At 38.2% G+C, this 72,089-nt stretch overlaps 1 protein-coding gene across 4 annotated transcripts; it reads right to left on the bottom strand.

Moving 5' to 3' along the window:
• Positions 1-18,892: 18,892 nt before the first annotated feature.
• Positions 18,893-60,823, bottom strand: Rb1cc1 (RB1 inducible coiled-coil 1). Of its 4 annotated transcripts, none has more exons than XM_040741522.1 (24): positions 60,715-60,823; positions 58,975-59,095; positions 55,562-55,688; positions 55,254-55,424; positions 54,123-54,325; positions 52,068-52,494; positions 47,365-47,535; positions 44,745-44,929; positions 44,352-44,538; positions 44,190-44,271; positions 44,039-44,100; positions 42,465-42,568; positions 42,099-42,225; positions 40,127-42,015; positions 37,361-37,420; positions 31,722-31,887; positions 29,910-30,018; positions 29,585-29,825; positions 28,052-28,100; positions 27,073-27,120; positions 24,707-24,765; positions 22,637-22,773; positions 21,223-21,293; positions 18,893-20,445 (listed from the first exon to the last, which is right to left on the bottom strand). In XM_040741522.1, exons 2-24 carry the CDS (start codon positions 59,043-59,045, stop codon positions 20,368-20,370), a joined length of 4,824 nt encoding a protein of 1,607 aa, XP_040597456.1. In that variant the 5' UTR covers positions 59,046-59,095; positions 60,715-60,823; the 3' UTR covers positions 18,893-20,367. The 4 variants fall into 4 exon arrangements, with proteins under 4 accessions (XP_040597456.1, XP_040597457.1, XP_040597458.1 ...); XM_040741523.1 differs by having other exon boundaries at positions 22,646-22,773; XM_040741524.1 differs by lacking the exon at positions 37,361-37,420.
• Between the last annotated feature and the right edge of the window lie 11,266 nt (positions 60,824-72,089).

Here is a 72,089-nt window from a genome sequence, read left to right as displayed (position 1 = left end):
TTATTCATTCATACATTAACAGACATCTAGTTTGTTTCTTTATATATATGTATATATTTAAATTAGAAACAATCTTATTTTACATATCAATCCCAGTTCCCTCTTCCTCCCATCCTTCCATGCCCCCTCCAGTCCCCCATCTCATCCCCCATTCACTCCCCAGGGAGGGTGAGGCCTTCCATGAGGGGTCATCAAAATCTGTCAAGTCATTTGGAGCAGGGCCTAGGCCCTGCCCTGTGTATCTAGGCTAAGAGAGTATCCCTCCATGGGGAACTCCCAATGTTCATACGTGCACTGTGGATACATAATGGTTCTACTGCCAGAGGTCTCATAGACTGTCCAGGCCTCCTAGCTGACAGCCATGTTCAGGGGACCTGTTTGGTCCTATGTGTGTTCCCCAGCTGTCTGACTAGGATCCGGGAGCTCCCCCTTGTTCACATCAGCTGTTTCTGTGGGTTTTCCCAACATGGTCTTGACCCCTTTGTTCTTCACTCTTCCCTCTCTGAAACTGGATTCCAGGAGTCCAGCTCAGTGCTTAGCTGTGTATCTCTTGCTTCTGCTTCCATCAGCTACTGGATGAAGGCTCTAGGATGGCACATAAGGTTGTCATCATTCTCAATATAGGGGAAGGGCATTTAAGGTAGTCTCCCCACTATTGCTTAGATTCCTAGCTGAAGTTATCCTTGTAGATCTTTGTACAATTCCCTAGTACCAGAATCTAGGCTGTTTCTAATTTCTGCTATTATGTGCAGCAATGAACACAGTTGAACAAGTGTCTCTGTAGTAAGATGTAGAATCTTTTGGGTATATGCCCAAGCGTGGTATAGATGGCCCTTGAGGTAGATCAAGTCCCAGCTTCCTCAGGAACTCCCACACTGATTTTCATAGAGGCTGTACAAACTTGCACTCCCACAAGCAATGGATTACTATTCCTATTCTCCTGGCCCCACATCCTTGCCAGCATGAGTTTCCATTTGTGTTATTGATCTTGGTCATTCTATTAGTATAAAATGAAATCTTAAAGGAGTTACAATTTTCATGTCCCTGATGGCTAAGGATGCTGAACATTTCTTTAAGTGTTTCTCAGCATTTGCATTTCATCTTTTGAGAGTTTTGTTTAGAATCTTACCTCATTCTTAACTGGGTTATTTAGTTTCTTGATGTCTTGTTTCAGCCTCCTATCAGAAGTGTAGCTGGTAAAAAAACTTTTCCCATTCTGTTGGCTTCCATGTTTTTTTTAATGATGTTGTCCTTTGCCAACAGAAGGTTTTCAGTTTCATGAAGTCCCATCTATTAATTATTGTTTGTGGTACCTGTGCTATCATTGTTCTGTTCATGAAGTTGTCTTCTGTGTCAGTGAGTCCAAGATTACTCTGAAATTTGATCAGATTCACTGTATCTAGCCTAATGTTGAGGCTGGAGTTGTGTTTTGTGCAGGGTGAAAAGTCTGGATCTATTTGCATTCTTTTATATGAAGGCATCTAGTTTGATCAGTACCACTAGCTGAATATGCTGTCATTTTTTCCAATATGAACTTCTGTTTTTTTTTCTTTCATAAAGATATTTTGTCACCATCCCTGCATCTCTGGGAAGAAGCCTACTTGATCATGGTAGATGATCTTTTTACATATGTAAATTTAAATTTTCATTTTTTTCTTTCTTTGTCTTTATGTGGTTTGGGAATCAGGGTAACTGTAGCCTCCTAAATAAATTTGACACTGTTCCTTCTGTTTTTATTTTGTGGAATAATTTGAGGAGTGTTAGTGTTAATTCTTCTTTGAAAGTCTGGTTGAATTCTGTGCTAAAACCATCTAGACCAGGACTTCTCTTCATTGGGAGACTTTTAATGACTGCTTCTGTTTCACTAGGGATTGCAAGTCTGTTTAATTTGCTTATCTGATCTTGATATAACTTTGGTAAGTGGTATACACTTAAAAATCCATTTCTTTAAGATTTTCCATTTTGATGATATACAGATTTTAAAGTATTTCCTTATTATTATTTGGATATTCCTAGTGTCTATTATTAAGACCTTGTTTTTTATCTTTATTCTTATTAATTTGGATGCCCTATCTCTATCTTTTAGTTAATTTGTCTAGTAGTTTCCCAATCTTATGAATTTTCTCAAACAATAAGCTCACCATTTCATTGGTTATTTATATTGGTTTCTTTGTTTTTTTTTAATTTTATTGATTTCAGTCCTCAGTTTAATTATTTCTTGCCATCTACTCCTTTTTCATGTTCTTTTTGTTTAGAACTTTTAGGTGTTACATTGTTACTAATATGAGATCTCTCTATGTTTTTCATGTAGGCAGTTAGTGTTGTGAACTGGCCTCTTAGAATCATTTTCATTGTGTCCCATAAATTTGGGTAGGTTGTCTTTTCATTTTTATTCAATTCTTAAGTGTGTTTAATTCTTTTTTAAATTTCTGTCTTGACCCACATTTCATTTATAATAGAGCTGTTCAGTTTCCATGAGTTTGTAAACTTTCTCTTGTTGTTGATATCCAGCTATAATACATGGTGGTCAGATATGATGCATGGTGTTATTTCAATTTTCTTGTATCCCTTGAGACTTGTTTTATGTCTAAGTTTGTGGTCAGTTTTGGAAAAAGTTCCACGAGCTGCTGAGATGTGAGATGGTATATTCTTTAGTGCTGGGTGAATATTCTGTAATATCTACTAGGTTCATTTGACTGATGATAACATTTATTTCCAGTATTGGTCTGTTTAGTTTTTGTCTGTTTGACCTATCTGTTGGTGAGCATGCTGAGTGTTGAAGTCATATACTATCAATGTGTGAGCATCAATGCTATGAACTTGGGTTCCCCTGTACTTGGTAAAAAAATATTTAGAATGGCAATATCCTCTTGGTGGATTTTCCCATAGTGAATATGTATTGTCCTCCATATCTTTTCTGATTCAGTTTTGTTTGAAGTCTATATTAAAATTGCTATACTGGCTTGTTCCTGGGGTCTATTTGCTTGGAGATTTTTTTGCCATCTTTTTAACTTGAGGTGATGTCTATCCTTGATGCTAAGGTCTATTTCTTGAATGCAGTGGAAAGATCAACTCTGTTTTCCAATCCACTGTGTTAGTCTGTGTCTTTTTATAGGGAAATTGAGACCGTTGATGTTTAGAATTACCAGTGAACAGTGTCTGTTTGTTCCTGTTAACTTTGTTGTTGTGGTGTGAGGCTCCCCCCACTTTTGATTTGGTAATATTTATTCACTATGCTTTCTTAGTTGTGGTTTACCTCTTCAGTTTGATGTTTTCTTCCTCGCACTTTGTATAGCACTGGGTTTGTGGATAAGTACTGCTTAAATTAGGTTTTATTGTGAAATGTTTTTCTTTATCCATCTATTGTGATGGAAAATTTTGTTGGATATAGTAGTCTGGGGGTGGCATCTGTGGTTTCTTAGAGTATGTAGAACATCCATCCATACCCTACTGGCTTTTAGGGTCTCTGCTGAGAAGCTAGGTGTGATTCTAATAGATCTGCATTTATATGTTACTTGGCTTTTGATATTGTTTCTCTGTTCTGTATATTTAGTGTTCTGACTATTATGTGTTGTATGGAATTTCTTTTGTTGTCTATTCTATTGGGTGTTCTGTATGCTTATTACCTTGAAAGGTACTTCCTTCTTTAGCTTAGGGAAATTTTCTTCTATGATGTTGTTAAAAATATTTTCCTATGCTTTTGATCTGGGTTTCTTCTCTTTCCTCTGTTCTTATTATTTGTAAATCTAATATTTTCATGGTGTTCCAGATTTCCTGGATGTTTTGTGCCAAGGTTATTTTAAGCTAAACAGTTTCTTTGACTGAGGTATCCATTTCTTCTGTGTTATCTTCAGTGCCTGAGATTCTCTCTTCCATCCCTTGTATTTTGTTGATGAGACTTACCTACAAGGTTTTTGTTTGACTTCCTAAATTTTTCATTTCCAGTTTTTCCTGTTTGTGCTTTCTTTAGTAATTCCATTTCTACTTTAATGTCTTGAACTGTGTTCTTCATTTCATTCCACTGTTTGTGTTTTCATAGACTTCATTAATAGATTTATTCATATCCTCTTTAAGGTCAGTCATTGAATGCATCCATAAAGAGCTATTTGAAGTCCTTGTCTTGTGCTTGAGCTTGAGCTATATTATATTTCTCAAAGCCTATTGTAGCAGGGCTGCTGGGCTGTAGTAAGGGCATACATATTGTCTTGGCAAAAATTGGTTGCAATTTTGTGCTGGTGTCTGGAAGTCTGGATTTGGAATGATTGTAGTTCTAGGTGTTGCTATCTTGTCTTTGAGGGTGGATGTATCCTTAGTTCCCGTCGTCCTATCTGTAGTAGATGTGGGTTGCCAGAAAGGAGTGTTTCTGAGTCCCTGTGAGGTGTAGCCACTGGGGATCCTGTATAAAATGTGTTTCCAGACAGGAAGGAATGGGGATGACCTTGGGGAGGAAAGCTGAAAGGGTCCAAAGGAAAGAGGAAAGCTGTACCTGCCAAAAACTTATGGATGGCCAGGAACTGGGAGCTGGATACCTCACAGACCTAGGTTAGAAGCAAACATGACTGGCAATAAAAAAAAGATTCCTAGATTCCTAATGATATTCAGCTAAATTCACAGATCAGTGCTTAGCCCAATCAGAGAGGCTTTTTCAGGCAGCTGATGGGAGCAGCTACAGAGAACCACAGCGAAGCATTAGATGGAACTCAGGGAATCCTGCAGAAGAGGAAGAATTGTAGTAGCCAGATGCACTGAGGGCACCAGGAGAATATAGCCCCACAGAATCAACTAAGCAGGTTCTTAGGGCTCACAGAGACTGGAACAGCAATCTCCAAGCCTTCACAGGTCTGCACTATGGCCTCAGCAAATATGTCATGGTTGTTTAGATTGATGTTCTTGTGCAACTCCTAACAGTGGGAGTGGTGGTTGTCTCTGACTCTTTTGCCTGTTCTGGGGACCCTTTTCCCTACTGGGTTGCTTCATCCAGCCTTGATATGCCAGTTTTACTTAGTCCCACTGCATCTTTTTGTGCTGTGCTTGGTTGTTATCATTGGGAGGCTTTTCATTTCTGAAGGGATATGGAGGAACAGTGGATCTGGGAGAGAGGGGAGTGGGAGAGGCAGGGGGAACAGAACATGGAAGGGATAAAGTTGGGATGTATAAAAAAGAAAAATGTCCTCACTTCACATACTTTGTAGCTTTCCTTTTAAATAATATACCATTGCAATCCATTGGGTAAATTGACCCTTTTATCATTGTATACTGTGTTTCTCTATCCATAGTGATGTTTTTTCCCTCTAAAATGTACTTGGTTTAATATTAATGTTGTCATTTGATTTTTCTTTTAATTATCACTTGCATGCACTGTTTAGCTATTGTTAATGATTTTTCATGGTCTCTGGTGTTTTATGATTTTTAAATAACATAAATGGTATTATACTAGTTTTGAGTTTTTGAACGTGGGGGCTAAGACAAATGTTTGAATTTATGGTTGCTATTGCAGTCACAACTGAAAAGATCATGTACATATCAAATAATCTATTAGAAATTTCTTGATCAATCATCTACTAGTCAAGAAGATAAATTTCAAGTTATTATAAGTGGATTCCATCAAATATTTATTGTATGAGTAAAATATAGATAAGCAGAAAAGACTGCATGCTCAGGTTGTGTTTGTGTTAGACCCTGCACATGCTAGGCAAGCTCTCTACAGCTGAGCTGTGTCATCAGCCCTTTTAAATTTTCTATACGTTATTCTTAAGCTCAAAATGAGATTATAAGTGTGATGAAGAAGTGTGCTGTAATCTGCATTTGGACAGTAGTCAATTCAACGAGACAAATTTGATGCTTTTCTGGTAGCCTAATTATTAAAGCAGTGATCACTTTTATAGTCAGGGTTCATAGGTATCAGATTGAAGAGAGAAAACAGAATATCATAAACTTAATCACCAAACATTGAAACATACCACACTTACTTTAGAAAGAGAATTACTATCTTCAGTGGGACCATACTCTGATGATTGTGAGATTTTTGCCTAGACTCACCTTCTGCCACTAGGAAACAGGTCCAGGCATATTTGAGAGTAGCAGATGGACAGTAATAATACATACTTCCTAAATGTGTCACCCGGAATCTAAATTCTCTCTCACTTATGTATTTCCTCATAATCCCATCAGAGGAGTTCACAGGACTGAGACATTGGTATCTCTCAAACGACTCTCATTTGAAACATATCATGCGTAAGGCATTGTTGCAGGTGTTAGAATCTCAGTTATGTTTCCTGATGACCAATAATTGACACTGCTGACTTTTTACACTTCTCTGCCAATATACTTTGAAATGCATATTTAAGGACTCTTTGTAAACTGCTCTTCAAGTCTTTCAGGAGAAATTACAATGAAAATACTTTAGTGGGACTGAATGCTGACACATTCAGGTGAAAATACCTTTTAACTGTGATTATTTCTGTAAACAACAAATGTTCTTTTATTATTGAGCATGGCTGTTTCCAACAAAAGAGTTGTTGGTTCTTAGCTTTCAGCAGTGCTATTTTGGAAAGTTTAGTAGATGAGGCTCTCTTGGAGGAAGCAAGTCATTGTGGGAAGTGCTTGGGATACATTTTCCTAGTCTCTTCCTGTCTACAATAAGATGAAGCATCTGCTCTGCCACATGGCTAGACTGATACAATATTCCTCCCAAGTACATGGTGTGTATGACCCTGAGTCTGTCAGCAAAACAAATAATTCCTTCTATGTTGGGGACTGCTAGAACCTTGAACAAAATGGAGTCTGTCAGCCATTTCTTGGCCTTCTGCCTACGTGACTGCAGGCACACATGCCCTTGAGACAAAGGAAAAAGTTAACCACAAAAGTTAAATTTACACAGGGCAGCCCATCCGCCTAGCCAGGGGGAAGTAACCCTTATAGAACAATTGCCTTTGAATACCTTTTACCCCTCCCTAATTCCTGCACCTGGCTTACACTGACAAGCATTTGCAGAAGGCAACTGATGGAAAATTACAGCTTCGTCTTTACCTTATTTGGTGTATATTTGAGTTGAGACTTGATTGGCATGCTTGTACCGCCCCCTGAGCTTCTCTTCCTATAAAAACTATCTTACCCCCAAAATAAATGCTCTTGATCAGCAAAAGTTGTCTTGAGCCTGCTTTCCTTAACCTCTTGAAGTTTGCTTTTTAAGATTGGATCTGCTCGTGAAGACCCACCAAATTAGTAGTGACCCTCATCACTTCATCCCCACGGGTCGGGGGTCCCCTCCGGGGGTCACACTTCTATATGTTCTGTAAAGTATTTTGGTCAAAGCAATGCAATGCAAAAAGGACAAATGCAATTGTATTAGTGATAAACTAATTTTAAATGAAATGGAAGTTAGAATGTGTCTATGAATACAAGCATGTCTGAAAAGCACCAGCATATAATTCATGTTCGAGAACACCTTCAGGTATATAAGTTCAGTGAGTTGATGACTATGATTTAAACAATTTAAAGTTTTTTAAATGGTAAGTTATTGAGTGAAAATTGACAGTAGTTTTTGTTATAATATGGCACAAGGTGGGACAGTGGTGGATCCCATGGTGGGCAAGGGGCAAACATGCCAGGCAATCAGAGCTTAAGTGGGAAGTTTTATTGTGGTAAGGGAAGGGAAGGGAGTGGAGAAATGTAGGAGACGAAGGAAAGAAGAGAAAGAGCAAGAGAGACAGAGAAAGAGAAGAGACAGGAAATGTCCTGTCTGGCCATTCTGAGGAATGAGGGGCAGAGGAGGAGCAGAATTGGGTGGAGCTTGCTTCTTAAAGGGACCTTGGCACCTGTAGGCAGACAATGTAATAACAGTGACAGAACAGTCAGTCATAGGACCCTGGGCTGGCCAGAGTACTGCCTGAGTGTATCCTGCCAGGTGATAGGACAGGCCAGCTTAATGCCTGAATCCTAACAGTTTTTACTTGATGTCAGGCATTTTTCAAATAACCATGCTTTCAAAAATTGTCTTCAGGCTCTATGAGCATGCAGTTTGTACTGAAATACAACCTAATCCCTTTGCTATTAGTGTCTATGAATTTGAGGGTAACATGTGAATTTTAAGTTAGATAAAAACATGCTGATGTCTGTGCCCTGTGCCTGGATGTAGAAGGGACATAAAGGGCTCTGCTGTGACATAGACACTGTGAGGATCACATATGGTAAAGCTCCACCCTCAAAGGTGCCCTTCAAGCTCCTGGTATAATGTTTCCATTTCCATTGAACAAGAAACTGAATCATGGAGCAAGGTCAGAACTGGGAAACAGTAGAGGTAGAATTTGTTCCTGGCAGGCTTCTCTGACCGCATACTCTTCATGCTCTGTGTACAGCCTGTCAGTTTCCTTACTCAGCATTCATTTGTTTACTAAGTTTCATTATATGACTAAAGCTAGGTTCAGCAGTTTTGAATATGAGGTGCCCCCATCCTGCCTGTGGAAAGGCACTAGAGAGAAATTGACTTATTTGGCTTTCCTTGTCTACAGATAGTAGTTCCCAACACAACAAAAGGAGCAGTCTGTTGTTGTGTCTGCACTCATTCTCACACAGCACCTAAGATAATAATAATAATAAAAAACCTCCTACTTCTGAGCAAGCAGAATGAGCTACTTATTAGGCAGCAGCAGCCACAGAAGTGCCATCATTTCATTGGCCAGGTTCTCTGAGGTGCAATGTCATAACAAGCTGTTTTTTTCCGGTCATTTGTGTCAACACTGATGATGTGATTAATAATGATGGGTTCCGGTGGCATAAGCAAGGCATGGAGCTGCTGAGGTGTCTCTGAAAACTTCATCCGTTGAGATTCAAAGACCTGCTGGAGGTACTTGTCACAGTTAACAAACTCTCACTCATGAGGGTCCCAGAGCTTGTGTGTTTTTATATTGCCACAGTGCTTGGATGATTACTGGGCATGTCTGGGTATGGATGCCCTAGAGTCGAGCCAGGCAAGGGTCTAATTTAAACTGGCGGGCTGGTAATCCAGCATCAGCAGGACAGTGCACCACACATTCACATCTCCTGGTCACTTCACCTGAAAGCCATCGGTCTCCTGGGTAGTGGTGGTCCTGTGCCTTCTACCAGGTGGTTGTCTGGCCCATAGAGGTCTTTGTCCAATTGGATCACCAAGAACTTAAAAAAGGAAGAGAACTTTCTCTTTTGTTTGGTGGCATCATATTTGGACAAGGCTGAATCCTCCAGCAGACATCCTTCTACCCTGAGCTCCCAGGAAGCCACAGTCCCTTCCCCATACTCTGTATCTGACTTAGCCAGATTGAAAGGGTTAGAAATGAATTTCACTAAAAATCACACACTAGTTTGTGTCTAGTAGGCAAGTATAACCCAACTAGATGGGAGTCCATTTAGTGGTTTGTGTTGCCTGCCTGGGATGTGCATGAGGCTGGCATTTTTCTTTATGGAATAATTTATTAGTTTAAGATAATTAAACATTTTAAATCTTAATTGTCTGTTTTAGAATTGTCCATAAATTATATAGGACAGGTGTAAGACATGCATTCCTTTGGTGTTTTTGTTACTGGCAGTTTTGAATTGAGCTCTTTCCTGGCATTGACTCCCAGGACTGACTTAGGTTCCTGAGATGCTTTTCTGGGTGTTTCCTGGCCCCTGCAAACTGGGCTCAGTGCTGATGGATAGCAGACCACTTTTGTTTTCCAGATTTTTCCTTCTTGATGGTGGCAATGAGTTTTGAATGTGAATTCAGTAAGACAAGCTGGAAGGAGGAATGCAGTACAAAATTTCCAAAGATAGAAAACAGAAAAGGCAGCCTGGGGAGTCTCACTCAGCCCTGCCTGGAGCAGGAATGCAAAGCCCTTGAGCTGCTCTAAAGCCTGTAAGTGTAGGCACCTGGAAGCTTTGAAGAGACAGCTCCCAAACCTCTTCAATGACTGTGACTTAACAATGTGCACAACACAGACGGATTCAAGTGGGGCAAGATGGCAAATACCATTAAATTTATTACAACACCTGTTATTTTGCTCTCCAAACAGAGGTCCTGACATAACCGAGGGTCTGTTTACCTGGTAACTCAAACTACTGACAGTGTATGGGAGAGACTCACAGATGAGAAGGGGAATGAGAAGACATAGAGTAAGGACATCTGAGGGGCAGGCCACAGGCTGACCAATTACCAAAGATCCCAAAATCACAAATAGAAAATAAAGCAAGCATTTTGATGTAACAACCTCCACACTACTAAAAGCTGGTTTGCCCCAGAAGAGCATTTACAATCCCCAAAGGAGCAGGTGAATTAAATTGTTGGTAAACTTCAGGGATTTTGATGCAGAAGGAGGACACCATATTAGAATGGATATTTCTACCACGTAAGAAGAATAAAAAATTAAAAACATATAAAAATTGTTGGTAAAGTCTGTGCCTCAAACCGTTGATTAAAAAAACACTGAGTTTCTTCATTGTGAGAGCCTGTGTAAGAAAGCTGTGAACTATGGATGGGACAAAGTGAAGAATGTTGCCTTCTAAACAAGGTGGCCTTCTAGAAAGATTTGTATAAACTATGATAACTGAATGCACTTGAAGTCAAGGACATGAAGGGAGTGACCTGGCATGTCCACATTATCTCTTTGGGAAAGAAAAAGGCAAAGAATATTCCTGGTTCTTTTCACATGGCCAAAGATGACAAGACATAACACCAAGTGTATTCCTTTGCTGTACTTGTATTTGCTTAAGCTAACTGTAAATATCACCTCATATTTTGCTTCCTTCAATAATAAAAACGAGAAGTGTTTTGTTTGCTCTACTCTTGAACTTGAATGCCTGGAGTTCCCTAGTTATCCTACACAAATCTTTTGGCATATCTTCAGTGGCGACTTAGCCTTGTTGGCTGGGATGGGTTAACACTTCATTGATATTCCTTTCTAAATAGCAAAACAAAAACCCATGGATCATTCATGGCTCATGGAAAAAGACACTTACCACCAAGCCTGATGACCTGAATCCTAAGTTGGATCCCGAAGATCCACATGGTGGAAGGAGAGAACTAACTCTTACAAACTGTCCTTTAATCTCCATGCGTTCTCCTTGTAACATGCACCTGCACACACCCATGTGTACATTCCCCCACACACACTACAATCAGTAAATGTAACAAAAATTACAAAAACAGGATCTATTTTTTTTAGAGATTTCCTTAGCATTTAAAAGATACTTGGGTGCACACATCCACTGAGCATACTTATTCTCCTGACATTTTGTGTGCACTGTGGCACATTTGTAGCTTGTGTGCAGATGAACATGCCATTTGGTTGTTACACTTGTCAAAGACAAACACTGGCATTATTTTGGTGCTGGGAATGGACCCTAGAATCTGTTACATGCTATGCAACTTTGGCCACTACTCACAATACCAATCTTGGGTTTTGAGAGATCTCTTCATCTGTGATTCCCCTTGCTTCTACCTCCTGCCTTTTGTATTTCATCCAGGCATCACCAGCCCTGGCTTAAAGAGTATCTTTCATTGATAAGTGGACAAATCCATCTGTTTTAACAGCAGTTAATTCTGTGTCTGTTTTGCCTTTTCACATATATAATTCCTATTTTCAGTTCACTTGGGCATTATTTTGGAGCATGAATGAGGCAAGGAGCAGAGTTGACTTACTTAGAGAAGCAACACAGTTGTCTTCCTGTTTGTAAGAGAAGCTGGGTAGATTTCACTAACTTGTCCGCTATGGCCTGTGCAAGCAAGAGGCAGTCACTACAGCCAGACTCCTTCCTTTTGATGTGACTGCGGAGAGACCAGAGAGACAAGATGAACACCTGCAGTCAAGAGGTGGAGGAGAGCAGTGCTGGGGCTGTGCTCCCAGGAACATGGAGAAGGGAGAAGGACCTGGCTTTAAAATTCAAAATAAAGGTGGGAGATGGCTCAGTGCTTTCATTCCCAGCACTCAGGCTTGCAGGTCACAGTCCTGTATTCCAGCTCTGTAGGAGCCAGCACACTGTTTTGGCTTTGCAGGCACCTGCACACACATGTGCAGACACACACAACAACAAAAATAACACCAGTAAAAATAATTTTAGAAAACTCAAAATAAGCTAGTCACAGGTTACATGTGGAATTTAAGGCCTATCTACAAACAAACAAACAGAAATATTCGGTTGTGTAATGGCCATGGCCTAGACTTCATCTGCACTATAAGCTGCCTTATTTTAATTTGGATTTTTTTTAAAGAGCCTATGATTCCTTTGTCTTTTGTAGTGATGAAGTGTTCTTTCCCAAAGACACGAACACTTGGTCAAGCTTCTGGAATATTAGAAAGTCCCACTAGATGGAGGACAGTTCACTGGGAACAGCCCTTGAGCACTGTGCTTTCTCTCAGACCCCTGTCCCTCTCTGTTCTATCTGCTGGCATGAGGAGTTCCTGCCTTGTGCCCGTTACCATGGACTTCTGCTGCAGTGCAGATCCAAAATCAACAGCCAAGGAGTCTGAACTGAACTCTGAAGTCAGGTGCTGAAACAAATAATTCACCCTTTGAGCTGTTTCTTCTGGCCTTGGTTACAATGACAACAGCAAACTTACATGGGAAACACACAGGAAGATCTTATTTCAGGCTGAAAAACATGGTAAACCTGGATCACAGGTTGGTGGAGTCCTTGATATGTTAGAAAAGAGATGGACAGTCAAAATAATTTGGAATCAAAATCCTTAAAATACTAATAGCAACAACATCAAGAGAAACCCTGGGTTCATATTCATTTTAACACTATAGTTTTTGGAAGACAGGGGTCAGGGCTAGAAACAAAACCATAAAAACAGGGAAATTAATCATACATACTGGTCTCAGTAAAAGACAAATGACCACCAGGAAAGCATTCAATGTATGTAGCTTTTTCATGGAGACAAAAGGAAAGAATACTAATATTAAGAAGTGATGTTCCCACGGGAAAATAAAAAATACATGCTTAAAATACATTCAGTATATTTTCTATAAGAGACAAATTAAAAGCAAAATAGATACAGAGAGTTGGAAAAACAACTATGCTAGATGCTATGAATGGGAAGAAAACACAGGTAGGATTTAAATATAATTAAGAAACCTATACAAATAAATACATACCTGTATGTGCAGATAGACAGACAGGTATTAGATAGATCAATTAAGTAGATTCTTTTGAAGCAGGGTCTCATACTGCCCAGGTTGGCCTTGAACTAGTTGTGTATAGTTGAGGATGACCTTGGACTTCTGATTCTCTTGTTTCCATGTCTGAGTGTGTGGATTCCAGGCATACACCACCCCTGGTTTATGCATTGCCTGGACTTAAACTCTAGGGCTTTGTACATGTTAGGCAAGTACTCTACTAGCTGAACTGCATCCCCAGCCATCCCCCATCCCCAAATGAAGGTAAGAGCATCACATAAAACAAAATTAAATGGTAAATACATGAAAGATAAGACAATTATGAACATAAATCTACCTGGCAATGAAGTTTAAAGTACATTTGTCAGAATTGAGTTAAAATACATAAATTATTTTCACGAAATCCAATGTATCATTCTTTTCTACAAATTGATCTTTTTTGTTCTGTGCAGGCTGTGTTTTTTTCCCCACACAATGGATGGTGTTTTCCTACTTTCTTCTAAATGACTTTTTTTTAACTTTTCACATTCAATTCAACAATCCATTTCATATACATTTTTATGTGTTTCAAGTAAGTTTTGTGGCTACAGTGCTCTCAAGGCTGAAAGAAACTGGGGTTCAAAACCAAAACCAAGCCAAACCTGTATATTAAGCAGTTCTTTCCTTAGGAGTCCACTTGTAAAGCAATTCTATAAACTAGATACCCTGCTTTTTATGAGAATGTTGCTCGAATTCTAGGTAGCAGGTTCTGCAAAACGCAGTTGGACTTTCTGGAGGAAACAAGTGTTGAAGTTTCTCCAGGAAGTACTGGGAGCATGCCGACTATGGTGTGGTGATGGACATTGATGTGGTGGAACAGGAGCTTGGGTAAGGCAGAACTGGGGTCCTGACATGAACAGGAAGCACATGGCTGCAGGTCCTGGTCACACACAGCTTCTGAAGTAACACGCCTGCGGGAGCTATACTGAAAGATGTTGCATATGGAGATGAAAAATGTGATTCATGTTGACAGAACATGATAAGAATGCAGGCAGTTTATGCTTGTGAGACAGGCTATACATTTTCAGAGGACTTGTGCTGAAGAACATAAAGATTCATGTTCATCTCCTGGGCTAGTTAAGGTCACATTCACTGGCAAAGCAGAATTCCAGAGAGATTACAAGTAATACCAACAACATGAACTCTCCAGCTCTACTGGAATTGGATGATGACATTTCTAAAGCAGTTAAGAAGGAGGATTACAACATCATTTGAGATCAGATTGTCAGAAGTATCTTCTTTTTTTAGGTACCATAAAAACCAGAGTTCTGAAATATATCCTAACATTTATGAAGGAAAAAAGACCCCCAAAAACAAAAACAAAACAACAAAAACCCCAAAACAACAACCCCCCCAAAACTATTAACAGCTATGAAAAGCTCTGGGAACTCCTAAAATGGTCAAAATGAAAAGTCGAGTGCAACTTAAAGAACAGCACACTGACATTAGTGATGATGTGTGAGAAAAAAATTCAGCAATTTTTCCATGGGGCACAAGCTCTCCATAGCAAGGCAGTCCCAGGCTGCACTCTAACAGGACACATGTGTATAACTGCTTAGATTTGAGATTAAATGAAGGGTGAAACCTGCATTTACCTTGAGAGTTGTCACCTTTTCTTAGCACTGGAAACACCATTGCTAGTAAGCTTTAAAGTAGGAATGAAAGAACTTGGTATTGCTTACTCTAAGTGGCTGCCAAGTCTGAGACATCCAGTAAGTATGTAAACCACATAGCTTACAGCTGACTGTTTCGTCTCTTTACCACTATGTTAAGAACTTGCAAGAATTTCCATCTCACCCATAAAGATTATAAGTTATAGTGCATAAAAACGTTGACTAAAGACAATGCAGTGAGAGTATGATGAGCATAAGTGCCATTGATAAACAGGCATTAAGAAGTCACGTGTCCTAGTTTTGAATAATCAAGATAGGTAAATTTATAAAGATCAAACATTACCAACTTTGCTTGGCTTTAGTCCACATTCACTCACAAGACTTTTGTCTTGTAGTGCTGAAGACCAAACCTAAGGTCTTAAAATGAGCAAGCAGTCCATTTAAGATGTATCCCCAGCCTGTATATTTTGAAAAGCCCAAGGATATCAATAAATCTGTCTATATCTTAAAGGACAACAGCTATTTCAAGCCTAATTTTGTAAAGGAATGTATTTTTACAATGTTCCCCCTATCTATCTGTACATGTTAACTCAGTGTTGAGTCTTTGACCCAAAGAATGTGGTAGAAGCCTGTGACCTTTGTTGTCACTCTTACCAGAATGCTGTTGCCTGTTTGTAAACATCAATTCTCCAAGGGGTTACACCAGGCATTTTTAAGTCTAATCTGTGAAGACATCACCATATAGACTCTTCCACCTCAGCCACCAACACACTTCTGCAGCCAAATGTGCAAATAAATTTGGTTATCTCAGGGTCCAAAGTGCTAAAATGATCAGCAACACAACACAGAGAGGTTCCAACAGAAAGATCCAGATGAAATAAAAACAAAACCCCCAGAAAATACTGTTGTAATAGAAAGCTGTCGAAACGGTAAACAAAATGCTGTTGGAGACTATGAATGTGGAGATGTATGTCTAAAACTAGCAAAAACAATTGGCTACACTAACAAAACTGCCATGCTTGTTAAGGTTGCCAAGACATGTTCAATACATTTCAGTTGGCTTCTTCTTAGATGTTTTGGTGAGGCAAGTCAGAGGAAACAATCTACATTGTTCAGTTTGTCATAGTAACTTAGCTAAAATAAAGGACTACTCAGAGTTGTGCTCAGCAAGCTGAAGATTTTGAGTATGGATGCTGTGTGGTCATGATCAACATAAAAGTCTTTGACTGTGAGGTCCTCCATTAAGATGTCACTGTTGTTAAGTCAGTATGCTGAACTAGACAAGGTGAACCCCTACAACTGTTTCCTCATAACACACTAGTGGTATGAACTATGCTTTTTCACCATAAACAAGACATGATGTCCACTTTCACATCTACCTGACAAAGCACTAACGTTCTAGAAGGGCAACCAAGGAAGAAGTGGAACTACACAGGCCTTAACTGTCCCCATCCCAGCCTCAACAGCCACTCATTGAATAAGCAAAGCAAAGAGTTACGTTTCAGAATACAAGAGCAACGAATGAAAATTAGTTTAGTGTGACAAAACAGTGGCATTAGACAACTCTGAAGCATCTAGGAATGTGTCCAAGGAAGGACTTGCATACCAACAGTAGAACACTGAGAACTGACAAGATGGAAAAGCCACCTCCTTTATGGCTTAACAGACACAATATTACTGAACAGGCGATACTCCCTGGTGATTGACATATTCAAGGTGATCTGTAGCAAAATCCTAATTGTCTACAGCCCACCACCAAATAATTGTAATAAAATGTTAAAAACCTCTATTGTCAGTTTGATACAAGCTAGAATTATCTGGGAAGAGGAACTTCAATTGGGAAGTTTCCATTAGTTTAGTTAGTTGTCTTTAGGAAAGCCTAAGGAGTGGGAGGGCCCAGACTAAGAGTGATAGAACCCCTGGATAGGTAGTCCTGAGCTCTATCAGAAAGCAGGCTGAACAAGCTGTGGGGAGCAAGCCAGTAAGCAACACTCCTGTATGGCCTCTGCTTCAGTTCCTGCCCTGGCTTCCTTCAGTTATGGAGTGCAACCTCTGAGTTTTAAGATGAAACCCCCTTGCTCCCCACATTACTTTTGGCCATGGTGTCTGATCACACTAATAGAAAACGATGACAAATTATCAATATGTTTGTGGGATACTGCTGTGACCGATCTATCCATGGTCATGATTTTGGTAGTGTTCTGGAAGGACCTTGAATTCTGGGCTAGAAAAGTCATTGAGTAGTGCTCAGAGCTTAATGGGTTGTTGTGAGAGCTTAGGAGAGATGGGAGCAGTGCAGATGAAGGGGTTCTGGCTTGTTAAGTTTCAGAGAGAAGTTTTAAGAGTCCTTAAATACTTGATTGGAGCAGCTCAATATTAAGAATCTGTGGTGTTTGGTCAGCTGGAGCTGTGACTATCAAGTGACCAGGATGCACTAAAACAAAATCTTTGCTTTGTTGCAACAATTGACATTGGCCAGTAGAAGAATCAGCTGTGATAAAGAAGAGGCCAGCATAATGGAGGCAAACTCTTCTAGAAAGTGTTTCCTTGGGGTCAACATGTGATCCAGAGGGGCTAATGCTATCCTTAATGTATAAGACAGTTCAGGTGTGAACTCTCAGCTGTTGCTCTGGCTAGCTGTCACCTGCTATCTCTGCTGTCATCATGACTACTCTTCTGAAACAATAAACCCTTTCTTCCATAAGTTGTGTTGGTCATGCAGTTTTATCACAACTCCCTCCTCTCCTTCCAGCCGCCCCCCCCCCCACCTTTGTCCCTATACCCCAATCTACTATTCTGTTCAAGATATGGATATCAACAAAACATGACATAACAGGTTGCGGTAAGACTACACACCTCGTCTTGTATTAAGGTTGGGCAAAGCAACACAGTATGAGGATTGGGGTCCTAAGACAGCCTCTGCTACTCAACTGTAACATACATGCAGAGGGCCTAGGTTAGTCCCATGCAGGATCCCTGGTTTTCAGTTCCCTGTGAGCCTGTATGAGCCCAGGTTAGTTGATTCTGTGGATTTTCTTGTGGTGTCCTTGACTCCTGATTCCTACAATCTCCCTTTCTTCTGCAAGATTCATTGAGCTCAGTCTAATGTTTGGCTGTGGGCCTGCATCTTTTCCCACCAGTTTCTGGATAAAGCCTCACTGATGAGATCTTATTCATGTTTTCAAAACAGTACAATACTAGTTTATAAGATTTCTGCAAACTGCTCCTTGTAGCGCAGATTGTAGCAAAACTCCTACTTGCAGCTCAGGTTGGTTTTGAACTTTGGATACTCTTGCTTCAGATGTTAGAGATGTTGGATTTATAATCATGAGCCAGGCAAATATAGTGCTTTTATTATTACAAATCACCACTGTCACAACAAACATACATATGTATTTTTTTCTGTTGTTTTGATACAGAGTTTCTCTGTGCAGTCCTGGGTGTCTTGAAATTCCTTGTGTGGACCAGGCTACCCTTGAACTCTAAATGCCTTCCCTGTGCTAGGATTAAAGGCATGTGCTACCACTGCCTGGCATCCTGGTCTACAGTTCTAGGACATCCAGGGCTGCACAGAGAAACTGTCTCAAAAAATGGGGAAGTTCACAGTAAAAGTTTCTCCCACCTGCTCTTCAGATGGGCTCTCCCTGTTGCTCAAGCACTCCTGTCTCAGTGTCCTAAGATGGTGGGACCACATCTGACCTCCCTAAAGCTACATTTCTTTTGCCACAGGACTATACTGTCTGTATAAAGAAACCTTTATAATAGCATTTAATATATTCCTAAAATTGCTTAAATCACTAATATTTATAATCTGCATTAAAAGTGCAAACTACATTATGTAGGTCCCACTACCCTGTTTTAAACATTGGGGAAATGAGGAGTCAGTTTATGGAAGTCTATCTGAGACTGAAAGCCAGGCATCCTAACTCCAAAGCTCATATTGCTTTTAATCATTCAAAACTAAGAACTCAATGAATTCAGGTTACTGGAAAGGTTCTGCTTTTCTAACAACATCATTTTAGTTTTCATTTGCTTTTGAAACATATGTGTGAACACTGACAAGATAGGTATGAACGCACCATGAAAAGAAAATAATCAACGACCACAACTAACATTAAAGATCAGTATTAAGAAAAGAGATTTAGTGTGTCACAGCAATAATTCCACAGCATAATAACCACATATTAAATCTGAAGAGCATTAATTGAGTAAAATGGCCTGCCTTAGCAGTTTGAGACACAAACACAACTGTTAAAAAAAAATACAGTCATTTGTTATACTTGTAATCTCTGCATAAAGATGTCATCAAAGGATTGAATAGAAACATATGAAATCATTTGTCCATTTATTCATTAATATGTTGTCAAATTCAGTATTCTATACACTATATTTATTCATTCTATTAGATTACATATATATAAAAATATCCAACTTATTTTATGAAGAAATTAAATATTTCTGAAAAAGAATCATTTTCTTAGTGCTCTCTAGCAGCAACCCTGAAGACGCTCTTTCTAATCCATTAACTACTTCAGCACATTTGTTCAGTGCCGGCCGGCTTCTACAGCCCGAGTTTACATGGTTCTCTTCCACAGAATACCACTTCACGGTTACATAGGATACAAACAACATCTCTGTGATAAACATGTTTCTCTTTGATTACAGAACAATTTCTTCACCCTTCCCAGCAATCACACAAATAGATTAAAAATGTAACCTTAGAAAGGCACACATATTTACACTTTCAATTCTTTATTGTCTTAAAATTGTACAGATCCTTTACAATACCATATTTTGTTATTTAAACCACCTCTAAATGTTAATGTACAATGGTACTGTTTCTGAAGTGCAACCATGAATTACAAGTTCATCAATGTGATTATTTCAAACAGTTCTAAGATGCTGAGAAGTTTGAGTCCTGCACTTGAAAACCTCAGTGGTGCAGACTCTTCTTCCCCGGGAGCCTGGATGATCTTTGTGGAAAGTGCTTTTCAAGATTGCTCATTGTTTATAGCTGATCTTAAAGTCAGTCAAATTACATTGTTATATTTTTAAACATCAAAGGGTATTTAAAAAAATTAAAGAATTTGCGTTAGCAGTCTTCTGAGGCAAACAAAATTATGATTATCTGCATGCAGTACACTCCTCTTTAAATAGTTTGGAAGGATTTATACATTTTATAAAGAATGTGTTAAAGAGTGCAAGGACTCTTGAGTTCACAAGAGAACAAATGCTGGTAACAACAACACTGGTGTCTAGTCAGCTAGTGTTTATTAACAGGCAATTAATGAGGCTAGTCACAAGCCACGGTGCAGGCACTGCCCTTGGAGAACAGTAACTAGTTTGGTCCGCATTTCTAGTTATTTGGGTGGAAACAAAAGAAAACCATTTCAATTCAGCCAAGAATTTTGATGAATTTATTGTTCCTAAGATATATCCACTTAAAAGGGAAGTGTAGTCCACCAATGTAGTATACTGCTGTGTTGACTTTTGTAAAAAGGAGGATGGCCGGTTGTTTTGGAGTGATTTATTAGTGCTAGAGGACAAATCAGAAAATGGTACCAGATGTAGATTTCTTCTGTGGCTATACTTTCTTATTCCATGACACAGCTTTCACTCTGTAAAACTTTGTCCCCAAAGGAACTTTAAATCTGTTTTGTGCCTAAGAGGGAAAGAAAAATAAAAAATAAATATGGAATCACTGTATGACTGAATGAGTTTATTCAAGTCCCCTTCAACCATTCAGCTTACTTCTAGGGGTATGATGTAGAGTCTTTACTTTGTATCAAACTACAGAAGATAAGGTCTTGACCAACTGGGTAACTAACATTGTCTTGGGGCGGGAATGCTATGGCTAACCCCTTCTTTTTCTAACCCATTCTTACTATATACCCCTGATACCCTGGCACTCACTATGCAGACCAGACTGGCTTCAAATTTGTAGCATTCCTCCTGTCCCTGCCTCCCAAAGGCTGGGATTATAAGCATATATATATATGCACACACACACACACACACACACATACACACACACACACACACACACACACACACACAGCCTAGGATGGTTTGGAACTATTGATCCTTCTGTCTCTGCCTTGATTGCTTTGACTGTTAATTTCAGTTTAGCCTCCAAATAAGACTTCAGAGTTATCTTTCACTAATGGGGTAGCATACGAAAATGAGTAAAGAGCAACTGTACACACAGAGTTCACTGTTGCTAGCAGTTACACACACGAGTTGTTCTCCTTTGAAGGTCAATACAATGTTGGTAATCTACCTCTTCTATCTAAACATAATAGCAATACTTAGAGGATTTCTGGCTTAAATTCAATTTAATAAACCTTAAGCTCTAAACTGAGCAAAAATCTCAAAATACTAGTAACGATTTCCATACAATAAAATTCCTAGTTTTACTATTATAGGGTAGAGTTCTTACCTTTTTGGCTTGACAATATTCCTTTTCCATTACTTTTCCAAGGACCCAGGGTCTTCTAGATGCACCTGAAGCTAGTGAATAAATTATTAACTTATTTTTCAAAGTTCATGGCAAAAAAGAACTGCAGAATCAAAATAGTAATGGTGTTCTCACAAGAACATATACAACTTTAAAAACCATTAAAATCAGTGAAACTCATATTTTATTCACTGAAGAAAAAAATCTGTTGTACTTTCCAACATGTGCTTCATTCAAGGAGGCCAGTAAACTAAGTAGGCAACATGAGCAAATAATTAACTCGACACTGCCACCTACTGAAGGAACTATGATGATGATCTCCACTTCTCAAAGTGGCAAAATACACTTCTAGGTCTAAGTGAAACAGATTTCTGAGTGGCAGCCCTTCAGTGTGGGTTGGAACTTCAACCACAGCACCTAGCACAGCAACGTCAATACAACTGGGATTCAGCAAGCAATGAAGAATAAAACACACATTAAGTCCTGAAGTGGACCTCCTATGCAGAGGCTGAGAATGGTGCAGAGTACAGAATTACCGAGGTGGCAAACCCCTTCTTTTAGAATTGATTATAATAGTTGTACACATTTCCAGTTTCACATGTTTAGAAATACACATAGGAAATAATACAAATAATAAAAATGGTAACACACGAATCTGTGTCAATATGTGGATTTTCCTTGTCTTATACATCTTTATACCTTTTAAAATATCATTTTCACTTAAAAAATGTAAAGAGGTGGGATACAACTTAGAAACAAGACACTAGGTTTGATCTCCAAACTACAAAAGACCTACAGTAAATAAAAGTTTACACAAGTGAACAAGAACGAGACCAGAAGAATGATGCAGCCAGGCATAGAGCTCCATGCTTGCAAACCCAGCATTGGGGAGCTACAGGTTGATGGATCAGGAGTTCAAGACCAATCACAGACACAGGATAGTTTGGAGTCAGCTTGGGATACTTTTTATCAAAAAGCCAAAAATTAACAAAAAATATGAAAAATGCTAGAAATCTCAATGTGAAAATAAGTTGCATGCTTACCTTCTCACTTTTCATGGTCATGTAGTTTCTGTCCCACAGATATTCTAAATAGCTTACCCATCGAAAACCATAATGGAGTAGTCAACGATACTGCCCCACTCCAAAATGGGTATTTGTTTACATGCCAATCCAAATAAGAACATGAGTTCATATACTTATATAGTCTGATCAGCTGATTCACTGTACACTACTACACTTAATTTTGGATTTATCAATTAAATCCAATAAAGACTTTTGTAAAAAAAACTGAGCAGCTTTTTTCCTAAGGACTTTAATTGTGTATATAGTACACAACAGGAGAATATATGTCCTCCAGTCAAGATTAATAATTTAGAACTGTATGTGACACTTACCTCCCTCACCTGGTTTGAGATCCAGGGCAGGAAGAGACTCTGAATGCAGAAAATACAAAGTAGGGCTAACAGTAAACAACACATAATTGTCATGTCGCTCATCTAGGATGATGAGAACCAAATCTCCCACCTGAAAACTAAGGAAAGGAAGGTTACCATCCTAGAGAGAGTTTATCACATGTGATACAAACTTAAGAGTATATAGCTGGTTCTGAGTCCAGATTCAACTGATGGGTCACGCATAACTGCTGTGGAAAGGAGTCTGATCTCTGCCACGTGACACAGGTTAACACTATTTGCAATAGGTGCTAAAGCAATCTAGAGATGATTTAAAGTAGATAGGATGTGCACACAGGTCACACACAAATACTGTACAATTAAATGAAAGGGACTTGAAGGGGATGGGAAGCTCACAGTGGGTAGAGGAACCAGCTGACAGACCTAGAGCCCAATGGTGGGGGGAATCTGCAGACTGTCCCCTGACCTTCATACACATCTTGTGATGCACACCACTGAGGTGACTTGAGGGTCCCTACAAGTACCTTTCATCTAATTGTTCAAAGGAACTTCCAGCAACTTATAAAGACCAACATTTTTTAAAATAAAATTTTCATGATCTAATTAATGAAAGAACCAAAACAAAAACAAACAAACAAACAAACAAAAAACCCCACTTTACCCGGAGAAATATCTAGTCACAGGAATTTTCCTTGTAACCTTTCATTTATACCAAGAAACACACCTGGTATTTTAATTCTTAAGTGTGATACTCTTCATTTCAAAGGAAAAAGCAATTGAACTAAGTCCATGTGTACAGTCAGGCCTCAGAAAGCCTTAGTACAGACCTTAAGGGAGAGATGAACAAGCAATTATAACTGCCTACATGCACGTACTCAGTGTCTACCTCTCAAAATGTGCTCAGCGCAGTTAACAGGTTTGAAGATCAGTCTCAGACTCTAGTTGCCAGGGTAATTTTATGTGCTAGGTTCTCCAGCAGACAGAGTCGGCTAGCTATCAAGATTTCCATCCTTCCCTTTTTGTTGTTGTTGTGATTCTAGCCTTTAACGCCTGAGCCATCTCTCCAGCCTCCCTTCCCCTTTATTGAGAAAGGGTCTTTCTATGTGCTCCAGGCTGGTCTCTGACTTGCAGTCAGTTGTCTCTTGCTTTCACTTTCTCAGTACTAGCGCTACAGGTGATGCCACAGCATAGTGTAGGAAAAGTCTGAAATACTGCTGCAACCATGGGGTAAGCACTGTTGGCTGAACACTAAAAGCTAACATAGTAAAGAGTCGTATTATGTTAAACTCATCTCTACTCTTCCAAAGCCCAATGATCTGATGCACAGTTGGTTAAGCAGAGAGCCATCCTGCCATGGCATCACCTGAAGAAGATAATGCTGAGATGCTAGGGCCAGAACAGATATCTAAAAGCCATATAAAATAGAAATAAAAAACAAACCAAAAACCTTAAACCAGTTAACAACAAAAATCTATTATAAATGAAATAAGGGTCTTCACAAATACTATGATTTCACCCTTTTAATCCTAACATTTGAGGTAGCAAGTTAAGATGGTGTGTGCCTAGGCCAGCCTGGGGTACAAGTTAAGGCTTTTGTGTATAAAGTTCAGTAATTCTTGAACAATAGACCAGGATTGATGAGCTGCTATGATGCTTTTCTTTATTTATTGCTCCAAAGCTCCTGCAGGACAACTCACAGGAGAAACAATTACTTCTATGTGGTAATTTGTACCAGGAAAGCTATAATATTAAACTATTCAACTGATGAAAATATCAAAGTATACTCCGAATTTATAGCACATAGATAAACATAAAATGAAGGATGCACAGGAACCTGAAATCAAGATCTTACCGTTTGAAAGGTAAAATTGAGAAGATAAAATTCTTTTCAGACAGGATGGCAGCTGAAATGTTAGCCAGCACAAGAAAAGCTTCAAGGGTTTTGTGTGAATTGTAGAGCTGTAAATGGCCTAAATGATCATTATGATCACAATGTATTCAGTAACTAACAATTTGATTTAAAACCCACAAAAAAAAAAATGATATACTTACTCTCGAATGGCTATTTTTTCAGAATGTCTTGAAGATACTGAGGACATGCTCTGAGACATCTGGGACAAAGAAGGAACCATGCATGAGCTGCACACATCTAAAATATGATATTCACCAGAAAAATTTGGAGACATGCTTCAATCTGTGTTCATTCAAGCTGAATGTAATATTTACTTATGTAATATTTACATTCAGTAATTCAACAATGAAGTTTGGTGCACTAAACTTCATCTATTCCCTTCCAATACTATCTGTTACAGAGCAGGGCTTAGGAAACGAGGGAATTTAATATCTGACTAGGAAAGTCTAACCATTTTCAGAGATTTGAAAAAATTAACCAGAAAACGACATATATTCTACCAGACAAGTTAAGACTACTTATAAGACGGGTTCAGTCTTACAGTTTCCCTGTGTGAAGACAGTAAATGAATGGGAAAGCACACTGCTCTAGATGCCAGGTCTGGAGACACGTGTTAGCTCTTTGGGTTACGTGGGAGTATCTTTGCTTCTCTGGTTACTACTAATATAAGTTTTAGGCTGGAGAGATGGCTCAGCCGTTAAAGGCTAGGCTCACAACCAAAAATACTAATGTAAGTTCTAGAACAAAGCAGTTTAACAATGTTTCTTGAACCCCATTGCTGCCCTACAAAAACAAAACATAGTAAAAGTCTTGGCCATATGTGGCTTATCTTCCCTTTGGGGACACTATGTAAAAACTGTATATGATAACATCTTATAAAGCCTTTTTAATTAGTAGTCTATCAGCATATAACATCTAACTTTTGTTGTTTGTGTGACAGCAAAAGAAAAAGTAGAGGCTGGCAATGGTGGTACATGACTTGCTGAAATCACCACATTCTGGAGATAGGACTATGTATTTCATGCAACCCAGCGAGATCCTGCCTCAAAAACAAGCACAAGAAAACAGAAAAGGGATGTTTTACCCCTGCATTTATTTATTTTTGGTTTTTGAAACAAGAGTTTCTCTGTGTAGCTCTGGCAGTCCTAGAACACTCTGGACCCAGCTGGTGTCGAACTCACAGAGATCCACCTGCCTCTGCCTCCCAAACACTAGGATTGAAAGTGTGTACAACCAAGGCCCATCTATTTACTTTTGAAACAGGGTCACTCGAAATGTAGACCAGGCTGGCAAAGAGCTCACAGAGATCTGCCTGTTGCTGCCTCCTGAGTGCTGGGGTTAATGGTGTGTGTCACTAGACTTTGCTCACTGTTACTTACTAAAATAATCAATTACAAGGGCCAGGGAAATGGCTCATTTGGTAAAAGTGCTTGTGAACACGTAGAAGGGGAAATCCAATTTCAAAAAGTTGACCTTTTACCTTCACATATGTCGGTGTGTACAAAAAAAGTATTTCTTCCCTCTCTCCCCTCGGCCCCTTTAAAGTACTGAACATAAGCCTAAACTATTTGTTTCCTTTAAAATATGCAATTATCAGAAAATAATTGTTTAGATGCTAGAAACACAACCTGCTTTAGGGGGAAATAAAGTAACTGCTGTATTAAACATGACTGTCTCTAAAGTGGGCTGCCAGAGGAATTAAGAAAGTCACAAGTCAGGGCACAACTAGTTATTTTCATTTACAAGATTCATCAGAATAAATGAAAATGTTCAACAGGTTACAAAGCACTCTTAACTCACTGAATTAAAAACACAAGATTACAAAAATAAATTTGGAACTCCAAGAAGTAAGTTAATAATAAATACTATTATCATTTTTTTCTAAGTATAATAGTAAGGAAGTCAGTCTACTTGGCTAAATTTTCACCAGGATATTCTTATTTTCAAGTAAAGAAAAACAGGTTGGGGCTAGAGAGATGGCTCAGTGGTTAAGAGCACTTGCTGTTCTTGCAGAGGATCTGGGTTCAGTCTCAACATCCACATGATGGGACACAACCATCCATAGGCATGCACAAGGTACACATACATACATGCAGGCGAAACATTCATACATATAAAACAAATGAAAAAAAAATGAGACATCTGTAGAGTGATTCTACAATCAAACAAAATAACAACTCTGACCTGATTTCTTCCCCTGAGAGCCGTAATAGTCAATGTCCCAATGACTTAACAAATACCAGTATAAATAAATCACACACATTCTGGGCTGGCAAGATGGCATAGCAGACTGAAGGCACTCGCCACCAAGCCTGATGACCTGAGTTCAATCCTCAGGGCCATGTGGTGGCAAGAAGTTATTTTGGGAAGTTGCCCTTTGATTTCTACACTCACACCAGAGTGGCAAACATGCTCCCTCCACCATTTATCCTTCAGGTGAAAGACGTCTGTAACAAAATACAAACTAAACAGTTTTTTAAAAGAGACATCATCAGAAAACTCTTACCAGTCTTTGATTTAACCGCTTGTTTTCTTCTTCTTTCAACTGCAATGTCTACAGGTAGAAAAAGAAAACTCCGATTTATCTTGTTCACACTGCGTATGTGTGCAGAGTCTATTTTATTCTGATCACTAACCGCTTCAATGACAATGACAACACTGGCTGCATTGTCCTAAGACTTCCTCAAATGTTCAAATTTTGTCATTAGCTGTGGAATTTTAGACTCACAATAAATACCTGCATTTATCTGCAAAGATTTGCTAATCAGAGGGGGAACCTGAATTTATTGCTACATCTTGTGTTATTCTAAGGTGCTTAATCACAAAACAAGAAAAGGATGGCTGATACATTTGAATCAGATTAGATAGTTTGACTTTGGATTACTGTCACACATCTAAGCTTGTATAGAATGAAGACATCGGTAAAAATCTTCATGATCCAAAGAATGAAACTAGCCATGGAGAGTTCATTCTAAAAATTATCAAATATCATTTTTGGTATGCATGTGTGGTCTATATGCATACAATTTTGCATGCAACTGGAAGGCAGCCCCTTATTAAGAACTCCTTTTGTTTAGTTCAATTAATAAAAGCCTCATTACTTCAATCTTCATTACTTTTTCTTATATTCTTGCTCATCTCAAAACAGAAAATCTCCTTTTGTTTTTGAAATAAATGTGCTGAAATTCTTACTCATATTATACTGTTGATTTCTGGGCTGTTGTTAATAAAATGTATGCTCTTTTCTGCCTTTTATAGATGTCATTCATTGGGAAGTTACATAATGAGACTTGACCTAACTGCTAACTGTTAATAGAGAACAAACGGCAGGACTTCTCAAATATCAACAATTAAAACCAATCATAAAAAGACTTAATTCATAAAGCACATCAAAATGTAATGTTTTTAGAATGAAAAGCATTTAAATGTTTTATTTTGGGACTTGTCATCATATTAGACAAGCACTTCACAGAAAGTCTGCTCACCCGCTCCAGAAGCATGATCCTCTGTTTCTCTTCAGACAGTGTATTTTCTCTAAAAGTAAAAGAATGATTTTTATTAAAGTTTAAGAACTTTGAATTTTACATCAACAACAAAATTTTAGGAGCTCAGCCAGGCATGGTGGCACACACTTTTATTCCCAGCATTCGGGAGGCAGAGGCAGGTGAATCTCTGTGATTTCAAGGCCAGCCTAGTCTACACAGTGAGTTCCAGGACAGAATGGAGAGACCCAGTTTCAAAAAAAAAAAGGTTTTAGAAGCTTAAATATTACTTTTAATTCAGAGAACATCTAGTAGAGTAAGCACTTGTACTAAATTTTTGAAAGTAACCCATATAGATAAAAATAGCTGTTACTCTATATACAAGTTCAGACACCTACGAAATTATAAGCAAAACTTTGCACATATTTTTATCTACAATTTCTTCAAAGTTCATACTTTCCCAGATATTAAACACTTTTTCCATATCTAAATTCCCTTTCAAAGAAATGTATATGATATTATATAGCTCTCTCCAAATATCACATTGATTGTACCTGGCTTTAGATCCTTTTGTTTCCTTTAGAATATTATAATTTCTATTTGTGTATTAGTATTTATACATAAGGATCTATAGCTACACATCTAAATAAAGATGTGCTAACATTTCCAAATATAGACTCAGAAGCTGTTAAAAACTGATAGCCAAATTTTACTTATATTCTTGGTGTGCATGTATGTGTGGTCCATGAATGTGCTTGTGAAGATGTGTGTGCATGTGTGGAGACCAGAGGTCAACACTGGAAGTCTTCTTTGAAACTGCTTACTACCATTTTTGGGTTTTCTCACTGATCCTGCAGTTCATTAATTCTGGTACAACAGCTGGTCAATAAGCTTCCAGGATCTGTCAGCCTCTGTGCCCGACCCTGCCCCCATCACAGTGGGGATATTAGATGAATGCTCTCATGTGCCCGTCCTTCACTGAGCTTCCTACATTCTTTTGATTTAACTGCCTTTCCCATGTATAAGACATAGTTGGGGTTATTTCCCCCTGCAGGCCATGTTTCCAATGTGGATTAATTTCTATCATTTATGATTTCTAATTTCAACATTCTTTTAGCATGTTTATAGTTTGTCCTTTAAAATCACACTTTCATATCGGCTTAGAACACTTAGTAAGGTGAAGAGACAGATCTCTGGAAGAGTTCAAGGCCAGCGTACACAGAGACCCTGTCTTGAATAAACAAACAAAAAGTATTAACAATGTAAAAGTATTTCTTTCCTTCAGAATTTTCTATTTTGACGGGATAGCACTAGTTTTGTTTTGTTTTTTTTTTTTGTAATTTTGAGACAGAGTGATAGTTTAGTCTGGCCTTGAACTCACTCCATAGTCCAAGCAGAGCTTTACTGTGTGACCTGTCTGCCTTGGGAGATCCTTCAAAGCTAGGATTACAGGCTGTGACACCAGGCTCAGGCCCAGTATGGCATTGTTCGTTTGAAAAGCTTCTGATGAACTCAGCGGCAGATAGACCCACTTACAGGACAGACATCATGCTTGTCTCCATTGCTGAGTCCACTCTTCCTTCATCTGTCGTCTCCATGGCTGATCTCTCTGCCTCCCCTGGCAGCTCAGGTGCACAGGCTCCATACAGCTCTGGGGCTGCGAGCACAGGTGCTGAGGGGATAAAACTGCTAGTTCGCAGTTTACTCACTTCTTCTTCAAGCTTTTTCTTCTCTTCAAGCAAACGAGCTCGATCTTCAGAAAGTGACTCTATCAAATCTAAGACCACAAATTCATGTAAGTATTACTGAACCGAAAATGTCCCATAAATATTTTAAAAATCATTTAAAAGACAACACTAACCTTTATCGCGCTCTTGTTGTTGCATTGTACTTTTTAACTTATCACTAAGATCATTTATTATGTTTTCCTTCCTCATTTTCTCTCTTGTTAAAACAGTGTTAAAATTGGTCTGAAACAACAGTAATAGTCAATTATCTGCATATACTTAGCAGTCAATGCTATGAAAATAAGGCTGTAGTTACTCTTTTCTGAGGTGTATTTATGGAGCTCAACGACGAAGCAAAAGCTGTATGTATTCTAGTAAAGGGTATAGTTTCTTGAAAACAAATTTTATTTTATTATTTTTGCCTGTATTGTCAGAAGAAAGGCATTAGCAAATGCTCGACATTTTAGGGAAAGAAGTAAATTAGTGAACAATTTAAAGAGAGCAGTTGCATACATGACTTTTTCTTTGGGTAATTTTCCTTCTTCTGAAATCTTTGCTGACTCTTGATTACCATACTAGCATGTAATTAATTCTCTTTCTCTCTCTGTCTTACTTGGGCATATGCAATGGCCTCTGGACCTGTACAGTGACTAGATTTATTATTCCCCAGATTTCACCCATTCTCATTGCATAATATACACATATCCAATGGCATAGAGGGATCTTATAAGTGGCAATTTTAATTGCTGTTTCATTTACAAAGGAGATTAAATTTGTTAAACAAATCATTTATAAGAGTTTATTAAAATCTTCCTAAAATAGAATAAATACATACCCTTATTCTTTTATCTGTTTAGTATCCCTCCCTACCCATACTTTCAGGAATCCATTACTGGCAAAAGTGAGCTTTAACAGGAAACTGATAGCTTTAGACAAAACTCAAGAGTAATGAACAAACTAAAAAATGCTTTCAGGTTAGGAAGCACACTGTAAGACCCCTCAGTGGGAACGCTGATAATGCAGCTTAGGCATGGTGGAGCCACTGTAATCCCGGCACTCAGGAGGCAGAGGCAGGTAGATCTTTGTGAGCTGGAGACTAGCCTGGTCTACAGCCAGGGCTGTTCCACAGAGAAACCCTATCTTTAAAAACCCAAGGGAAAAACAAGATTAGAAAACAATGTTACTTAGTACTATGCTATTTCTGTTTACATGTAGAAAATTAGTACATATAAAAGCATACATGAAGCTGGGAGGTGGTGGTGCACGCCTTTAATCCCAGCACTTGGGAGGCAGACGGATCTCTGTGACTTCAAGGCCAGCCTAATCTACAGAGCGAGAGCCATGGCAGGCTCCAAAGCTACAGATAAATCCTGTCTCCAAAAACAAAACAAAAAACCATAAAAAGCATACATATACTTTGTTATTTCTATAATATGAAATGGATTGAGATAACTATAATTTGTAATAAGCAAATTTATAATAAAAAAAGAATAGTGAGATAAGAACCAATTAAACTTGAAATCGTAAAATAGCTTAGAAGTTATCTTTCTAGTTTCTTTTTTTGAAGTTTTTAACTTAGGGTAACTCTGATAGTTTAGTTTCATATTTTCTGATTCAATCTGTTAAATCAATTAATTCAGCCCCTAATTCATTCTGGGTATCTGAAATTTTCTATTTGTGTTCACACAGTGAGAATTTGCAGAGAAAGAACCTAATTACATGTAGAATGAATCATGCCAAAGTTCATATGCTTAAAAACAGGGATTCCATGTCAGCCTGAGTTGGTAATTCTTATACCGATTGCCAGCTAGTCATGTGACAATCTATTGTTAAATTTTCTTTGCAAATGTTATGAAGGTCAAAGAAACATCAGGAAGGTCGAGTAATAGAAACACAATAATTAGCTTGGCTGGCTTCTATTTAGCTTCCTCAGATCCCAAACACACCTGTTGTTCAGCAATCAAAGATGTTCGGACATTTTGCATTTCTTCATTCTTTCTTTTTTCTTGTTCTTCAAGCTGTTCTAGAAACTTAGCTTTTTCTTCCTGAAGCTTCTCTTGAAGTTCAGCAACTAGGCTTGATGAATCTTCTCTGGCTGATTCAAAGGCAGGACTTAAAAATTGAAAAGAGATTTTTAACAAACAATTATAGACACAATCACTATTTATCAAAATCATACTCAGGCTATTTACCTCCCAGAAACCCATGATGAGAGAGGTATTTCAGTGTGAACCTTGTCTATATGACTGAAAAGTAAACTAGAGAACTATATGGTGTCTTAAGTAACATGACTGAGGACAGCAAGGAATCAGGGCTTCCACCGTCACCTAGGAAACCAATGTTCTTCTCAGGCACTTCAGGACTCAGCTTTTCTATCCCTACAAATCCAACAGAAGTACACACCTGATGACTTCTTAGATGGCAAGGGTTACTTTCCATAAAATAGATTTTGCTCATTTTGATACCCAATGAATAGAAGTTAAAATGTAATCTCCAGACAAGAAACATTCATGTATTCCTGAATAAATTTGCTAATCTTTTAGGGGCGCTGACAAGGCAGCAGAGATGAGAATGTCCAGGTGAAGCCAAAGCAAGTGTAAATGAATGATTACACATTGGTTATTAATCTTACATCCTAATTTGCTTTCAAAAGATTCCGAAAATATGACTTCAAAACTTTTGAAACAAGCCAGGCAGGGTGGTTCATGTCTACAATCCCAGCAATCAAGTTTTCTGCAAGTTTATGCAAGCCAGCCTGGGCTGCACACAGAATCAAGTCAGCCTGGTCTATATGGCCAGACTTTGACTCAACCCCTATTTAAGTGTTAAACCATGCTACAGCAAAATAGAGGCTATTGTGTTATTAGAGAATTCAGTGAGCCTTTGCTTGATTTTAAGACACTGGAATCTTTTTAGAAGAGTTACATTTATAACCAGAGTTTTTAGTTAAAAGGTTGCTCACTCCCAAACAGTTTTCTATTATAATAACAGTAGCTATGTACAACTACTATTATAGCAACTGAAATTATGCAAAAAAAAATCACTGGTTTTTATCCATACATCCAAATTTACAGACAAAGCTAACTCAAATCGGAACATGCAGGCTAATCTTTCTCCACACACATTTGGAGACAACGTCTGACTTAAGGCTTAGTGCAGAAAGGCTGGAATTTTCTTTTTTTTTATTTTATTAATATTTTTTTATTTTCCATTTTAAATTTAGATAAGAAACAAGGTTGCTTCACAAGTCAGTACGAGGTCCCTCTCCCTTTCCCTCCCCTCCTCCCGTGCCCTCCCCCATTCCCCCCCCGTTATCCCCTCATTCCCCCAAGGAGGGTGAGGCCCTCCATGGGGGTGTCCATAGTCTGTCATTTCATATAGGGCAGGGCCTAGACCCTTCCCTAAGAGTTCAGGGTGAGAGTGCACCTCACATTGTTCTATGGGAGTCCAGAGACCGTGTGTATACTTGGGATGGGTACTGATCTGCTGTCCAAGGCTCAATAGATTACCTAGGCCTCCTCACTGACACCCAGATTCAGGGGGTCTTGATCAGTCCCATGCTGGATTCCCAGGCTGATGCCTGGGATTCAAGAGTTAACCTTTGTCTGGTCAGCTGTTTCTGGTGGTTCAACCAGCCCAGTCTTAATCCCTTTGATCATCAGTCCTCCCTCTCTGATACTGGCTTTCTTGAGTTCAGCTCAGTACTTAACCAGCCAGTAAATGAAGTTTCTATTTCCCGGACTCTCTGGCCATAGGATTGTAGGCTGGCACTCCCCAAGGCTGGAATTTTCTATTTCATGTAATACAACTAATTAAAAGGTGAAGGATTTATTTCCATTTTGCCTTTGAGTTGAAAGAAATGGAACTGTGCAAGTTAAAGGTTTATCAAACTAGTATGCAGGTACAGGGCTTCACACAGGACGTGTTAATGAGATGTAAAAAAGACCCAGGACTGTATCAAAGGATAACCAGGCATAGGCAGTGCTAAGAGATAATCCAGTCAGATAATACACTCAGTCCCTGAAGGAAGAAGGTCAATGGCAGTAGTTTAGGATATAGACAGTTATGGCCATATTAGATAACTCAATACAGAATTGTATGGGAACAGGCTAAAAAGGTAGAGTCACAACTAGTCACTAACAGTTATACATTCACATTTTACTGTAACAAAATACTTTCTGAATGATACCATGATAAGGGAACAGACCACAGCAAATAGGTGATAGAGAGATCTGGATTACCAAGAATGAAGCAAATTGTGTCACTGGGGCTATGTACCCACAAGGGCAAATACCTATCATGTTCTTCATCTCTGTATTGCCAGGTGTACTGTGTTTCAGGATAAATGCTGGGCTGAGATGGCACAGGTAGAAGAGATAGTTCTAGTTAAGCAAGCACATACAGCTATCACACTTACTCCCTCTGAAAAGAACCCATGGTGATTAGCACAGGTATACTGCACAATGAACCAGAGGCTTGGAGTGGGGGGGGGGGCAAAAGATAGCTTATATTGAGTTTTTGCTGAAACTATTCTACATGGTTATCAGGTACATGATTTTGTCTTATTTTATACTACCCTAAGGCCTGAGAAGGAAGAATTAACGAATACAGAAATGAAACAATAACTGTTGGTCCAATCTTTTTAGTTTGCTTTTCTAGACCACATCTGCCCTGCACTGAGAAAGCAAGGAGCTGTGTTCTGGGAAAGGGGTGCTAGTGGTGATAAAAGGAGGCACTGAAAATCAAATGTAAGTATGTACATATGCTATAGGCTAAGATTTTTAAGTGGTTCTGATTAAGCTCAACCAGACTGAGCTTAGTTAGATTCGATGGCCATTATAAACTAACTGAAATGGCCAACTGAAACACCAGATTGTAGCATTCCAAGGTACCATTTTCTTCTTTTGTTTAGAAGAACGGACCAACGAAGGTGGAACTTTTGGACATGCCCCAGCTGCCCTGTCAAATCCTACACCACAGCTTCCCTCCCATACAGGAAAAGCATTTTTTTTCCAGAGCACTCGCTCACTCTGTATCACTGTGAGACAGTTCCTCTTCAAAACTCAGATCCTTCACAAGAACCTCATTACACTACTTAGTTGCTTCCAGACCCATGGTGACTTTCAAACCAAGTATCCAAGTTACATTAAACATCTAACCAAAGAAGGTTTGCATTCATATGATACTTACATTTGTTTTGGCAGAAATATGGGAGGATAGGGTAGGGAATGCTCCCAATGTGGGGGAACAGAGGTATGAAGAGGAAATGCTTCAAATGTGGGGGACAGAGGTATGAGCAGGAGGCTTAGGCCTAGGGCTGAATCAGGACAAAAATTTATATGGCACAAGGATCAGATCCCACATTCCCTATTGGCTATTATAAAGCTCCCAAGTTTATAGCCTTAAACCACACAGCATTTAAGTAAGATGACAAGATTAAGATCCTTTAAAAGTTGGCAAATTCAGCCCACCACCTGTTTTTATAACAGCTCTCTTGCTACAGTAGTCATAATACAATCTAGTTTACAAACCCCCAAGTATTTATTTATGCTCTGGTTCTTTGCAAAAGGGTACAAAACCACTCTAGACTTGAGTTTCAGAATTCCACCTGCAGAAGCCTGGAGGTAACCAATGTATTTTCAGAAGGTAGGCTTAAAGGTTATTTTCTTAACATATCATTTGTCTTTTCCATCTGCTACTTGCATTGATGGAAGTTCAGGCATCATAACAGATTAAAAACAGCAACACAGAACTATACTTCTGACACCTTATCCTTCATTATAATGGGGGGAAAGGGAAGGTATTCTTTTCTGGCTGACATAGTTAAGAATGAATTCTTCCTTGAGTATGTATCATTTAAAATTCTATGCCAGGGCTGGAAAGATGGATCAGTGATTAAGAGCACTGGTGCTCTCCCAGAGGACCTGTGTTCAATTCCCAGTACCCACATGGCAGTTCAAAACTGACTGTAACTCTAGTTCCAGAGGATTTGGCACCCTCACACAGACATGAATGCAGCCAAAACACCAATGCACATAAACTAAAATTTAAAATTTTGTGTCATGAAATGGGAAATATTTATAAAGTTCTTTGGCCATTAATCAAAGTATAATAATACATGCATCTTATGTTAAAGTACTTACACAGATATTTCAGGTATGTATTGAGCTAGCTGTATTTTACAACAATCAACATTTGGAAAATCTATATAACTTAGTGAACTAATGTTTTTCAAATGACCAATTCATGGTGTTCACAAAAACCACATAAGTAAAATACATTTCCAGAAAGATAAATGTATGTGAAGATTATGTAAAGCTCACTGGAAGTTTCACATTCCACAATGAAACACTGCATTTTAATTTCATAAAAGAACATGGGAAGACTAAACTTATTTCAGTAAAAATATAAGGCTAAAAGTTAGGTATGGTAAAATTCTATGTATATCAAGAAAGGTTTTTAAATATATTTCTTTATGACTTATTAGTATATTTTTCATTTCTATAACTATATACCTATATTCAGGGTCAAGTAAAGATGTCTCAGGCAAAAAGGGGACTGGGCAGAAATGTTTTTTAAAAAAATCTGGCTCTACAGAAAGGCATGCGAAGGGATATAGTTGAGTATTACAACAGTTGCCTGATCTGTTCAATGGTCAGTGATGAAGGGACTGCGGGGAGAAGGACTTACTTCATGGACAATGGCTATGGATGGATAGATCTCTCAAGATGGGAATGAAATGTGAAGTCGTTAAGTTCTCTGAGGATAACTGCCTTCAGTAGCTCAGTAGATTGCCGCCTAGTCATCGGATGACAAGCTGAGAATACTGGACACTAATCAACATGAAAAGAACACTAATCTGTCTCCGCAAGTTTACTTCTCGACATGAGCTGAATTTTTTATACCAAACCCCTATTTCTGCTTAAAACTATTGTTCTTCAACTTTAAAACATGCTGTAGTGGTGCACACCTTTAATCCCAGCACTCGGGAAACAAAGGCAGGCAGACCTCTGGAGTTTGAGGCCACATTGCTGGTTCCAAGACAGCCAGGGCTACACAGAGAAACCTAGTCTCAAAAAGCAAAACAAACAAACAAACAAAAAACCAAAAAAACAATCAACCAAACAAAAAACCCCAAACAAATAACAACAACAAAACAAACAAGAAAACTCTACTGTATTCAACTAAGAAAATGTCCCATTAAAGACTTGTAACCACAGCCTCATGCCTGTCTAAGCACTAGTCTTGCCTCACTAGTTCCTAAAGCAGTTAGCTGGATATGATTGTGATCCAATCTACTAAAGACTCATTATCTAAGAGTGCCATTTTGCAAGGATGACGTAAAGTTCAAATGCCAGAGACCATCACAGAAAACTGGCAATTACTACAGTGGAAAGCAGCAAGATTTTGGCCTATGTTATTTAGAGCTATGATTTACTGCTACAGAAAGCAATTATTGGGGATGAGGGAGATAGTTTAGAGGATAAAGTGCTTGTTACACAAGCATGCTAATCTAAGATGGAATTAATTCCCCAAAACTACATAAAGCCAAGTGTAGTAGCATAGCTCTATAACCCAATCATACCTACTGGCAACAATGGAGGTGGAAAAAGATGATTCCTTGGAGGCTTGCTGGACAGCTAATCTGAAGTATAGAGCAGTGAACGTAAATAAGAGGCCCTGCTTCAAACAAGGTGGAAGTAAATGTGACTATACATGTGACCCCACCCCAAGCATTTCTTGAATTATGTTATCACTTGGCCACTGAAGGTACCCCATTGCACTGAACCAATAAGTTAAAAATGTAGTGCTATAAACTTTGATAGAAGGGCAGAAAACACAATATAAGACAGGTTTTCTGTGTTGTTTCTAGGCATCACCATGCCTAGTGATAGAGGAGACAAAAAAGAAACCTAGTGAAAAACTATACCACCTAGGAATAGGGATATAGCTAAATGGTAAAGTGCTAACCTAGCATGTAAAAGGCTCTACACACACACACACCCCTACACCTCTTTTACAGCAACTGTATTAAACAAATAAATGGCAATCTCTTTGCAAAGATTTGAGTCACGCCGGTTAAAGAACTACAATCAGATAAGGCACTGTTAAGGTAATGAATGGAGTGGGTAACCGGAGGAAGCTGCACACATTAACCAGAGTTGCAAGGGTAATTACAGAAACATAGGCTAGTAATTAAATCTGTCCACATTAAGGTATTTGTTTTTTAACTCCTACTCTCCCAAAGTAAGGTGTCATAATGGTAGTCATCTTGCAATTTTTTTCCAGTTTTTTACTACAGAATTTCAGTGATTGCGACAGAGTGAAAAACGAAAACTAACAAATGTCCAATCAAGGAAGGACAAATAACACCAATTTTAGTCTTACCTTTGAGAGGAGAGAGGATAAGAACATCCCAGGCATGTGTGGGAGAGAAGTTGCATTACGTGAAACAAATATGATATTAAAGGTCTTTTATTTGGATGTTCAATACTGGTAAAGAAATATGTACATCTGACTGCTAAGTTTAAAACGGTATAATGCTAGGCTGTTGTCTCCCACAATGCTGCTTCCACCTCTTTTGCAATCTCATACATACTTCAAGGAAGAGACTCTGTAGTTCCCAAAATCCCTTTAAGAGCTTCACGTATGCCAGTAAAAGAACACTCGCAAAGTTTGAAATACAAAGTCCTATTCTCCAGAAGTGGCTGTAGCCAGTTGTCTCACAGCAAGTTCTGACATGTAACTGAGAACTACTCGTTTTTTTTTTTTTTTTTTTTTTTTTTTTGCAGAGTAAGCCAACATTTGATGCTTTGAAGAGGTTCTTGAGTATCGTGGCAGCTTTCCAGTGAGCCATGGAGAATCAACGTTGATGAGGGCTTCAGAGTATGTCTTCTTGTTATTTCATTTAGAGCTTGACAAAGACTCCCTAAACATCAGCCAGTCTCCTCTGGCCCTTTAGACTCCACCCTTCACAACTGTTCCTGTACAGTTTGCACTGTTCAGTTGTAACAAGATGTTTGGTAAGTCAGTTTGAAGAAAATTCCCTGCTCCTGTAATCTGATTATCTCTCAATACTGGATCAAATTCTTCATCTCCTACCCCTGGTTTCTTATCACTCTAGCTTGCTGTCAGCAAGAATATTGGTAGTCTGTTTGGCTAAAGTTTTTTTTCCTTTGCTTGCTTTCTCTTTACAAGGTTTCATCTACTGATCCTGAACCTATTACTTAAAATAAACTTGAACTAGCCCATGCTGTACTTACAACTAAGCTCAATTCAAAGTTTATTTTCCCCTGCTGCAACAATTCCTTAATATTATAATTTGTTATTTCCAGTTTACCATCCAGTTCTGGTTCTAAGCTTTTCCATATTACACAGTTTTAACTTTTGTCTCCCATCGCTCTATAAACAATCCCCAAAATGTTTATTTCTCTATTAAACCCTCTCATCTCTTAAGAATACAAAAAGCTATTTCAAAATCAGCATTACATTGTAGGCAGCCAATTAAGAGTGTTTAAAAGTGGTGATGCAAGAGGCAGGAATTAAATACACAAGCATAGACACACATGCCTAGAAATATTCACCTTGAGAACTAATGGTAGGAATGATACACTAATCATGCTCTACAAGCTGTTTATTGAGCAAAATTCGATCGCAACGTTTCTAAACCCATCTGTGATAATTAAAAAATGTTAACAGACAGCAACAATAAAAATATAATGAAAAGAAATCCACAAGTCTGGAATTTAACAACATATTTCCAAACAGAGAAAACAAATGAAACAGAAGTACCAAGAAAACAACAGCGAGGAATTCTGCATATTCTCATCTGATTTAGCATTGGCTAAACCATAGTCAGAGGAAACTTTAGCACAAACACAGAAAGAGAACAAAGTTAATTTCAACTGAATTTAGTAAAAGAATTTAGTAAATTTACTAATTTCAATGAATTTAGTAAAACGCTACAAACCAAAAAGAAATTTTGAATTAAAAAATAAAAGAGCTCTCATACATTTTTCAAAATACTGGTGTATTTTGTGACTTGTTTACTTTTCAAGACAAGGTGTAGCCCAGAACAAGTTCACTCTGTATCCCAGACTTAGGTTTACAGCAATCCTCCTGCCTCAGCCTTCCAAAGCACTTGGATTACAGGCACCAGCTACCATACGTAGCTCTAGCAATAAGCTCTTTTCACATGTGTGATAAATAATATTATAATTGTAAAATTTCTTTACTTTGTGAAAATATCCCAGTTCTTCTATTTAACTACAGAAAATTAATAAATTAAGGCACTATGTAACACATACATCTGAATATTCAGGAATAATCACATACTAAGCTTAATACTTACCTTTTGGCTATTTGATTCTCAAGATGTTTAACTTTTTCTAATAACTCTTTTTCAACAAGTTCTCTCTCCAACTTAAATTCATTTAGTGCAGTTTGAATAGCTTCGTCTTTTTCACAATTAAGCTTCTGAATTAACTGTTCTTTGTCTTGTTCATGTCTCATGACCAATTTCTCCTTGTCTTTCTCAAGATTCTGGATAAGAGCCTCATACTTCTCTTCTTGCTGGGCTATTTTTTCATCTTTTTGTCTTTCAAGCACACTCAGTTCTAAGTTCAATTTGCCCTGCAGTTCAACAATTTGTTCTCTCAGGGTTTTTTCCATTTCAAATGCTTGGTGATGCAAAGATGTTACATTGCGTAATTCAGCCTTAAGTATATTACATTCTTCTTCATGTCTATTAATTAACTCTGAAATGCACTGATCTTTTTCAATTGTCATTAAAGCTCTTAACTCTGATAAGCCCACCTGATAATTCTCATTATTATCATGAATCTTTTGGTTGAGTTTACTTATTTCTGTTCTTAAGTTTTCTGTCTCTTGTTCAAGGAGAGACTTCAAAGTTTCATTTTGCTGTATTCTGCTCTCTTCCAACAAGATCTTTATCTCATCAGTTTCTGCTTCCTTTAATGCAAGTTCAACCTCTAATTTACACCGTATATCTGACAAATCAGAAACCTTGAGTTTCAATTCCTGCAACTGTTGTTCTTTCTCCTGGAGAGTTGAGGCATGAGATTCTAGTATCTGGTCAATTCTTTGTTGGTTTTCCTTTTTTAATTGCTCCAAAGACACTTTGTGATCGGTCATAACTTTCTCAAACTCATGTGTGTGTCTGACATGCATTGTGTCCTCTAACTCCTTTAGGTGGCTTTGCTCTAAGCACTGAAATTCAGCTCTCAGTGACTCTATTTTCTTGTCATTTTCAACATGCAGCTTTTTCAGGTCTTCTAACACCATCTCTCGTGACTGCTTTAGCTCTTTAATTTCACAATTTTGAGTATGCACAATATTTTCCATCTCTAACAACTTTTGATCCTTTTCATGCTGCACGATGACGGCAGATTCCTTTTCATGTTTTATCAAAGCAAATTCATTGTCTTTCTTTTGTAAAACCTCCTCAAGGGATACTAAATCTCCTTTTAATTTTTTAATTTTATTTACATTTTCTTCACTGTCTTTTACTAGAGCATCAAGTTTACATTCATACTCACTTTTTAAAGATTGGAGTTCTTTCTGATATTTTTCCTTTAGTGTTATTTCTAGGGAGCATTTTACTTTTTCAATAATGTTTCTTAGTTCTACTGCTGTACATTTTAAAGAATCTGATAAGTCACACTGTTCTTTTTGTACAAATGTTCTGAGGTGGCACAGATCTTCCTTGATGGTTTGTATGCTGACGTGAGAGTCTTGGGCAGCAACTCTGCATTTCTCCAGCTGGACATGCAGAGCAGCACGATCTCCAAACCCCTCTTTCCCACGTGCACTCGTGTCCTGCATGCGCCTACTATCTATTGCATTGATGACTGATGAATAAAGTGACTCCACCATCATTTCTGGACTTTGTGGATCACTTATAGGGTTTGGAGACGATAAATTTTCTTCAATCACAAACTCATTCACAGCAGACATAAAATCAGACTCAGGACTTTCTGCTAATGAATCCAAGTCTAATGAAGCTTGGTGAATAGTTTGTTCTGTGTTTGGATGGGAGATGGTTTCAAAATCAAATGTATGAGCATCAATGCTATCTGGAGACAATTCTTCTAAGGGACACACCGCTGGACATAAAGGATCCTGAACAGTTAGTGGAGGAGGAGTTTTTGGTGAGGTAGTAGTTGTACTTTCTATCCTTGGAGAAGTAGCTGACTGTGGGGATGCCTGACTTGTGGATACCTGGAACACAGAGTGACACTTTTAAAGATCTGTAACAATGTAAACACCTTACACAATAAAAATATTTAAAATAACTCATTTGCCTTTTGTTCATTCAGCAGATCTGTAATGGTCTGTGACATTTCATCCAAACTTTGTGCTGCTTTTACCAAATTATGTAGGGCAAGTACATGCTGGTGTAGAGGTTCAAAGTCACAAAGTAAGGGAACCCTGGAAAAGAATGCAAACAAACTGATTTTTAGTTTCTCATAACAACTGTGAACAGATTATATCAACTTTTTAAACACAATACTACAGCATGACTAGTCCTTCTTAAGCAAGGATAGGGCAAGTTGGAAGAAGCTTATGTCCCAAAAAAACCCAGAATGGTCAAGTTAGGAAAGCCAGAAGAAAATAACTAATTTTCACCATTTTAAGATCAAGTAAGTTAAAAATACTATGGCCTTTACCTGAGGAACGGCTGCACTTCTGAAGGACAAAATGATTGAAGAAACTGTAAGTCTTTTAATGATATGTCTGGAAGTTCACAGTCAAATTTTCGAGGCTTCTGAGTCTGAAAAAGGAAAAAAAATCTTTACCAATGTAAAGGATGCATTTAGATATGATGGCTGTCTTGCTATAATTAAATCCAACATAAGAAACTGACAAAAGACCATGCAAAGATGACAGGGCACACTAGCTCTGTGAATCTTTAATACTCTGGATGATGAGCTGTTTGGTGATAACTAACAAGCTTTTCCCCCCCCCCCTTTTGTCCTTGCAGTATTTTATACAAATTCTGGTATCCCATCAACACTAAACGGCGCCATGTGTTGCACTATGCATATACCTCTCCAAATTTCCCCATGACCCACAGAATGATCACAAGAGGTCTCTCTATAGTAAACTCTGTTGCTAGACCTTTGGAAGATTTCTTTCATTGCTCTTCTCATTAAAAAGAAAAAATACAAGTCCCACCACTTGTTCGTTTATAATACTGGCAAGAGTAGTATCTTTTAAAAATAACTCCAGTTATCTTAATCACTATCAAGAAGATTTAAATATGTCTGAATAATCTTCATAAAACAGGCTCAAAAATAAGTAAGTATGTATATAAATTCCAATTATGCTATTTGTGAACATTCCTAAGTAATACTGTCCTGCAGAAACATGTCTAAAACTGAGTTCCTTTAAATTTAAAAATAAATAATAAAAAAAGAAAAAAAAAAGAAATATCATCCACCAGTTAAGGACAGCAGCAAAGGGTACTCTAAAATCACTCCAGCACCAAAGGTCACGGAAAATTGTAAAGAAGGGGGAGAAAGACTGTAAGAGACAGGATTACGGAATTTGCCTTCTAGTAACCCCAGAGAATCTACACCCACAGAGTTGCACCCACAATCCACCCAAACATGAGCTGAACGAGGACAACATCAACAAACACACCAACCTATAGGGAAAAGGCCACAAGGTTGAGACCCTACACAAAGAACTATAGGCAACTGAGTAAAACAGAGAGCAGGATAGGTACCCTTCCCCAAAGATGAGCCCACTAATCAACTGTCCAGTGCCATCCAAGTTGTAAACTCTGTACATATAGATTCAAATAGCATTATATGGACTCACCAGGTTCTATTTGGGTGTGTGTGTGTGTACGTACGTACGTATATATGCATGTATCCAACACACACACACACACACACACACACACACACACACACACACACACACACAAACACGCATACAGTAACAACTGAAGAAAAAAAAAAGGCCATGATCTTGAAGGACAGTGGGAGGGGTATATAGAAAGTTTTGGAGGGAGGAAAGGCGAGGGAGAAACACTATAATTAAAATATAATCTCAAAAATTAACAACAAATATTAGTAACACATATTAAATCTTACACCAGGGAACCCTTAAAACCAAAACCATTTTTTGCTGATTTAATCCTATCACAATTTATTCTGTTTCTGATGTTTCTAATCCTGAAAAAAGAAGTTTGATAATATTCAAATTTAGTCACGGTTAGAAAATAAATACATACACAAAATGAGGAGGGCCAGGAGTCCAGTCCCTTAAACAGACGGTTTCTTAAAAAGGATTTCCCTGTATGAAGAATTAGGAACATGATTATTTTAGAAATTATTTAAGAGGCAAAAAGAAACAAGAAAAAGGGTGAATATATTAACACTTACTAAATAATTTCCCAAAGGATTCCCTTTTTGACTTTTCAGCTTCATATAATTGCTTTCCATCTTTGACTAAAGCACCAGCCCACTTAAAAGAAGAAAGTTTATGTTAATAACATGTGTCAATTATTAATGTTCATACATAAATAAACAACTGGAATTGCTTACCTCTCTGTAGTGTTTAATGAACATTTTTCTCCTTACAACCTCAACAACAGCTAGGCAATACATCTGAGGAACTGTGCTAAGAGCCTCAACAATCTTGACTCTTTCTAACAGCTCTATTACAAGGCGGAGCAGTGCTTGCAGTTTCTCTCCATCTTGATCTGCATGAAGCATCACAAAACAACACCACCTATAGAATAAGATTCATTGTTTTCAACAGTCCCAACATCTGCTGAAAATCATCTTGTAGGTTAAGTGTGAGGATCAAGACTAAATTCTAACCCCAGGGTTATTCAATCTGCATTTGAATGAAGCCATAAGGGAAAATTACATTATTACTGAGAGAAAAAGCATGAACTCTAAAGAGGCTATATTAATTATGACAAAATCTCTTACTTCAGTCTGACATGTAGATTGTTTGCTAGCTCTTGTTTGGCAGTGGTACACTTCTGTTTAATATCCAACAATTTTCTGTGGTTTTGCAACATAATCATTAGCTGATTTGCATGACTCAGGCACAGATCAGGTAATACAGATGCATCCTTCAAGTTTTCAGCTCTCATCTGATTAGCTAAAAATCCCTTTGAGAAAAAAAGTTTTTATTTGTTAGATAAATGATATAAGAACTAAATTAAGAGAAAAACAGACAGGGCTGGAGAGATGGCTCAGCCGTTAAAGGCTAGGCTCACAATCAAAAATATAAGAGAAAACAGACAATGGGCCACTTTCCACTAAAATCACTAATTTCCTTATCTCACACTAAAGGGGAAACAAAAGCAGGGTCTAAAAACCAACTTACAACAATATGTATCTTGAAATTTGCATTAAAATAACTGATCCAAATGTAAGCCCAAAGCAAACAAATACTGGGAAACACAAAATTTAAGCTACCTTACATTTTTATATTTCTTTGGTTTTTCTTACTATAAACAAGCACATAAAATATCAACATCACAAGGAATAAAAATACAACAACCCCTAGAAGCCACAGTACTCCAAAAGCAGAGGTAGAAGGAAACAATCTGAGCTATAATGGAAAACTCCAGTCCATGAAATACAGAGGGTGGAAGGGAAAGGAAAGAGGGAATGAATGGAGGAGGTAGAGCAGTTTGAGATGAAATTCAGCTATTTAGCTCTGGGGACTGGAAATCAAGTGGTCATACATATAACGGATTAGTCAATTTTCCAAGATTTCTTATTTTCTTGTCCTATTTGTACAACTTCCTTTATTGTTTTTTGAATAATCATTTCTCTGTATAACACTGGGAGTTCTGCAAAATGCTTTGTAGAATCAGTTGCCTAAAATACCAAAGGTCTTTTTACCATTGCAATGGTCCTGCTGCTAATGATGGCTTACGCCATCCTGCCCTGCTCATTTTTTATTTTAATTTTAAATAGCTTGTTTTACATGTCAATCCCAGTTCCCTCTCCCTCCCCTCCTCCCGCACTCCCCCACCATCCCCCCCCCCCCCACCCTATTGCCAATTCCTTCCACATAGGACTCAGTCCTTTCACTGAGTCCAGGCTGAGAGAGCATCCCTCTTTGTGTTATGGATGTCTGTTTGTATTCCACGGATAAACACTGATCCACTGCTCAGGGCCCCATAGGTTGCCCAGGCCTCCTCACTGACTCACATTCAGGGGGTCTGGATCAGTCCCATGCTGGCCTTCCAGCTGTCGGTCTGGGGTCCAAGAGCTCTCCCCTGTTCAGATCAGCTGTCTCTGCTATTTTTGCCATCCCATTCTTTGCCAATTTGTTCATTGCTCCTCTCTCTCTGTCACTGGGTTCCTTGGGTTCAGTTCAGTGTTTAACTGTGGGTGTTTGCCTCTGCTTCCATCAGTCACTGGATGAAGGCTCCAGGATGGTTATAGACATCAAGTTCATTATCAGGAATGGGCATTCGGGGTGGTCTCTACCCTATTGCTTAGCTTGCCAATTGGTATCATCCCTTTAGATCACTAGAAGTCACAATGGTGCCTGATCTGTCTTCTAACCTATGATTCCCTCTTCCCCCATCCTACCCCCCAAGTCAACCTTCCTGTTCCCCCATGGCCTACTCTCTCTTCCTCTTCTCCCCCTCTCTATTTCCCAGCTCCCCCCCCCCCCCCCCCCACTGGCCGTGTTCCCCATCTGTTCAGAGGATCTTGCCTCATTTCTCTTCTCTTGGGTACCATGCATATCTTTTAGGTTCTTTCCTGTTTCCCAGACTCTCTGTCAGTGGAAGTACAGACTGGTATTATATTGTTTTAATACATTAAAAAATCTTTTCCACTCCAGATGTGGAAAGTACTTTCATGGTTTCTATTTCAGTTTTCATCTATGGTACCTGAACCGATCATTAAGAGTACACATTGACTGTGTGTGACGGCAGTCACCTGTAATCACAACAACCAAAGAGGAGGCAGAGGCATGTTAGGCTGGGTAACAGAGTGAGACCCTGTCTCAAATGAGAATAACAACATAGAACATGTGTTTCCCCCTCCCCCATTACATGGTATATTGTTATAAATCTGAATTGTCCCCACAAGCTCACGTTTCAAATGATGGCCATCACTTGGTGTTGCTCTGGGACGTAAGACTTGGCTGAAAAATGGTTCAGTGAGGAGGTATGGGCCTTTAGCTACAGCTCTAGCTCAGCCTAGTCTGTTCCATTCTTTGCTTCTGGATCCTATTTTCTTAACCTGCTAAGAGTCATGTTGTACCTCTGCTACTTTTCAGGGTTAGGGTTAGGGCTAGGGCTAGGGTTAGGGTTAGGGTAGCTGCTTTTCCTGAATCTGTTCCTGGTGCCCCACCTTCACCATCACTGCAGACTGTACCCTTCTGAAACCAAACAAAATAAACCTCTTTTCCCTTAAGTTAACTTTTTTGTTAGGTATATAGTCACAGTGACAGGCAAACCTAATGAATACATATGGAAATAATAATGCATTCACAATAGCGAAGGGAAAAGTGAATAGATGTGCACACTAAATAGATACTGCACTTAAAATATACAAAAATAGCCAAACGCAATACCTGAGCAAGCTCTTTCTGTTCATTTACCAGCCGGCCACAGCTAGCAATCATCTGGTCCAGGGCATACAGCCGATCTTCAAGTCCTTTAATGGCTTTCATATTCTGATTATCAAGTTTGGCAATAGTTTGATGGCATTCTAAGATAAATGGTTGAATAATCTTTGGGTCAAGCTAAATAAAAAGGAAATACTTATGAATAAAATCTTCTGGAAATAATTTCAACTATATTTCACACTAATTGGATACAGAGTCAGATAGAAAATGATACAGAAAAACAATGCACTGTAAATCAAGTTATACTTCTAAAGGAAGGTTTATAGGACTCATCTGATCCTACAAAATCAATCCCAGGAAATCACAAATCTCAATCAATGCTATAATTTAATCAGTTCTCAATTTCCCTAAGAAAATGGTTTTTTTTCAGGTCATCAAAGTCATATAAAATAGAGCTAATGACAAACCCATTCTTGGCTTGATCAATACACTTTCTAATTCTTTAATCCTGCCTGTTAATCTGGCTTTAATTCTACAACGTGTTTGGTGGTTACTATTTCCTAGTAAAAACTATCTAGTCACAAATATCAAATAACCTTGATTCATTGTAGGGGCTTAGAACTTTGGCATAGCAGACCACTTCTGCCAATCTCCTCAGATTCTACTGGTTCCTTCACAAAATTCTTCTCAGACTCTAATTACTCCAATTACAATTATAGTTTTAGCATTAAGCACAACACACATCCATCCATCCATTTTAAGGCAGGGTCTCACTCATGGAACTCAAACACATTGCCTAAGCTAGTTTCAAATTTTCAGTGTTAGGATTATAGGTGGGAGCCACTGCCAATAGCTTTTTATTACTTGATCATTACTATTACTGTAGTACTGAAGACTGAACCTGGGCCCTCGGGAGGCAAGTGTTTGACCTCTAAGCAAAAAGATATGACTTAACATGCACATGGGATCAAAAGACAATTTCTGAGAATCAGTTCTCTCCTTTCTTCATGTCCTAGGGACTGAAATAAGGTTTTCAGGCTTTTACACACTGAGTCATATTGCCAGATGCTAAGCTCAACTTTTGATGGAGGAAAACAAGCACAGCTTTTCAAGGCTCAAACATGATTTTCAATGCCTGCTAATAACATGAAGATATCAGCCAAGTTGCTTTTTCAACCGCGCGCGTTGTGTGTGTGTGTGTGTGTGTGTGTGTGTGTGTACACGCACACACACGAATGTGAGCTCTCAAAAGCCATGATATACACGCAGAGGTCAAAACTGTGGGAGTCAATTCCCTCTCTCTACCATCTGGGACACATATCATGTTCAAGTTATCCTTTATCCACTACACCATCTTACTGATCAACATCTTTGTGACTGTCCTGCTGAGAGGAAAAGACGGTATTTGGCTAGGCTCTTTAAAGGGTGCTAGAGAGAGGGTAAAAGAGGAAAACAATTCAAGTGAACAATGGTCAGAAAGAGAAAAACAATGGTTTTATCTTGAATTACTTTACCATAATTCTTAAATCCTTACTGTAATAAAATTTTACTTACTTAATAATTTGTGGAATACTTTATTCCATTTTCCCAGATGACAAAACTATAATTTCCAGGTAGTTTTTGGCTAATATTAATCATATTAATAATTATTTGTTCAGGTTTCCATAATAGTGCTAGATTAATTTTACTCATGAGATCTCTGACATACACATGGCTAATTAAAGAAGTTGTAAGACTAATTTTCTAATTGTCTCTATTTCTAACTATATAACTTTTAAACAAACTGTCCTCTATACAACAAGCAAAATATTCAATAAATAGCTGAATGTGTAAGGACACACCTTTACTCTCAGCACTTGAGAGGCAGAAGAATCTCAAGGCCAGCCAGGGCTACATAATGAGATCCTGTTTTATTAATAAATAGATAAAGTAAAATAGTAAGTTGCTTGAAAGAAATAATAGAAACACTAAGGGTCAATAAACTCTGGGAAGTTTACATTGAGCTAAGTATACATGTTAAGCCATTTGTTAACCTGAATCATACATCTTCTTCATTTATAAAACAGACGTCTACAAAAAAAAATGAATCAACAACCATAGAATATTATGTAATACAAATGCACAAATGTCAAGCTAGGGATTCAAATTGCTAAGAAACTTATAAATATTGCCAGGTGGTGGTGCACGCCTTTAATCCCAGCACTTGGGAGGCAGAGGCAGATGGATCTCTGTGAGTTCAATGCCAGTCTGGTCTACAAAGGGAGTTCCAGGACAGTCAAGACAGGCACACACTGTGTTGGGGGAGAATATTATTTTAAGGTGTGTTACTTTTGTTTATGCTATGAAACATTTGTTTAATGCTGTAAAGATGTGTTGCTTTTGTATATGTTGCATCTGTTTAACTCTGTAAAGCTCTTATTCTTTGCTTGTCTAAAACATCTGATGGGTTAATGAAGAACTGAATGTTCAATAGCGAGGCAGGAGAGAGAAATAGGAGGTGCTCGCAGACAGAGAGGCTAAATACAAGGAGAAACGAGAAAGAAAATGAGAGGGGCCATCTACAGAGTCAGCCATGGACTAAGTAAAACAAGGAGAAAACCCAGAAACAAAAGGTAGATGGGATAATTTAAGTTAGAAAAGCTGGCAACAGCAAGTCAAGCAAAGGCCGGGCATTCATAACTAAGAATAAGCCCCAAAGCCCCACAAAAGACTAAAGAGTCAAAAGAGTAAAACATGACACTACAACCCTGTTTCAAAAAACAAAGCAAACAAACAAAAAAACAAAAACAAAAATACAAGACACTTAAATCTGCAAGTGTCAGGGCTGACGTTTGAGCGATTTCAAACACTAAATTCAAAAAAACTCATTTCCAGGGTAAGTATCTGAAACTCAGTCAGAAATATACATTATGAATAACAATAGAAATGGGATTAATCTATTAAACTAAGGATGTTAAATAGAAACATAAAGTATCTAATCTGGGCATCTTTTATTCATTATGTTGCTGGAAAACAAAACTACTGCTATGAGATAAACAGTACTCACTAAATGAGAGACAAAGGTGGTATATCTCACAGTGGATCTGGTAGCAAGACCTGTACTCTTAGCTACTCCAAAGGTTGATGCTGGAAGTCTAAAGTGGACTACACAGTCAAAGTCAGTCTGGGAAAGTTAGTGAGGCTCTGTCTTAAAACAATACGAAATACAACACAGTGGAAGCGTGCTTCCCTAGCAAGCATCCGATTTTATGTAAAATTATTCTGGATTCTAATAGTTTTTGTAGCAGGCTTTCTTGAACCTTCATCCCCCAAATCACGGCACAGAGACTTACTGGTAATTATGAAAACTTGGCCTCAGCTTAGGTTTGTTTCTAACTAGCTCTTATAACTTAAATTAACCCATTTCTAGTACTCTACATGCTGCCACACAGCCTGTGGCTTTTACCGCTACTCCTGTGTGTCCTGCTACCTCTCCTATGTCTTCTGGCATCTGTCCTGTACCTAGATTCGTCTCCTCTTCCTCTTTCTGTATGTCCTGCCTATACCTCTTTCTGCCTAGCCATTAGCCATTCAGCTCTTTATTAAACCAATCAGAAGACACCTTGGCAAATACACATCTTCACAGTGCATGAAATGATTATTTCACGACAAGTTCTAATTATAAAAAATGACACCAACTACTGTGTCCACTTACATGGTTGATCATCGAGTCAAATGGAAATTTAAGGTACTAAATATTTAAACAGGAACATTAGTATAGCTTTCATTCATTTTTGATAATAATCTTTGCTGGGGCAAATGCCTAACTGAATGAAATACCTACCTATTAGATGTTATCAATGATCTAGATGATGAACTTTATTAGGAAACCAAGATCGTAGAGGTAGCCATTTACTTATAACTTAAGGTAGACAGCGCTGTTCCAGGCATCCTAGGCCATGTATTTGTTTTTTTTTTCTTTAAAGAATGAATGAATCAAGGATCAAATCTGTTTTCTAATTAAGTGCCCTGTAAGCACTTTTGTATTCTGTTAATTGAAATCTTCCAAATGTTAGTAATGTTTTATGTCAAACAATTTCCTTTCTGATGCCAATGTTCTATATCATCTCACAGAGCAGATACAGAGAACCATTTATCCCAGGTTTGCATCTAGAAGTGTAACTAACCAATGAATTTTTAAGGAGATGGTATAGTTAAAATTCCTCATGTAGTGAGGTGCTCACTGAGAAAAGACAACTTTCTCTTTTCTTTTTTTTTTAAATTTACTGTTTGTTGCTAGCAGGACAACCTCCTTAAAGTCAAGTCTCAGGTGTATCATGTAGGAAGGTTTTTGTTTGTTTTTCAAGACAGGGTCCTGGTTGTCTATAAACTCATTCTGTAGTTCAGCCTGGCTTTGAGCTCAGAGATCTGCTTGCCTCTGCCCATGGAGGGCTGGGATTAAAGGCCAGTGCCTCCACTGCGTCAAAAAACAAGTTTCTAGATGATGGAAATGTTCAACACTTTATTTTAGTTGGTAGCGATTTATTCATGAAATCACTCAAAATTTATGTAAACTCTTCTCACTGCACTAAAATTTATAATCTCAAATACTCCATAATCAATTTAAAAGCATGGTTACAAGTAATTTGATCCAATCTCCACGTTCCAATCCAAGGTATTTTGTTTAATCGTAACTTAAGAGCTCCCCCCAACACACACAGATTACTTACCCTGCTCATAGAATCAAAGCACTTCCTGACCAAAGATTCCACATCATTAGGTCTGTCTTGAACATTTATCCAGTCTAACAAGGAAACATTAAAAAAAGGCAGATCACTGTCTTTAACATCTACTGAAGCTTCTTCTTGCTGGACAGTACTTTGACAAGATTCCCTAAGTCCTCTGCCAAGTTCAGCATCGGTGGGATTGGGAGCTACATGCTCCACTGACTTGTGAAATGAGGTTAACAAGGATGTGTTAGTTGTTCTAGGCATATCAGGAGAGAGCACCAGTTCAGTGGGTCTTTTCATCTCAGCTTTCTCTGAGCCTTCATGTTCATTTAAAGAATCCAGTCTTCCCAAACATTCCCTGTAACTATGTCTGGTTAGGCACTCCAACAGTGGAATCTTGGCCATTACTGAAACCGCAGTTCCTAAACTTAATATACAAAACATAAGTCAGTAAAGCAAGTGCATTCTAGTATCATCCAATGTAATCACAGTGTACTTCAAAACACCAACCTTACCACCGCTCTTTTATTAACCAATTAAAAGTACTGTTTAGTAGAGGGATGACCATTAACTTTAAAATATCAATAGCAAAGCTAGCAATATTTTACTAAACAGGTAGACACTAACTTCTTAATCAAACTCTTTTCAAGTAAAACTTTATATAAAAAAAGGCAAAGATTGACCAGCAGTCCCTCAGACTATAACCCTGCCTTTAATACAATAAAATATATTTAATGTACTGAAAGTATAGGATCATAATTTAGCCTTAGGGTAACACTTATATTCATCATATCAGGAAAATGGATGAGAGATAAGTTGCTAAAGGATATGAGGAAAATATGAAATCCCTGAGATTTCATAAAGCTGTATTGTATACAAAAAGATTCCTTAAAGTAAATTGATGCGGTTAGTAGGACTCGCTCCAAAATCGGTACTTGGAAAGGTTATTGTAACAAATAATTAAAAATGATCTTTTTAACACTGGTCAACAAAGACCAAACTTGTCCATAAACAGTCAATCTATAATACTGGAAAAAAAGGAGTCTTGTGACCGGGAGTAAAAATGCTCATTAAATCCAGGAAAGAACTTAAGAGTAAGTCTCCAGCATCACTTAAAAAATGCAAAGATTAAGAAAGGGAAGGAAAATAAGAGAACATGCAGTCACCTTTAATGCAAATTTAAACTAAAGAAAAAGAAAATAAAAAACCAGAGTAGAAAATCTGGAAAGTACATATATGAGCATACATTCACAATAGTTATTCTAAGGTTCAATTAATGCTCATTTGCATATTAATTATAGATTTGCAGTTCTTTCCTTCCAAAACCCAATGGTACTTGATGCCTATATGTAAAGAACTAGGATGGCAGTATTTTAAAAATAACTTAAAAATGTCCATGTCTTATGGCCTGTTTATGTATCTGAGATGTGGGTTCTGGTCTTTTTTCCCCTCCACTTTACATTTCTCTATGGGGAAAATATAGAAACAGATTCTAAGTTTTATAAATTATTCCAAGCCTTTTATGTAATTAAATCACTCAAGAAAAAAAGTATGTGGGAGTCAATATACACACTTTTAAAGAACTACATTAAAAACCACAATTTAGAGTGGGCATGGTGGAACATGCCTTTAATGCCAGCATTTGGGAGACAGAGGCAGGCAGATATCTTGTCAGGTCAGCCTGGTCTACATAGTGAATTAGAGAACAACCAGGGCAGCATAGAGAGACCATGTCTCAAACAAAACAAAACAGCATACAACCCAAAAGCCACAACTTAACTAAAGCATGACTCTAAGAATGGACCAGTGAGATGGTTGAGTGGGTAACAGGAGCAGCCTGAATCCCACAGTGAAGGAGAGAACCAACATCTTACTTCTACATAAGCACCACGGAACACACATGCCTATACTTACATATAATAATGCTTAAAAAGACTCTAAAATTAATCATTATTTAAATAAACATATGGCTTCCAAGGAACAAACATCCAGTGACTAAAAAGCTATGGATAAATTTTAAAGGCATTTAAAAAATTCACTTAATGATAAACATACTGAGTAAGTTTTAACTTGATGTCTTCTATGGATTGCAGATAATCTGAATAAATACTTTCAAACTTGAAAAGAAGCTTCTGATATGAATTTGAACAGTCCTCCAGATTGGCCATGATTGCAGCCCAGCCTTGGTGCTGAAGATGTTCATCATGGACAAGACCTTCACAGAAAGAGCAAAGCTTCTTGGCAACTTCATACATTTCCTGTTTGAAAATGAAAAATAAAAGAAAGCAATGGTTTAGACTAATATAAACATATATTGAAATTGTAAGGTGGGAGTGCACATGTACAAGCTGTGGTACATATGTATGTGGTATATGTGCAAAAGTATCGGTAAGTCATATGGACGGGAAAGGATTGTGGTTCCTTTTCTGAGAACTAGAAATAAGGAAAAACACCTGTTTTTACTAAAGTTACCTGAGCTCTATTGTCTAAGCAACTGAAGAGTGTTCAAAAGTAATTATGTGACTATCCCCATTTTGGGGAGATGCTGGGCAAGTCATACTTAAGATATTCTTCTCACACTATATAGTAACACAGGGGACTAAACACTTAAAATTAGGTATATTAACTGTACAGTATAAATAAATAAGATTTCTTTTTGCTAATTGAAATTGTGTACATATGTGCATGACAGATGAGTAGAGGTGCCTGTGAAAGTGAGAGAGGCCTCAGGTACCCCAGAATTGGAGCTTTGGCAGCTGTGAGCCACCTGACATGGGTTCTGGGTTCCAAACTCAGGTGGAAAGGCAATGCATGCTCTTAAACACTGTGCCACGTAACTTTAGCCCCAACCCTGCACTTCATTACAAGAGGAGGTTATAATAAAGTGTATCTTTAAAAAGAGGCCTCTGTGAAACAACTATCAGAAAGACACTCATTGCCAAGCAGCTGAGTTAATCCCAGGAGATACATGGCAGAAAAACCACTAGATTTTCTCTGACTTCTATAATTTTTACATATATGTGCACACAAGTGTGCATTCACACAGGCATGCACACACACTAAAACAGAACATAAAAAATGTAAGAGGAGAAAAAAGTTGGGTATTTCTCATATCCCCTATGTAATTTTGACTTCTCTGATAAAAGACTTGAATGCTTTTAGTTAAAAGAACTGTTTAGATCTTACCACTGCAAGTTGTGTCCTTGAAGCAACAGTGTGAAAAACCGCAGGCATCATAAGGGACTCCTCAACTTTTATTTCCATGTCATTTTCTGTTGAAAACGTAGTTTTAGGAATAGCAGGTGCACGGTCACATAAGATCATTTCTTTATTAAAAAGAAAAATTGGATTTGTGTCCTGTATTTAAAAAATGGAGAAAGGACAGAAATAATAATGTTATACATATTGATCTTGTACACTGCCCTTAATACAAGAACAGAGTCCCTGTTCCCCATCTGATGAGAAAGCAGAATATGAAGTTTATTGACACCCACCGTTCCAGCGCTGTAGGTACACACTCTTCGATCTGCAGCCATGCATTCTCCTCCATTGACCACCAGCACTTGGTGCTGAATAGCAATCTTGTATTTGCTTTGAATGGCATGCTTAAGGTCAGCCACACTTAAAAAAAATAAAATCCAGTTATTTACATATGCCTAATGTCTTTATAAAAGCAGCACTTCATAAAACAACACATACCATAATACACTATTGAATTTCATCTTATATTTTTTTCTCAAACAAAAAAACAATAGCAATAGAAGTTTACTATTTCTGTCGGGGTGGTGGTGCATGCATTAAATCCCAGCACTCAGGAGGCAGAGGCAGGCGTATCTCTGTGAGTTCGAGGCCAGCTTGGTTTACAGAGCAAGTACTAGGATAGGCTCCAAAACAATACAGAGAAACCCTGTCTTGAAAAACCAAAAAAAGAGACAGTTTACTATTTCTAAAAATAGATACTACAACTAGCTGTCAGTGAGTTAAATGCCTATTCTGTCACATCTAAAAGTGAGCCCATAAAATACAGGCAGTACATACAATTACTTTTCTGGGTTTTTGCATAATAGTGAAAGGTATAAACAGACATACATGTGGCATCTAGTTTGGTAGAATTGCTCAGAACCCAGAATTTATGTTAAGATTTTCACAAAACATTACAGAAAAACATTAAGTCTAAACAATGTGAAAACTCCTTCCTTTAAAAAAAATTATAATCCATAGTCACATGCTATAATCTGTTATCCCAGAAAGAAGAGCAAGTTCAAGACCAGCCTGGGCTTAAATAATGAGAACAGTAATCCCTTTAGAGGTAAAACTGAATCAATGAAAACAAATGTATTTAAAACATATACTAGGGCAGAGGAGATAGCTCTATGGGTAAAGTGCTGTGCCCATTGCACAAGCAAAAGGAACTAAGTTTGAATCCCCAGCTCTCATATAAAAGCAGGCAGTAAGTGGTGGTCCATGTCTGTAACCCCAGCACTAGGTAGGGAGGAGACAGGCAGATCACTGGGATGCACTGGCTAGCCAGTCTAGCTAAATCAGAAAGCACCAGGTTGAATGCAAGCCCCCTGTCTCAAGGGGTAAAAAGGTAGAGGCTGACAGGCATCTCTATCTTCTTTCCACACATATGTGCGCACACACATGTGTACACAAATGAACATATACACATGCATACTCCATGTATGAAACAAAATAAAAATCATAAAATCAGCACTTAGTGGCATATGTGTGTGTGTGTATATTTGGTGTATATGTTGGTATGTTCACCTGTGCCTGCATGTGGACATGAGAGGTTGTCCTCTATTGCTTTCCACCGTACATTGTAAGATTGGGTTTCCCACTGAACCTAAAGTTCACTGCTTTGGCTAGACTCAGTGTACAGCACACCCTAGGGATTCATCCCCCCACAGAGCTGGGTTACAGGTACACACTCAAACATCAAGTTTTTTACATGGGCATTGGGAATTCAAACTCAGGTCTTCATGCTTGCACAACAGAAACATCCTTCACCCCTAAGCTAACTCTCCAGCTTCCATTGTGCCATTTTTAAAAAGCCTTCAATAGCACACATTAACTATACATAACGTGTCTCATTTTATGATACTTTTACAGATTTTCACATTCATTTTCCTCCACTTATCTCCCTTTCATTCCAGTGACTTCCCATCTTTTTTCTACTTTCATACTGACTTCTATTAAAAAGTTTAATTAGGTTTACCTCAAGAACATGGGTGAGGTGTTATATGTAAGAGTATGAGGCAACTTACCAGTGGATCCACTCCTAAAGAAAATGTGTCTCTGCCTCCAGCACCCACTAACTGACTGGATCCCCAGGAAGACAAAAACACACACACAAAAAAACCCTTTTTAGTCTGTGCATATGGCCAGAGGCCATAAGGCACCAGATACCCTGGAACTAGAGTTACAAGTGGTTGTGAGTCACCATGTCAGTTCTTCAGACAGAATTTAGTTCCTGTGCAGGAGCAACAGTGCTCTTAAGTGCTGAGCCATCTCTCCAGTTCACTTACTGTTTTTAGAATATTATTCAAGCTATTGGTAATAAATTCAATGAGATTAGCTTATTCTGCAATGCTATATATAAAGTAAGTAGTCTTGAAAATGCCCTGAGAGCTAATGTTTGCATTTTATAAGCTTAGGAGAGAGAATAGTCAGTCAAATAGTTGACATCTTTGTCAAAGCAGAAAATGATTAGAAATGAGCTGCATTAATTTGGATATTATTTAGTCTCTCCTTTAAGCCAAACAAACCCACTGACTTTATTCACACAGAATAAAAACAGCAAATGGACAAGATGACTCAGTGGGTAAAGACATTTACCCTCAAGCCTAATGATCTGAATTCAATCCCCAGAATTTAGATGGTAAAGAAAAAAAAATGTGCATAAACTGTCCTCTGGTTTCCACAAATGTACCCTTTTACACATGCATGTGTACACATACAAACCTATACCGAAATAAAATGAAACACAAAGTTTTAAAACACGAAAACTACAAAGTGAAGAATACTACTGAACTTTTAGTTTGGAATTACCCTTATTTTAGTGTGACTATATGGTCATTCAAAAAGTCACAAAACACAATTTAATTTGAATTTAGCACTCTAGAATGGTAACAATTATGCATGGTGAGTAGGGAAAAGAAACTTGAGACTTGCGGTAGGACCTACCCCCAACCCCCTCTCTGTGTACCCCTGGCTGACATGGAGCTCAGATATTCTGCCTACCTCCACGGTGACTGCTGGAACAAAAAGTGTATTCAGCATGCCTAGCTGGTTAGTTTTTTCACTGACGATTGGCTATCTTTTAAAAAGATTTGTTAATTTTATTATTTTTATGTGTATTGTGCTGCCTGCAGAGGTCAGGAGAGGCCACTGGAACCCATTGAACTGAAGATATAGATAGCTGTGAACTGCCATGTAAGGGCTGAAACTGAAACAGTGCTCTTTCAATAGCAACAAGTGCTCTGAGTCACAAAGCCAACACTCGGGCTCCAAGTTGTTTTAGAAGAACTTTGTTTTTAATGTTTGTATGTATATGCACATGCGTGTGGATACACATGCACAGGAAGTTGCAACTTCATGTTATCCTAAGGAAGATGATTTACCTCCTTGGAGTCAGCATCTCTCATTGACTAGAATTTCACCAAGTTAGGCTAGACTTTCTAGCCAGTGAGTCCCAGGGATCCTCCCAAACTGTGGTTACAACCACACACTGTGACAACTGTCAATCCTATGTGGGCTCTGGGCATTCAACTCAGATTGTGCTTACAAGGCAGGCGATCTTATTGACCCATCCTACATCACAGCAGGATGTTTTCTTAAAATAAGGTAACTTTTTACATAAAGTTAAGATGGAAAACCAGAGCATAAGTGAAATACAACTCACGTTTGCACAGTTAGCTCAGTATCAAATGTCAGAGTGGTCCCAGTGTTAACCAGAAACACATATAACTTCATGATGATCTTTCTGGAATCTGTGAGCCGTACCTCACACTCCAATGCAGTTCCTAAAGAGAAAAACAAAGGGAATAATTCAATAATAAATTCAAATACCTTCATCATTATGATAGAATAGTCTTACTATACAACAAGAACAACAAAATAAAATGTAGGTTGATTTTAAGATAAGTGGATTGTATAATGCAGTCAACTGATTTTTTTAATGAAACTAGTGAAAAGCTTAACAGTTCTACATCAGACAGTTGGCTTCTTTGCAGGAAGAAAAAGGCCCATCACTAGAAAAATAATGTGTGCAATTTTTCTTGCTTTCTATATTCAGAATAAAAAATTTGGGAGCCTAGAGGTGTAGTTCAACAGAATAATTCATTTTTATGCAAGAGGTTCTATATTTAATCCTCCATTGAGGATTAAAACAACATAAAACATATGTGTGTGCATGTGGGGAGGGGGGTTATATACTTGTAATCCCAGAAATCAGGAGGCAAAAGCAGGAAGATAGCTTTGAGTTCAAAGCCAGCCTGGGTTACATATTAATTAAGTTCTAGGCCAGACTAGCAAGCAGTGATTCTGATCTCCAAACAAATAAAAACTTAACCCTCAAAGGCACTGCTCCTCCTTCTTCCTATTTCAGGGTGTAAGTAAAACTATAATTAGCCATTATTAGGCTAGGAAGATGGCTCAGCAGGTAAAAATACTTGCTGCTTAAGCAAAAGGATCTGAGTTCAAAACCTAAACACCTATAACAGTAGAAGTCATGGGCAAGCTGATAATCCAAGCTCTGTCAAAGAAGAGGCAGGAAACTCACTGGGTCTTGCAGGTCACCAATCCAGCTCCAGGTTTAGCAACAGATCTTATCTCAAGGGAATAAGGTAGAAGAATGATAAAGCAGGACAAGAGACATGCTCCTCTGGTCTCCAGGTCTGGATATGGGACCATACATTGTGTGCACACACATTCAGAGACAGTTAAAAGCTATTACTTCAAGCTAAAAGAAATCATCCCCCTTTCTACTTGGTTGCTTCTTAATGTATATTTTATCCCCATGATGAGCCAGACTACTCCACAAAAAACATCGCTCAACCCCCTTTTTATGCCCAAAAGCCAGCAGTCAGGTAGGTACTAGACAGCTTAAGATAGTTAAGAGAATTTGATGCTCTTTGTAGGACTTGGGTTCAATTCCCAGCACTCAAATGGTAGTTCACAACGGTCTGCAATTATAGTTCCAGAAGATCCAATTCTTTCTTTTAGTCCTTGAAGGCATCAGGCACACACATACATGCAGCCAAACATTCATATAAGGAAAATAAAAATAAACAAAAATAAAAAGAACAAAAGATCACCCTCTCCCACTAACTATAAACTAGATAGATCTTAAAATATATAAAACAATTTCTGCCATTAACTTGTTCAATGTAAAAACTCATTTATGAAGGTTTCATAATGAGAAAATATGAAGACTGAACTTTAAAACCTTTGAGGCTTTTTGCTTTGTTTTTCACAAGTAGGAGGTAGAAATCCTTTAGACAAATGAACTTCTCAGCCTAGGTATGTTTATATTCTTTCCATGAGTCATAAAATACTATGTTTTTTAGGTAAAAAAAAAAAAAGACAAAATCTGCCATCAATGGAGCAAAACTGCAGTTCTGAAGGTGTGTGTATGACTTACCACCAGGTACTGTGAAGAGTATTTCTGTTCTCTGAAGAGATTACAAGTGGCTTATATGTGCTTGCTTGATATTGGCAAATGAGTGGCACTACTGGTGAACCTCAGAGAACTGGAAAAGACAGATTTCAGTCATTATAGAGAAATAAATTAATGTCAAAACAACATACAGTTAAGCATTCTCTTTTCCTTTAAAGCTGCCATCTACAACGATATTAAAATTACGCCTTTCATCTTACAGCAAAGTAAGTGGTCATACAGACAACAACACTTAAAAAAAAAAAAAGAGGTCCCTGGCTAACAGACAGCAGGAAGCCAGGAACCTCAGGTCTGACAATTCTCAATGAACTGAATTTTGATATTACATGATTCTGAAGAGACCATTTCCCAGTTGTTCACCCTATAAGATACTAGCTCTAAATATAATAACATATTACATGATTCTGAAAAGACCATTTCCCAGTTGTTGACCCTATAAGATACTAGCTCTAAATATAATAACATATTACATGATTCTGAAGAGACCATTTCCCAGTTGTTCACCCTATAAGATACTAGCTCTAAATATAATAACATATTTATGTTGCATCAAATAAACATGTTTGAAGCAATTTTTACTCAGCAAGAGATAACCAACACAATATAACCATTTCACATATCAGAGGGATAGTTATAAGAACAGGAAAGTAAAAAAATAATTAAGAGCACAGTGTGAGGCAGGTAATAATGCAGGTCTCCAATGTCTAGGTTGAAATATCAGGGCTTCCTTGCAGTGTAGAATAGAATGTGGCCTACACCTATGGCTGTAGATACTAATACTGCTGATTACCAACTCTTAAACCTAGCCAATGTTTGAACTGTCTATAAACACTTCTGAAACTCAACATATCCAATTATTTCATGCTATGCATATTTTCAATCTGGCTTTGTAAAACTCAACTCTTAATCGCCTTTGCTTTTAGTTTTTCATTTCTCTTTGCTTACTGAATCTTCATTTACCTAGCCTATCACATGCTATCTAGCTCTTCTAACAAACATTATCACATCTATCCATTAATTCTAACACTTAAATATTTATAGATTATCTATTCCTGTTTACTGTAGTAAGTCAGATTCTCATTGTATACAATATACAACAGAGTCTCAATCTGTCTCTTATTTCTTCATCTCTAGTACACTAACTTCCACTGCCTTTGAAACACTGGTCTATATATGCAGCAAGGCTGCAGTAGTGTGGACCTCAATCAACGAACACTCAGGACACAGAGCAGGAGGACTGCAAGTTACAGGGCAGCCTGCCTGCAGAACACAGGGCCAAAGACAAAAGAGAAAGGATCCTTGCTGTAAATGCTAGGTGAATACATGGTCTCCTGCTAAGTAAACCTTATCACAATCAATTGATAGCACATCCTAGGAAGCTAGATTATACACTTCCATGGTTTTTTGAAACAGGCTATCAGGATATAGCTCACACTGCCCTCAAACTCTTTATCCTCCTGTCTTGAATTTCCAATGTTGGGATTATAGGCAGTCTTTACCATGTCCAGTTTTCTATGTGTTTCCATAAATACACTTATTCAATTTTCAGCAAAAAAAAAAAAAATCCTAAATACAACATTGGTCAAAGTCTTTGAAATGCTCAAGTTGCTAAGTCTTATCTCTGAGCCTTGAGGAGGGCAGTTTCTCCTGGTTAGAATTCTTCCAGTCCCATTCTATTCTGTCCACTCTTTCCTTCTGCCATACCTTCTCATACACCCATTTTCTTTGATAGACAGTCACATGAAATTCATCATTTCAATAGTTATGCCATATATTTTATGTTTTCTCATATTTTTCACCTTTATTAAAAAGGGAGCTTTTCAAAGCAGACTTGAACTTGGCTTGGTCCAACATAAACCTGTTGTAGACATAGCAAAGCTGGAAGGGTTGAGCCACCTAAGTCTCAGAAAAAAAGACTTTGAACTTGTAGACTGCTAAGACTGACAAAGAATATGGGGATGTTTGGAGTTGGATTAAAGACATTTTGCATTATGATACATCCATGAGCATATGGGGAGTCTGAAAACCTATGAGAATCATCCCACAGGTTCACATATTTGAACACTTGGTGCCTGATTCATGGTACTGTTTAGGGGAAGCTTATAGAACTTTCAGGAGGTGAAGCCTTGCTAGAGAAAGTTCATCACTGGAGAAAGACTTTGAGAGCATGAGGTGGCCCACTTACAGGTTGCTCTTGTAGATATGATCTCAGATTTTTGTCCCCCCCATGCCTCACGATCATGATGGAATCTTAGTCCTCTGGAACTATAAACCAAAATAAACACTACAAATTGTTTGGGGACATTGTATTTCATCACAGGAACAGAAAAGTTAACACATTATTAACAATGACTAAAATGAACTTATAGTAACAAGTCTTTTGATGAATGAATAAAAGAAATCAGGAATGGCAAGTTGTTGTCTACAAGTAACATACATGGGCCTATAAAAGTTAACAATGAACAAGGTCTCTTGTAGGCTATCACACTTTGAAAAGGAAAAATATGTAACTGTTAGCATTTAAAAGATTCTGTATCACTAGAAAGTCCATCATGGATCTTAGAGCCACTTCCCTTCATTTACCCATTTTTTCATATTACCACAAATGCTTCATAGTCAGCAATACTAATGCCTATCAAAGCACTCCCCCTCAAGACTACACTGTATTTACTTACTACCCCGCAGGTTTTAATCTTACAACATATACTCACTTCTTGTCTGAAAAAAGACTTTTTTTCAGGAGTACACCTGCTATACTAAACACTCAAATTTTGTTGGTTTTATGTTTACAAATGGCCTGAGTATGCAGTCTTGGCCCTAAGCATGGCTCAAACTCCAAGTGCTGGGATTACTAGCAAACACCACAATTCCTGACATTCAAGCAGTTGGTAGATAGAGTACACTACAAACTTGCTTTTAACCCATTCACACTCCTCAGGCCATATATCCTGTTTATAATGTTTCCATATTTTTGCCAGTAATAATTCACTACTCTCTCTCTCTCTCTCTCTCTATATATATATATATATATATATATATGTCATCTTTGATTGCCAGTAAGGTTGGTTACTCATCCACAGATTCCCTTCTAAACACATCAGACACTACATTAGATAGCACTGCACTGACCAAGATAAGCATTACCTCTAAACTACTGTGAACGTCAACCACCAAAAAACAAAAACAAAACAGATAAACTCTATTGTATAGTCAAAGTGCACGCGCGCGCACGCACACACACACACACTCATATTTTATACACATAGGTCCCAGGCATTTGTTATTTCGTTCAAGTCTAACAGCTTCTAAAGGTATGTTGAAAAGCAACCCTGATCTACTATGTTTTAACTCACTGTTTGACAGGCGAAGACTGGCGCTTTGAGGAGTCTGAGACTGGCAGCTTTACTCAGAAGCTTCCTCTTGAATCTGCACCCTCACTCTCTACATGACCATAAACTGCAGCTAAAGAAGTCCCCACCCAAGAACAGAGACAAACCAAGTCACCCATAACTGTAGTCTAAAAAATGTCAGTGCATGAATTTTGGCCATAAATGTTTTTAATTATCCACACATCCAAAAGTTAGCAATCTTTGCTCTCACCAAGAAACTGTTGCAATCACTAAGCTAAATAGCTTTACATACACTGCCTCATTTTATCACATCATGTAAAACAGTACTACTGTTGTTTCTATTTGCAAATGAAGAAAGATTCAGAAGTTACCTAGCCTGCTGATTAGAAATGCAGTAAATAAAAATCCCAGGGGCTGAACCCAAGTCAGTATGCTACATAATTTCAATTAAATAGCAGTCAGGACTGGGAAAACTGGTACTCACACACTTGTAATTCTGGCACTGTAAGGTCCCATGTTCAATAGCTAATGCTATTAAAAAAAAAAACAACAACATTTTCAGAGGGAAAAAAACCACCACATAATACATAAAGAAGTGAAGGGCTGGAAATGGAGCTCAGTAGTATGGTCCTGCTTCACCAACAGGGAGAAGGGGGAAGATTACTCTGGAAATGTTACTATCAACAGCAAATACAATCCTTTCCAGGTGTGTGTTTCTTACAGCATCAATAAAAGCAAAGGCAGCAAAAACAGCACCAGAATCCACATCACCCACTGCTGTGAAGAACCAATCACATCGGTAAAGAGGTCTGATCTCTGTCCTTGACATCTAGTAAATCATCTCCATGTCCCTGGGATTCCACACCAAATGGGCTTCAAGTAATCCATGTTTCTAAAGGATCTGAGGACTTTGTGACACCAGGAGGTACTACAAGATGAAGAGGACAGCCAGAGAGAGACTCTCAGTCCCAATCTTTTTCAGAGTCTAATCTCTGTTTACCTTCCTTGTTCTGAAAGAAAGAAAGAAAGAAAGAAAGAAAGAAAGAAAGAAAGAAAGAAAGGAAGGAAGGAAGAAAGAAAGAAAGAAAGAAAGAAAGAAAGAAGTGCCAGGAAGTTGGCTGGTGGTGGCATATGCCTATAATCCCAGCAATCGGGAGGCAGAGTCAGGACGATCTCTGAGTTCGAGACCAGCCTGGTCTACAAGAGCAAGTTCCAGGACAGCCTCCAAAGCCACAGAGAAACCCTGTCTCGAAAAACCAGGGGGGGGGGGGGGAGGAAGAAAAAGTGCCAGGACAGCAAGTAAATCTCAGGAGCTACCTGGAAAAGGAAAATAAAAAAAGCCATGCCATTTAAACTGAGCGAGTCACATGGTAGATAAGCAACCACAGAACAGGGTAGCAACCTTTGGAAGAGTTAGTGCCAACATGCTAGGGAAAAGCATGCTTAAAACATACATAAAGAGGATAAGGAAAAGTTATGGTTTTCTGAATAATTCAGAAAGGGAGCAGGCAGAGTTCTGAAGCTGTTGGGCCACAGCTCTGTAAGCAACAGCTTGATTTTAATTTGCATCCTTTGCTACAGTAAAAATTGTAATTACGTACAGTGTCCTCATAGTTTGTAAGCTGAGGACATATCTGTTGATCTAAAGTGAGGATGCATGAATCAGCCTGCTTTTGCTTTCAGTTAGTCTCCAAAGAAAGGCAGAGTCTACAGCGCCTTTCCCAACTCTAGAAAATGCACTGGGTACACTCACTGAACATTCACATTGCAGTTTCTAAAGGGGCTACTAAAAAGGGCTAAACTGAAAAGTCTAGAGCAGAAAATGTACCCGTCACCTATGCTGAGAATATTTAATGCACCATAGAGCAAGAAAAGTAATAAGGCCATGGCACAAGGGCAAAGAAACCAACATCATAATGACTTTCATTGGCACAGTTTAACCATTAAAAAATGATTACAAAAACGGAATAGCCTCAAATCCATAAAAACTCAAGCGTTTCTAACATTATCTTAAAAAACAAGCAAAAATCCTGGGGTTAGTGAGGTAGCTAAGCAGGTAAAGGCACCTGCCACCAAACCTGACAACCCAAGATCAATCCCAGGATGATTCCTAGGACCCACGTGGGGGAGAGAATCAACTCCCACAGACATTAAGCTGTGTGTCTTCTGACCATATACACAAAGTAAGCACATGTAATTTAAAAATCAAAATAAACAAGACATCTTGGTGAACTACTTTCAGAATCCATTATAAAAATTATGCTTTTACCTTTTTTTACATGAAATGTACTCCAAGATAACCCACTAGCTGATAACACACAGAACACTTACATTGAAAAACACCAACAATGGGCTGGGCAGTGGTGGTGCATGCCTTTAATCCCAGCACTCACTTGGGAGGCAGAGGCAGGCGAATCTCTGTGAGTTTGAGGCCAGTTTGGTCTACAAAGGGAGTTCCAGGACAGCCTCCAAAGCTGCATAGAGAAACCCTGTCTCAAAAAAACAAAGGAAAGAAACAACAGCAAAAAGTCTGCCAACAATGGTGCAGATGAAACAGGAATTGTCAGTCATTTCGCAATGAAGATCTTACAATATGATTCAATCCCTGGAACTATGTAAAGGTAGGAGAGAATCGACTCCAAAGTTGTCCTTTGACTTCTATACATGTACTGTACCACGTAGATGCAATACACATATAAATTTGACAGATCCTTGTAATGGGTAAGGAAGGCTGCAAGATATGACCACAAAGATCACTTGACACTCACTCTAAGCAGGGCATGCTAATGTAAGAATCTCAAATGATTTAACTGGACACAGTTACCTACGGTCTCTTGCCTACTCCACAAAATTTAGACTCCACACCTACCAGCAGTACAGTAAATGAACATAAAAACTAATCACTGTAAGAAAGCAATCAACTGAATATAGAATGATGGCCATTCCCTAGACATCAACTTAGTTTCTTCAACAAATTGTTTCCAAAATAAGAGGAAGCTTTTACTACGTTAAAATAAATTTCAAATAATAAGTGCATGTATAAACCTGTTCTGGGGTGGGTGGGAGGACTGAAACAACCAAAGCAACTAATAAATGACAGTTTTTAGATAAATATAAAAATCTAAGCGTGAGCTAGGTATTAGATATTAAAGAATTTCAAGCTGGAAGTTTGTTACCATGGAATACTTGCTCGGTGTTCAAGGGGTCTTTAGTTTCATTCCCAGCACAAACCTCCATCATCCCCCCAAAAAGTTCAAAATTTTGTTAGACTGGAGGCTAGAGAGGTTGCAGGGCACCGGAGCTCAGGTCTCAGCACCAAATTGGGTGATGGCCACTAACTCAAGCTTCCGAGGGACCAACTGCCTCTGGCCTCCATAGGCACCAGCATGCATACCTGACACACACATAATTAAAATAGTTCTTAAAAAGCTGCTTTTGTTTGTTGATAATGGCAGGCACTGTAGGTAGAACAAAATAAGCTCTGAAAAACTATAATGGATAACATGATACTTGATGTAAACTATTAGTCTAAGGAAAACAATGATGAAAAAAGGAAAACAAGAAAGGTTAGCAAAAATGAAGTTTGTTGAAAGGTAGATATGTTTAATGTTGAGTAATAACCTCCAACAAGTGAGAAGGATACAGACGGTTCACTAAATATTCTAACTTTCCACAATAAAACATAAAAAGGAGCAAATCATTTTAATCATATTCAACATTCATAATGAAGATATCAATGTATGATAAATGTAACCCTTCTAGAAAGTAACTGGTATTTATTTATGAAGGTAAGCAAAGATTTTATAAAATCAGATCTTCCTTAATTTAGTAATAATAGTAGAAAACCCACCTGTTTTTCTTTAAAACTGCATCATTGGAAATACCAGGTTTAACAAGCACAAAGTCAAAAAAAATCTACAAAGCTGAGAAAGCCTACAATACCATTTCTATTGTAATGTCCTTTGAACAAATAAAGACTGGTGTTAAGGAAATCAGCAAATTTCTCTTCAAGTTCAAGGCCACTTTGGTCTACAGTGAGTTCCAGGACATCTAGAGATACAAAGACCCTGTCTCAATCCCTCCCTATGAAAGGAAACAATTTTCCAATGTATATAAAAGATACTTCACTATTATCATTAATAGGAAACATTGTGGTTATTCATTCTTCTAGTGTAAACATTGTAAGAAAACATGGGATAGTTTTTAGTAAGGCTAATATGCTGTAAAAGAACAATATACACAACACAAGCACAGATAGGTGTGATGAGTAACGCTTATAATCTCAGCACTGGGTAGACTGAAGTAAGAGGACTGTTGTAAGTTCCAGGCTAGCCTAAGACACAATCTTGGTCTCCTGCCATCCCCCCAAAAATAACATAATTACAGATGTGCAAAGAAAATGTTGAGGGGAGTATTTACAGAGAAAACAATGCAAAAATGACAAGTATCTTTACTGGATTGGCAACAGTCTTACAACACTGGAAACATTTCTTCCTAGTTATATTTACATTTTTTTGTTTATTTTGAGACAGGGTCTGACCTTGAACTTGTGATCTCTCCCTGCCTCAGTCTGAGGAATGTTGGAATCACAGAAATGTACCACTATGTCTATTTAGTTATAATTTGTCTCCAAAAAGACATAAAAACAACTGACTGCTAAAGAATAAGTTTAACATAACTGGTTTAAATATCTCTTCTGCCATTTCCAGCCCTTTTCTCAAAATCAGATAATATATTGCTTGCAGTGTCAAATAAGAAGAGAAACTGAAGGAAACTACTGAGACATAGTGTGGACATACTAGGCAGAGTCATCTATAGCCATGTTTTTGTTTCTTGTTTCTGATAATAATAATAATAATAATAATAATAATAATAATAATAATAATAATAATAGTAACATAAAAACAAAGCTTATAAAAGAATTCCAGGCTCCTACTCCTACCTACAGGACAAAAATGATACAGGTAGTAGTTTTCATCAATAAATTGGCTTGTCTGTTTTCTTGTTTTTTGATAAGAGCTAAAGGAATGATTTCTCAAAAGCAAACCCATCTCTAAAAGCCCACCGGAAAGAACTGGGTCTACATGAACTGGCATCACAGTGTCTGTACTTTAAGGTGCATATATTAAATATATGCTATATAACAGCCGCTGTTATTCATAATAAAAAAAACTAATTCTTTCTCACACTTACTGGTCATTTTTACTCGTGTTCATGTACAGAACACTCTAAAAGCCAGGTATGGTGATACATGCCTTTAATCACAACAGAGACAGCTAGATTTCCATGATTTGAGGACAGCTTGGTCTATATAGAAAATATGGAGTTACAGGTTAGTTAGGCTACAAAGGAAGACCTTGTCTCAGAATAAACACCTTTCAATTCTTTAAGACTGAACTTACAAGTTTTCTTTCCTGTCAGGTCTCAAGGAGAATCAACATGTCCTTAAAATCATGCATCAGTTCTTAGCAAACCATTAGTAGGCAATCCATGAATATAAGCATAAATACAAATAATATCTAGTAATAATATGAGTAATAACAAAGGGACAGTCACCATCCAGTATCCAAGGCAGTGTATAAACAATAAATACTTTACTAAAAATAAATAAATGTGGTGATGTTTTGTTTATGCTATAACATAAAAAATTGCCTGAAGATCAGAGTGTTCTAGAGCAAGCCACACTAGTTAGCAACAGAGGCCAGGCAGTGGTGGCACACACCTTTCTATAATCCCAGCAAACAGAGGCTGACTGAGTTCAAGGCCACCCTGGGCTACACAAAATTGGAAAAGAAAAAAAAAGAAAAAGAAAAAAAAAGAGAGAGAATCAGAACTCACACAAAGGTGATCCTAGCACTTGGGATCACATGCCTTTAGTCCCAACACTAGGGAGGTGGAGACAGGAGTGGTATGACTTGGTGGAGAGAGGGATATAAGGCGGGAGGAGACAGGAGCTCAGGGACGTTTGAACAGCAGTCAGTCTGAAGATGCAGTTTGAGGAAGCAGTTAGTCTGAGAATTTGCAGAGATGGACACAGAGGACAGGATTGCTCCTTTGGTCTGAGCACTTGGCAGTTAACTCTAGTGGCTGACAGATCTGCTTGTCTGATCCCTCAGCTTTCACCCCTAATAGCTGATTCCAGGTCTTTATTATTAGAATTTGAGCTACAAATAAATGGATAACAGATGATAGTCATCATACTTGGTTAATACTGTTCTTTAAATACTCCAGTAATAACCAACATAATAATGGACAGTCAATGATTTTGAGGCATAAATGATGTAAGGACTAAGTATCCCAACTATGAAATAAAAAACCCAAATGGCTTAAAGAGAATTCACAGAATACTATTTGCCAAATGATCCAAAGTTGAATTGTCTTTTTCTTATGAGTCTGTTTAAAGTGGACATGGTGGCATACATCTGTAATATCAGTACCTATGAAGCAGGTACAGGAGGACAGCCAGAAGTTAGTTCCAGGTCAGCCAGAATCATACAGTCAGTTCCAAGGCAGCCACTAATTCAAAATAAAACAAAAACATGTATATTTTTTAATATCACTGGAGAGATGGTTCAGAATTTAGAGCACTGGCTGCTATTGTTGAAGACATGTGTTTGATTCCTAACACCCACACTATAGTTCATAACTGTGAATAATTCCAGTTCCAGGGGACTCGATGCCCTCTCTGGCCTTCAAGGGGACCAGACACTCAGTGGCTGGTGCACAGACAAGCAGGCAAAATACCCTTACACATGTAAACAAACGAACAAACAGCAAAGCACCCAAAAGAACTAAGTAATTCAGTACATATATAATTACCATCCTGGCTTAGCAAGCTTCCCAGTTTTTCAAAATCTATGCCTTTTTGTAAAAGGCAAGAGGTACATGAGATAATTTGTCCAATGTTCTAAAAACTGCTATGCAGTCAGACTATGCATAAAACCCAGTCCTTATGTAGTCATTCAACAAATTTAAATGTTTTATTTTGTTTGTAGTGACAAAGTTTGATTACTATGTATCTTTTAAAGTTTCATCATATAAAATGACTAAATATCAAGAGGGGAGGTATGAGCTGGATGGTGGTGTACACACCTTTAATCCAGCACTAGGGAGGCAGAGGAAGGTGGGTCCTTGTGAGTTCGAGGCCAGCTTTATCTACAGAGTGAGTGCCAGAACAGGTTCAAAAGCCACACAAAGAAACCCTGTCTTAGACCCCAACCCCAGGGAGCCCAGCTTCAGGTGAGATTGGGTCTCCAGCAGGGACCGCCCGCCCATCACCCATCCCCCCCGCGATCTTCTGGGCTACTCCCGGCATCCAGAAGACCCACCCACACAGGAAAGAGATCAGCCCCTCCAAGACCCCAACCCAGCGAGCCCAGCTTCAGGTGAGATTGGGTCTCCGGCTGGGACCGCCCGCCCATCACCCATCCCCCTCCATCTTCGGGGCCGCCCCCGGGTTCCAGAAGAGCCGCCCACACAGGAAAGAGATCAGCCCCTCCAAGACCCCAACTCCAGGGAGTCCAGCTTCAGCCCGCAGTAAGGAAGGAGACCAGTGGAGACGGAAAGACCCCACCAGCACCCACTGGAAGAAGAGATGGGAAGAAGACAGAATATGAGATCACTCAGCAATAGAAACACCAACATGACCCCACCAGAATCCAGGGATCCAACACCAGCAAGAAGTGAAAAGCACTACATAGAGTAAGAAGAGGAGACAGACCTTAAAAATTATTTCATGAAGATGATGGAGACCCTCAAAGAAGAAACGAGGAAATCCCTTAAAGAAATAGAAGAAAAAACAAACAAAAAAATCCATGAAATGAGGGAAAAAATTCAAGAAATAAACAAATCTCTCAAAGAATCTAAAGAGCACCAAGAAAAAACAACCAAGAAAATTAAGGAAACAGCTCAAACAGTTGAAGGATTGAAAGCTGAAATAGAAACAATAAAGAAAACACAGAATGAAGGGATGCTGGAAATAGAAAAGCT

This window comes from Mesocricetus auratus, unplaced genomic scaffold (assembly GCF_017639785.1).
Source record: "Mesocricetus auratus isolate SY011 unplaced genomic scaffold, BCM_Maur_2.0 Super-Scaffold_6730, whole genome shotgun sequence".
Lineage (NCBI taxonomy): Eukaryota > Metazoa > Chordata > Mammalia > Rodentia > Cricetidae > Mesocricetus > Mesocricetus auratus.
The sequence above is the reverse complement of the archived record's forward strand: the minus strand, read 5'-3'. Positions and strand labels throughout refer to the sequence as shown.

What these genes read in the sequence shown, in the direction of transcription:
- Rb1cc1 (XM_040741522.1), bottom strand. Translation starts at nt 59,045, where the DNA reads ATGAAGTTATATGTGTTTCTGGTTAACACTGGGACCACTCTGACATTT. An exon ending in GTACCTACAGCGCTGGAACG is followed by an intron (nt 55,425 to 55,561) that starts GTGGGTGTCAAT and finishes TTTTAAATACAG; the next exon opens with GACACAAATCCAATTTTTCT. An exon ending in GAAGTGCAGCCGTTCCTCAG is followed by an intron (nt 42,226 to 42,464) that starts GTAAAGGCCATA and finishes ATTCTTTTCCAG; the next exon opens with GGTTCCCTTACTTTGTGACT.